General features: G+C 44.1%; 3 long non-coding RNA genes across 3 annotated transcripts; all 3 read right to left on the bottom strand.

Annotated features, from left to right (window-relative positions):
* Positions 1 to 8,391: 8,391 nt before the first annotated feature.
* On the bottom strand, positions 8,392 to 16,759 carry LOC129385339 (uncharacterized). The gene is made up of 3 exons (XR_011895838.1): positions 16,535 to 16,759; positions 12,837 to 13,016; positions 8,392 to 8,904 (listed from the first exon to the last, which is right to left on the bottom strand). It is a non-coding gene; the product is annotated as an uncharacterized lncRNA (long non-coding RNA).
* Positions 16,760 to 34,147: 17,388 nt separating this feature from the next.
* LOC140219349 (uncharacterized) lies at positions 34,148 to 35,541 on the bottom strand. The gene is made up of 2 exons (XR_011895559.1): positions 35,333 to 35,541; positions 34,148 to 34,276 (listed from the first exon to the last, which is right to left on the bottom strand). It is a non-coding gene; the product is annotated as an uncharacterized lncRNA (long non-coding RNA).
* Positions 35,542 to 36,594: 1,053 nt separating this feature from the next.
* LOC126534901 (uncharacterized) lies at positions 36,595 to 54,941 on the bottom strand. The gene is made up of 5 exons (XR_011895558.1): positions 54,222 to 54,941; positions 53,254 to 53,436; positions 45,537 to 45,716; positions 41,237 to 41,416; positions 36,595 to 37,568 (listed from the first exon to the last, which is right to left on the bottom strand). It is a non-coding gene; the product is annotated as an uncharacterized lncRNA (long non-coding RNA).
* Positions 54,942 to 67,978: the final 13,037 nt, after the last annotated feature.

Raw genomic sequence — 67,978 nt, 5'->3', positions numbered from 1 at the left:
GATAATGCCGCCACTGATTCTCCTGCAACGAACCGCCCCTATTCTCGTTCGCCTTCGCCCCAACGACGACAATCTCGCTCTCCCCAGCCCCGTCGCTCCTATTCGCCGACTCCCTTCGGACGCCGCTCCCAGCCGGAAAACTAGACGATGCAGCGCCTCGAGGTGACGCTGCATTGCTCCCTACGCCGCCAAATCCTCTACTGACTTTGCCCACTCATCTGAACCTTCTTGACGTGCAAGTCGACGGTGTTTCTGTGTCTGCTCTCATAGACACTGGGGCGCATTTGTCCGTAATGAGCGCTGACCTTCGTAACCGGCTCAAGAAAATTATCACGCCCGCCACGACGCCTGTTGTCCGTGTCGCCGATGGCGGAACAGCCCCCGTAATTGGTATGTGTACCGCCCGCGTCTCCTTCGCCGATCGCTCAACAATCGTGCTATTCACAGTCATCGCCCACTGTCCCCACGACATCATCCTCGGCTTAGACTTCCTTTCCGCACATTCTGCTCTCATCGATTGTTCCGCCAGTACTCTCCGCCTTGACCTGCCTGTTCTGGATCCTGCTGAACCACACCCCAGTCGCCTCAGTTCCGCCGACTTCGTTCGCTTGCCACCTTCGGCACTGACCTACGTTGACCTAGTGTCATCCCCACCAGTCCCCGACGGTCACTACATCGCGGCTCCTATGCAAGACGTCCTCCTTACACATGGGATCACCGTACCCCATACAGTTTTATCTATTACGGCGAATTGCGTCTGCCTGCCAGTGGTCAACTTTGGCTTGACGACACAAGTGCTGCCACGTGGGATGTCTTTGGCCCAGCTTTGTTCATTCGAGGATCACTCAGTAGCATCCATTGCAGTAGACGACACTTCATCCGATACTCCTCTACCATCGCAGTCGGCAAATTGTACCATCGCTGACTTACGGAAAATGATTGCCCCCGACTTGCCCTCCGAGCACGCTCGTGAACTCTACCGCGTTCTGTTTTCCTACCACGATATTTTTGACTTTAACGATCGTCCTTTAGCCCAAACTACAGCTGTCAAACATCGCATTAATACCGGCGATGCCCCTCCTATTCATCGCCGCCCATATCGAGTGTCACCAGCTGAGCGTCAAGTTATTCACGCAGAAGTTCGCAAAATGCTTGCCAAGAACATTATTGAACCATCATATAGTCCATGGGCGTCACCTGTAGTACTGGTCAAAAAGAAGGATGGCTCATGGCGCTTTTGCGTGGATTATCGGCACCTTAACAGGGTTACCAAAAAGGACGTGTATCCCCTACCTCGGATTGATGACGCCCTTGACTGCCTCCACGGTGCTCGCTATTTCTCTTCTATTGACCTTCGCTCTGGCTACTGGCAGATTGCCGTGGACGATCTCGACCGCGAGAAGACTGCTTTTGTCACACCCGACGGTCTTTATCAATTCAAAGTGATGCCGTTCGGTCTATGTAACGCCCCTGCCACTTTTGAACGCATGATGGACTCCCTTCTTCACGGTTTCAAATGGTCCACGTGCCTGTGCTACTTGGACGACGTTATCGTATTCTCCCCAACGTTCGCTACGCACCTCGAGCGCCTCTCAGCAGTCCTGGACGTTTTTCGGCGAGCCGGTCTGCAACTCAACGCATCGAAGTGCCAATTCGGCCGTCGCCAGATTACCGTCCTTGGCCATCTCGTTGACGCGAACGGAGTGCAACCGGACCCAGGCAAGATCTATGCTGTTACGCACTTCCCTGTTCCGAAGTGTGTCAAGGATGTGCGCAGCTTCATCGGCCTTTGTTCGTACTTCCGCCGTTTCGTGAGAAATTTCGCCGCCATAGCACGACCACTAACCGACCTTTTGAAAAAAGACGCTCCTTTCCAGTGGGGCGATAACGAGGCCTCTGCATTCTCTCATCTAATCGACATTCTCACAACGCCTCCCGTTTTGGCCCATTTCGATCCTTCTGCGCCTACCGAAGTCCGTACTGATGCCAGCGGTCACGGAATTGGAGCAGTACTGGCACAACGCCAGCGTGGCCACGACCTTGTTATCGCTTACGCCAGTAGGCTCCTCTCACCCGCGGAGCGCAACTATTCCATCACTGAGCGTGAGTGTCTGGCCCTAGTTTGGGCGGTTGCGAAATTCCGCCCATACTTATATGGCCGATCCTTTTCCGTTGTCACAGACCATCACGCGCTTTGCTGGTTATGCTCACTGAAAGATCCTACAGGAAGACTTGGTCGCTGGGCCTTACGCCTCCAAGAATATTCGTATACTGTCACCTATAAATCTGGCCGACTACACAAGGACGCTGACTGCCTGTCTCGCTACCCGGTCGACGAGCCTGACGACGCCGACAGTAGTAGCGCCAACGGCATTTTCTCTGTCTCTGCCTTCGGTAACATCGCCCATGAGCAGTACCGAGACCTATCGCTGCGAGCACTTATCGAGCGTCTGCGCTCTACACCTACCGACGCATCCGTTCGCCGATATGTCCTCCAGGGTGGCATTCTGTATCGAAGGAACTTCCTCCCTGACGGCTCTGACCTTCTTCTTGTCGTGCCAAAACAGCTACGACAGACTGTGCTCTTTGAGATGCATGACGCACCCACTTCAGGACATCTTGGGGTAACCCGCACGTACGACCGCGTCCGCCGCCGCTTCTATTGGCCTGGTCTCGCTCGCTCCGTTCGACGCTATGTTGCTGCCTGTGATCCCTGCCAGCGTCGGAAGACACCTCAGGTGCTACCTGCCGGTCATCTCCAGCCGATCACCGTCCCTGTGGAACCGTTCTTTCGTGTTGGATTAGACCTGCTCGGTCCCTTTCCCACGTCATCTTCTGGGAACAAATGGGTAGCCGTCGCGACTGATTACGCCACCCGATACGCTATCACTCGGGCTCTCCCTACCAGCTGCGCCACTGACGTCGCGGACTTTCTCTTGCGTGACATTATCTTGCTTCATGGCGCCCCGCGACAGCTGCTTACCGACCGTGGTCGAAACTTCCTCTCGAAAGTTATCGCTGACATTGTGCGTTCCTGCTCCATTCAACACAAACTGACTACTTCATACCATCCTCAAACCAATGGCCTGACAGAGCGGTTAAACCGTACTCTTACCGATATGCTGGCCAAGTACGTTTCCAAGGACCACCATGACTGGGACATTGCCCTTCCTTACGTAACATTTGCGTACAATTCTTCCCGGCACGACACCGCCGGATTTTCTCCCTTTTATCTACTGTACGGTCGCGAACCTACCTTGCCCCTAGACACGGCACTTCCTCCTGCTGCGGTCTCAACAAGCGAGTATGCGCGCGACGCCTTCGCCCTCGCTGACCATGCACGCCAGCTTGCCCGTGCTCGACTGACGGCCTCACAGACCACTCAGCAGTGTCAGTACAACGCCCGCCATCGTGACGTACAGTTTTCACCTGGTGCGCTCGTGCTCCTGTGGTCGCCCTCTCGTCACGTCGGACTTTCAGAGAAGCTCCTTTCGCGATACACAGGGCCCTACCGCGTGCTGCGCCAGGTGACGCCTGTGACTTACGAAATTGCTCCTGTGGCCTCAACCTCGTCCTCTCCTGTGGCATCTAGTGATGTCGTACACGTCAGTAGGCTCAAGGCCTACTACACTGCTTCCGAGTCCGATCTTTAGTCGCTCCGGGACGGCGCTTTTGCAGCCGGGGGTAGTGCTACGGCACAATATGCGCGATCACGAAAGGCCAGCAGTGTGAAGACGACGACGACGATTAGAAGCTAGCGCGGGCTGTTGCCTCTTGGCCAAGCGCAGCGTATTTTCCTTGTAAATATATTTGTACATAGCTTTTCGTCTGCGTCTTCCTACGTAACAATATTGCTACGAAGATGTATTTCCAGTGTTGTGGCATGCTTGGTTATTATATAACTTGTTATAATATTGAGCGTATATGGCATAATTTATTTTAACGTGTCCACCGCTGTTCCAAGGAGATCTCTGTCTGCGTGCTTCTAAACCAGGGTATTGCCGTAATTGTGACGCAAGACTGTGCTGGAGCTTTAGGAAGGAAGTCTTCATTTCGTGACAAAGACAATACAAAGTCTAAACGCTAACGCGCCTGCAACGTCGGGGTTGTACATGGTCAAGGTTCCTACAGGCTGGTTTGTGGTCAATCCTGGGATGCATTCAGACGTTGTTGCCGCGTCAGCGACAACCTTTGTCCCGAGCATTCCAAGCACTTTTATTTTATTGTGATGCAACATACGGGGTGATCACTTTTAGAACTTTTCGAATTTTCAAACATCGCACAAAATAGCATGATTGTTCTAATTGTGCTGGATAATTCAAAAAGGCCCACATTATTAGCACGAGAAATCAAAACACAACCTTACCTAACTATTGAAAATTCACTACTTCTTAATTATTTAATTTACGGCGCATATTGCAATTTACGCATTCTAGTCGGTGAGTTGTAGCCGCCATTAGCGACACCGACAACTTCAAGACTGTCATTCGCGAAGCCTTTTGCTATTATGCTTTGTTTACTTGCTATAACTGTATTTATTTTTACTGTGCAAACATCCTTCCTGTAAGGCCCTCCGGCTTCGATGTATGCTAAAAAAGTTGAATAAATGAATAAAAATGTGACAATCTGCATGTTTCCCCTGTTTAACAAGACACAAAGAGCAAAATTACAAATATATACGAAAATCTATTATTGCAACTACACAAGAACAAACTTGGCAAAAATAATATTTTGATGTTTTCAGAAATTATATTTATGTCTTTCTGTTATTCGCCACTGGGAGCACGTGATAACTTTTTCCACAACTTCGAAGCACGATACATTCCTGCTGTTCTTAATCAGTACAACGCAAAGAAGCATTGTTTTATTGAATGTCCATAATCAAGAGATCACATTCACAACATGTTCAAATTGAATAATAAGTCAAACCTGTACTTTTTTTTTATGTAACTCGGAACGTAGACAGAGTCATGCTAAGTTTGTTTTCCTCATGCTAACACTGCTAACAGAATGAAAAGAAATGACGCTGTTGTGTTGCATATGATGGAATTTATATACAACGAAGCTTTTGTACAGGCAGGTATACACATGCTACAAATGTGCTCATTTCACTCTTGCGGCATTAGCGGCGTCAAAATAAAAAAAAAACAAGAAAGACTTGTGCATCTGCAAGCGCACTCGCACTCCAGCGGCTCGCAATGTGACACATGTGATGACCATCCCATGGGGCTAGTTTGCGTTCGTACGTTAGGAATACACATGAGATTTATTTCTAATGCTTAGAGTATTGGGTTGCTGTGCTGGAAGACCGATGCTTGATTGCTCCATCGGGCCCGTGAGTCATTCTTTTTAAGGTATGAGCTATGCGGCAAAAAAAAGCAGCAACATGCAGGGCTATCCAGGAGTTATGGTCATGAAATACCTGGAGGGCTCGCAGAAGAAGCAGAAGAATACCACACAAATGGAACCGGGTGACACGGCTGACTAAGGTATGGGCCTACGCAGCCCTTTCCAGGCTTGCCAAAATGTCGCATCAAGCCACTTCTACGCTTCGCCGCTACTCCACTGTAGTGCATTATCACCTTGACGCTACTCCTGGAATTGCTTGGCCGTGGCCAGCGGAAGTCTTCAAGTGGCGCACGCAAGATTTCTTCCTTATATTGTAATCCCGTAAGTGCAACAAGGAAAATGAAAAACAAAAGCTACCAAGAATGGTTTTACTGGCCATTGTGCGTGAAACATGAAATACTTGTTACATCTGGAACTTTGTGGCTGGCGAAACAGTAAGGATTTGTGCCGCTCCCCTATGGGATCATTGTTCAGATTTGCATTTCCGTCTCGGAAATAGCTAGTCTTTTATCTCCAGTCTCTTATTCTCAAGAAATCTTGGTTTTGTTGTGTTCTTATGAATACATACCCTATTAGCAAAGTCATACTCAAGAAGAAAACACTGCAAAGCTGGGGTGTCAAGTTCTTGACTCAGTTGGACACGATAATCAGGATGGTTGCCGGCTTTCGAGATGCTCCATGCCTACGTACTTACCATATACAATTACGCACTACTAATGCTCAGTCATTAGTGACAAAATATTTCTCCTGACATGTTCACTACTAAGCGAGATTATAGCGAATGTCGTCGTGCTCGCTCTCGTTCCAGAATACCACATCCAGAAAAATGCCAAGGAATATCTCCAATTGCCACTCGATCGTGGCTCCTAGACAAGAATTAGATTTCTTTTTCGTGACAACAAAACGCCCTTGTTTTACCAGTCACAGAAACCAAGGACAAAAGCGTAAGCGTAGCCCTTTTACCTTCCGTAATAAGAGTCGCTAGCAAGTGTTTGAATCAATGACCACCGACATAATTGGCACGAAGGTCAATGCTCTTCAACGTCAGACGTCAAGGTCGTCTTTGTCCCTCAGGTGCTTAGTACCATGCTTCACACGCACTCATTTGTTTGGTGTATTCGTGCGGCGATGTCTGACTTCTTTTACTACAGTGCTGTCTCTTAGCCTCACTCGAACAACGTCTCTCGCCTGGTATCGTACTTTTGTCCCTCATGCTTCTTGTTGGTTCGCAAAATCCGCATCGATACATAATAAAACGCTGCCTTCTTGTTGAGCTCATTAGGTCATAGTGCTTATCGCCACCCTAAGTCGTGCCCCACTGCTGTAGCAAACAGCGTCGCGTGGTTGCTTGCTGGTACCAGCAGCCAACAACTTCACCGCAACCATGCAACTTTATTTTTCGTATTCGCCAAGTGATATTCTGACCGGCGCTAGTTGTTTGAAATCTCTCTCAAAACCAGTGCTAAAAAAAAATTTCAATTATGGGGTCTTACGTGTCAAAACCACTTTCTGATTAGGAGGCACGCCGTAGTGGGGTACTCCGGAAATTTCGACCACCTGGGGTTCTTTAACGTGCACCTAAATCTAAGTACACGGGTGTTTTCGCATTTCGCCCCCATCGAAATGCGGCCGCCGTGGCCGGGATTCGATCCCGCGACCTCGCGCTCAGGAGCCTAACACCATAGCCACTGAGCAACCACGGCGGGTCAAAACCAGTGCTGTCGTGTATGTGAGGCGCAATGGCCACACATGTAATCAGCGTCTTTGTTAGCATGTAGAGGCACGAATTTTAAACGCGAAAAAAATTACGACAAGGTAATTAGCCAGTTAGAAAATTGTGACACAATGTTTTCGAGTGCGAAGCGCAATTTCTTTTTTTTTTACTTGCTGCGTTTATGGAAATGTTCTCTAGGAAAATATTTTGGACAGTTGGGTAACTAATGAGAACTGAGAACTTTTCCAGTTTGTGTAACGCGACTGGCAACGAAACACCTTTTGCCCCACCTCCGTACGTCGTGGCCCACTCTCGCTACCCTCCTTTTTTTTTTTCTTTAAGTACCTTGGCCAACGTTGTCATGGGTACCAACCAAGTGTATAGTTATGCCCTATTTCTAAAGAAACGATTTGCTTAGGTTAGGACATGTGGCATTCGCTTCCCAAGTCCATGATTTAATTGCGCTATCCTTTGGAATACATTGAAGAAGAAAGGCAATTTCTTTTCCACCCTACATGTGGAAAAACTTGGAATGAATGATTGTTGTCTTCGAAATTACTAACGGACGTTCGTTTTTAAGCTCTGAGGCGGATTTCTATTTGGCATCATTCTTGATTGAAACGTGTTATCACGTAAGTATGTCTAAGTGACTATTATATATATATATATATATATATATATATATATATATATATATATATAGGCTATTGCAGAAATACATTTCTCCACCTCGAGAAGCAATACAAGTCAGACCTTGGCGGCAGATGTTCGCCGCCAAGGTCTGTGATGGTGGCGCTTGCTAACACTCCCAGGGTTCTACTAGGACACATAAATACCCAAGAAAGTGGATGGGAACACGGCGCCGCGGTAGCTCAATTGGTAGAACATCGCACGCGCAATGCGAAGGTTGTAGGTTCGGTTCACACCTGCGGCAAGTTGTTCTTTCATCCACTTTAATTTCCATTAATTTATCGTTTCTTTCTTTCATTTATTAAGCACAAGTAATTTCCCCTATGTTGTCGATGGTGTCAGTGTTTGTTGGCTTCTTATGATATAACAATGCTAAGGTGATACTATTTTGTAATACCAGAAAAACACTTCATCTTTCTTGTCACACAATTGTTTTCGGAGTTGGAAAGATGAACATTATTGGCAATACGCTCTCCTATTCGGTCAAACAACGCGTCTACCTCTACTTTTTAATTATCAATGCCCCTGCTCGCATTTCAGCTTTAGAGTCGATAGCGAGTTATCAAAAACACTAAAATGAAAACAAATTCATTTTTGCACCGATGGTTGCAATAGGCACTTTGAGCAATACCATTTATTTGAAGGCCACCAACGGTACGTTCCAAGTTTACAGAAATTGCAGTGTAATATACACCCAAACAACCTTGTCTACTTAGGTGCTTTTTGGAGCAGTGACTTGTCATGAGGTAGGAAATTGTGTGGCGGATTATGGTGGCATTGTCTATGGGCACTTGATGGTAGGGAAGTACCTGATGACTGAAAGGAAATGGGTGGTACGGGGCTTAAAGTTGGTTGGGTGGCAGTGGCTGGTTGGAATGCATTAGGTGGCATGTTAGCATTAGATGAGTGTAAGGAAGCGGATGACGTGTACGTATTGACTGGTGGAATGGAATTTGGTAGTAAATTATAGACTGGTTGAAAGCCATTGCTTCCTTGGAAGGTGTTCAAATGTTGGATGGTATTAGAAGTTTGAATGACATTGGGAGCTGGGGCGGTATTGGAGTGTTGGATGGTATTAGGTGGTTGAATATTTGGACGACTGGTGCCATTTGGTGGTATCGGCCCCTTGCAGTTCAGGCAAGATTGCTTATCTGGTGGAGAAAAAAGAAAGGACATGATAAACTTTACGGGTAGTTAAAAAACATTTCTAAATTTATAACATATGTTTTCATGTTGCCGAAAAATTCATAATCACTCTTATTTGGTACACCAATCGCAATAACTCGAGATCTTGGGGTATCTCCTATTATTCGTTTCGTGAACTGACGTTATGCTCTCTCAGTTAACTGGAAGGAAATGTGTTTTCAATAAGGTGGTGTAATGATCGAAAAGTCACGTCCATCCAGAAGGCGAATAGTAAAGAAATGGTCAAAATTATATCGATAGGTATCGAGCACAGAACAGTTCACAGGCAATCCTGCGCCTGTCTTCTAATTCGTGAGTATTTAGTGCATTTCATTTATGAAGAAAACAATTGAAGGAGTGGCATGTTGAACATCACCGGGCAAATAAATCGACCCTAACGACTGTCCCGTCTACTCACAGGAAGCTATGCCACATCAAGGTGCCACGAGATATGTTTAAGTGGTGACATTTTTCTGCCTGTTTTCCGCAGTTGTAAATTTTTGTCTTCTTTTTCTTCTTCTTCTTCATCATCATCATCATCATCATCATCATCATCATCATCATCATCATCATCATCATCATCATCATCATCATCATCACCACCCTATCTTATATCCACTGCAGGACAAAAGCCTCTCCCTGCTATCTCCAATTAACCCTGTCCTGCACCAAACGAATCCAACTAGCGCCTGCGAATCTCTTAGGTTCATCACCCTACCAAGCCTTCTGCCGTCCTCGACGGCGTTTCCGTTCTCTTGGAACCCATTGTGCAACCATAATGGTCCACCGGTTATCTAACCTACGCATCCGATGACCTGCCCCAGCTCCATTTGCATCTGTTAATGTCAAATAGAATATTGGCCTTGCCCGTTTGTTCTCGGATCCGCATCGTTCTCTGCCTCTCTCCTAACGTTAAGCCTAACATTCTGCGTTTCATCACTATTTTTGCAGTCCTTAACATGTTTTCGAGTTTCTTTGTCAGTCTCGAAGTTCCTGCTCCTATGTTAGCACCAGTAGAATTCACTGATTGTACATCATCTTCTATTGATAATTGTAGCCACTGCAATGTTTTTTTCTGCAACAATCCCTGGAAAAAGTATTTACCGAAAAATTTAATATGACGCATCCTCTGACGCTCAAGAAATATACAACATTCAATTATCGCGTCACTCGTCTCCACTCAGAGTTCTTTCGAAAAACAATTAGCAGCTCTTAAGCAGTAATCACCATGTTATTAGAATGCAACAGATCTTTCGACGAAAGAAAATTATGATCAAGGGAGCGGGTACTAAAAAGTATAAAAATGTGGCCAATGTACAGGAATTAAAAGCACCAATGTGAAAAGTACGCGGGTACTAGAACCTTTCTGACGTTGTTAGTAGGCTTTAGTGGGAGTGCCTCATAGCACATCTATATTGTGCATTGCCATGGGAGTAGAGAAATCGAAATATAATTTGAACTCATGTGACACTGCCGCAGTGTAATCAGTGCCTTAAAAGTGCAAACTGAGCAACCTAATTGTGATATGTTGGGGGGACCATACAATGATTTACTTTACAATTTTATCATCTCTTTGTGACCCTCTTAGAATAAGATTAGAAGTACTCTCATTCTGATTGCATGATATGTAGAGTAAATAAGTCAAATAAAAACTTCGTTCCGGTTTTAGATAGCTCAGGAAAGCCGTACATCATGCAAGAGCAAAATTTGAAGCTAGGGATTGCTTGGATTTGGGATTGTATTAAATTCAGCAAATATCGACACCTATTGTCACATATATGCTTCATTCCAAAATATAAGTCGGCCACTAATTTGACAGTATGTCAGCCAGGTGACCCAATTATATTCTGGGGTTTTACGGGTCAAAACCACGATATAACTATCAGGCACACGGTAGTGGGGGACTTCGGAATAACTTCGACCACCTCAGGACTTACTATCCACCAACTGAACATTACGTGGGCGTTTATAAATTTCGTCCCTATCGAAGTGCGGCCGCCGCAGCCATGTTCCGATCGTGCGCCTTTGGGCTTAGTAGCACAACGCCATATCCGCTATACCACCGCAGCGGGTGGCATCCAGATGGCTTGAGAGAATCTTGCTGTAATCAGGTTTGGCTACCTACTTCTATATATGCAACCCCTTCGAAGTATTCAATGGTCTCGATCATCTCGACTTGCGGTCAAAAGAAGGGTTTACTTTCGGATGACGAATCTGGCCACGAAAAGCACAATATACGACGAATTGTACACATGGCCTTGCCCAAGACATTTTGATGTGAGCAAACAAAAAAATTAGCAGGGATGCAGAGGCATTACTCTCTCTCGCTTTCTCCACTCAGATGAACCCGATTTACCTCTAGCACGACCGGTGTACTGGATGGCATAATCAAAGAATTCATGTGTATTTTTGTACAGCCAATTTCTAGTTTTTGAGGAAAGTGAGATGACGAATACGTGCAACAAACTCTGCAAGAATGGTGCATAAATATACTAATTATTGCATACGGCATATTGAAAGAATGCCCTGAAGGACGAGATTGTGTTAAAGTAGATTCACTATGTTATGGACCAAAAAGACTGCAAATCAGGACATCTTTCATGCTCCGGTAAGATAAAATCTTTGACCCTAATGCGTGTTCTTGTGCTCAGTGACCATCGAATGACTGTTAGAACTATATAAAAAGCACAGGGTTTGAAAATATGTGTTCATTTGCCGAACTCTCATTGAAAAATGTTTAAGTAAAAAGATTCCCTTGAAGCCGGTGCAAAAATTATCACATGGTTAGCAAAGGTTTCGGTGAAAATAATGTTTAATTCAATGGAGAATTTCCGACGGCAGCAATAAATTCTCGTGAAGCGTTGTCACCGATGGTGTAATCTGTATTAACGATTACCAAATTGTGATGACATCTTAGGGCGAGGACTGAAAGAAAATGTAATCCAAGGTAAGAAAAAGTGAGGAAGTAGGAGTCAAACAATAATATTATGATTCTCTTGTTTAATGACTGCCGTGGATTCGTGTGCAATAAAGTTGTACCTGAATTTTATTCCTGACAGGTTTTTGCGTGAAAGTACTGAAGCATACAAAAGGTTTTGAGAGCCGAATGTGACAAAAGTTGTCAAGGAACGGCGCTGGATTCTGGACTGTAATAATTTTTTTGGGCAGCCTGCGTTATTGTGCATCAGCTTTTGGCGCGAAATTTGATCACATATTTGCAACAAGCTCCCTAATCGAAGAACTTATCCCCCTGAAAACATAAAGTTGATGTTCTCTAAATGTAAAAAACTGTTCCGGGGGCAGCACGTTAGATGTGCAACGACAATTCGAAAGTACACAATACTGCTGCCATAGACCTTAAGAAAAGAGGTCTTCAAAGGTGTCCTCGAGCTATGGAAAAAGACGTGGGACCAGTGTGTTGGGTTTATAGTGGAGCAGTTTGAAGATAGTCACATTAATATATCTGAAAGGTTATGTTATTTTATGGTAAAACGCGCTGCGCGAAGTTATAGGATAGACCTCTTGTAAGAATCTGTAGTAAGAATAAAGTGATTGGGGGGGCGGGAGCTCCGACGATGTGTTTGGTTGCTTTTGCTGTGAATTTACAATATAATGCGTTTAAAAAGGCGTCGCTTAAGCCTGCAAAAAATGTGGTTAGTTCAGGTGAGCTTTTCTGTTAGGTTATTTTAAGGTCCCGAACTTTTAATGATGGTAGTTCTACATCTGTTAACCGCCTCCTTCGCGGACACCCAGTTTAAAAAAAATTCGTGGAGCATTCATGAAGACCCTGTCAAAGATGCTCAGGAGAAACAAGTACCAGCCAATCACGCCAGACTAACCTTCTTTGTAGCGGTAGAACAAACACTAATTATAGTAAAATAAACACGGGCGAACTTACAACTGCATCTCCACAGGCAAACTTCCTGAGAAATGAAGCCGTTCGCATTTTTTCCGCACCATCCAGGGTCAAATTTCAGACAGGTGTCTTGCACCTCATCGAAGTACCATTTTGTGTTGAGGTTAAAACAAAGTTTTGTATCCGGCTTCGCACTGCAGATGGGCCTTGGTTTTTTGAACACTGAAAGGAATGAGTTCATATGAATATTTTTTTTGTACAGCACCCGAATTACCAAGAGGAGGTGGTTATCTGGTTGAAAAACAAGAAACCCTTATTACTATAGGAAGCAGCACTAAGAGTATTACTACTCCTTCATTTTTAGGTTCTTGTTATCATTAACGCTTTGCCTTGGCACTCGAATTATCACTATCCAACTAGTCTAACTGTAAGTTATTTTCGTCCTTTATTACAAAATGTATACTGACGAACCTTGTTGAGCTATATAACGATTGTCATGATGTGCTGGAGAAATGAAGTACAAACTCCTCAATGACTATCAATACTGTACGAGTCGCATCATGTCCGGTATTGTATAAAAAGCTATATTACATATTTTTGAAATAAATTAAGATTTCTACGTCAACGTCCCCATATTCAACTTACAGCATGAACAAAATTAAAACAGCTTGAGAAGTTCGGTAGTACTGCAAACTAGAAAATACTTACAATCGCAAGTGCTGAGCATCCTTCACCACCCTGAGAGTGGCAAAAGAATATTTCTAATATGAACATTTCAATACTGTAAATAATGATAATATTTGTTTTGGCCTGTCTTCAACGGGGTCGTGTTAAGGCTTTTCTCTGTTATGGGTGCCAAAATGAGCGCATGATGATGACAGAAATAAGTTAGGACTAAGTTTTACAGCAAAGGGTACAACTTTGTGAAAGGTTTTATAAGGAACACGGGAGACAATTGCCGGACCAATCAGTTAAGAGGAAGCTTTAGCTCGGGTGCTCCTATCTAAATGCACGTGAAAGGAGAATTCGTTTTTCTCAGTAACCGATGCACACAATTTGATTATGTTTGTTGCATTTAAAAGACAAACTTAAAATCTAGTGATTGTTGCTTTTGAATTCTCATTTCAGGTTCTCAATATTTTATAAAAAGTTGTCAAAAATTGAAAATTTTCAGAAAACGAAATTATAAAGTTACATCTCTATAACTCAGCAACGAAAAAGGATGATACAATTCTGTGAGTTGCATCTGGTAGTACATATAAATCGGACAACATTGATGTGTTACACATGAATCTAAAAACAATGTAATATGGAAATACAGCTTTTGCAGAACCCTTCTAAACAAGGTAACAAATTCACATAAGGTATAACATGACGTATCGAATTTGTCCTATTTGAATGATGTATCGGATGCCCTTGATAGAACCACGATAACTGCTCTTGATGCAGAGCTATGAATTTGTAAACTTCGCGCTTCTATTTTTTCAAGCTTTCGAACTTTTGAAAATATTTTTAACAACATTCAAGACCTCAATCGGAAATCCCCTTCCATAAGTCGCTAGAATTTAACTTTCTCTCCAATGCTAGAAATTTCATTAAAATCGGTCCAGGGGTTATCTCAGAAAAACGTTTTTGCGTTTTACATGTATTTGAATAGGCGGCGTCGGAGTTGGGCTCGAGCTAATGTTTCCTCTTAATCACGTGGGGCACAATCTTTAACATGTGTCTGTAACACATATTTGCAGATGTTCGTTCCTCTTGTGTTGAGTTGCCAGTCCCTCGATGTCAACTAGCCATCTGTAACAATAACTGTTCACCACACAATTATTTTTGAAGAAATATTACTCTTTGAAACAAACAAATCTGCTGCAGACAGGTCGTTGTTACCAGTCGCACAAAAACGCTGAGCCTCTGGTGTCGCAATGTGCAACGCACTGCCGGTTACACGATATTGCAGACGGGACATTTACGCTTAAAAGAGTTCGCACTCTTTGGGGCTTATCTTGTCCCAAAACAGTAATCACCATTTGCTTTGTTAGAGTTTCCCTTCTTGAACAATCTGCGCTCGCTACTTTACTGTCGAGAATGCTATGTCACGCAGATAACGCGCATGCCGTTCGTGATCGTGAAGTACCTGATTCTAAGCGGTGAAGAAAGGAAACGCAAGCAAGGCTTACGACAATAATTGTTCAGGAACAAGATATGCCCGAAAGGGTGCTAACTTTTCTTAGAGTGAGACTAACAGAAGGCAGCTTGAGAGCTAATTAGCTGAGAGTTGCAGGGCTACCCCCTCGTGCAAATGGACATTTGCGAGGCTTCGTGGATTCGTTATTTATGTCCTAAAATGCTGTCGATTATCCACAAGTTTATATAACTTAAGTGAACTTAAGAAGTGATCTCAAATTACCCAGGTATCCCGGTGGGTTATTCCGATTCTTACGCCCGCAAATGTCCTAATATCTTTCCATCACGAAATCAGCTGCCATCCTCGTCAGAATATCCCTTTCCTTGTCACCATGCAATTCGTTCTATTACATTGACTGCCAGTTTTTTCCTCTGGCTTTACTTGTCATGCCCACCTCTACTTATTATCACGGGGAGTTGTATTATCTGAACGTCTTTTTCTCTCTCTATGCAGCAGCACTCAATTCGGGCATCTTCATGTTATGTGCCTAAATTTTTGTTGCGTAGCTCCTTCCTATCTGACGGCAGTATTATGCTGCAAGTGTCCCTACCCCGGATTAGCACTGATATAATGCAATAATTGCACACTGTAATTTCTTGGCAGCAAACGAATAGTAACATTTTAGTAGTCTTAACGGCAACATTATGCTGTAACCGGTGTGTTTGACGAACCCCTTTAACAAAATTATGCCGTATTAAGAGAAGCCCATTCAGTCAATGCTCGAGGAAAATTTCAGCAACTTAAGGCATCTTCTATTTTCTACTAGAACATAAACAGCCTAAATGCGTCTGATGTCTCCGCGGTTGCCCATTTACATTCAAGGAAAACAGCGCATCGCTCGCGCTTTGATCTCTGATCGCATATACATAACAAAACAGGCTACTATGCTTGCTCCATTATTCAGCACAAAGCATATCTTACAGTCTGCTCCAAACTTTAGCTGTTATCGCGCACGGAGATAGCTCAGTAGGGAAGCCTGTCTATGTGAAACTCCTTGTAAAATAAGAATGAAGTCTTCACTACATGCGTTTTATACAAATAAATATATTCCAAAAAGCTATGGTAACAGGTAGTGAGTTTTATGAAAAGCCAGTGCTTGAGGGTCGATCTTAACTTGCATGTGCTTTATTGACACGTAGCGATTGCAGAAGAAATCGTCAGTAGTGGCAGCTGAAATTGTTTTTTTAAAGGGCAGACTTCGCTTAGCAACCGGCATTTGGAGGAGATCAAAGATAGCCCGGTGAACCATGGCCATGGCGCTGTGTTTGTACTGTTCCTCAGGTGTTTAGGCCTATTGTGATGTTGCGCTTCAAGAAGGGATGTTTGCCGAGTCGCCTTCAATAATAACAGAAAATGTGTGCCGATAAGATGGCCTTTCCAGGGTATATTCATATTGATGATTTTGTGAAATAATTTGAGCATCTAAAGCACAATAGCGGTGATAAACTTTCTATTTGGGTTCCCTTCCTGAAATTAAGTTCCTATACTCACGAAAGTAAGCACAAGCTTACTTTCTTGGTGCTCGCTCACTGAGCAAAAAGGAACCAGTACTCACTTTGACACACTTCTTGGCATTTCACTTCAGTCTCGAACCTGTTGCTGTTGCTACCGCAGAGGCCACGCTCGAACATTTTACAAAACTTGAGCTTTCTGTCATAATACCAAGCTCGACGCGTTTCTCCACAGTTGCCAAGAAGGGGTTTTTGCAAGCAAACCGGTGGTTTCTTCCGACCTAGATATGAAAAATTCACACAAAGGCGTTTGCCTTCAAGGTAATGTGAAGAATAGGTTTCTCTGGGGGGGGGGGGGGGGGGGAGGTGGGCTTCAGGAAACAAAGATATTGAGTGAGAACTGGCCTTGTCACAAAATATTATCCTGGAAATGTTCGTGAAAAACGCGCTATCACTGCTAGACCTCCTCGGTGGTGGCCGTTTTCACTGCGGAAGTAATAGATACTAGCTTCTCAAACTCGTTTTCCTGAATATTGAACCAGGAAAGGAACTGATCATGCAGGCATGACTGGCTTCTTTCGCATGACGCTTGTAAAGTAAATCCTTTTTTGTTTCAAATAAGCAAAAACAACAATTTATCTCAGAGAGAGAGAGAGAGAGAAAATAATGCAGAGAAAGGCAGGGAGGTTAACCAGAGGTAGTTCCGGTTGGCTACCCTACGCAGGGGGAAGGGTTAAGGGGGATAAAAAGAGAAACAGAGCGGAAGGGGGAGATAGACAGAAGGGGAGACAAGCATGAACAAAGCGCGTACACTACAGAGCGGTAGGGGGCGGCATTCTTAAAAAATGTAATTATGGGGTTTTACGTGCCAAAACCACTTTCTGATTATGAGGCACGCCGTAGTGGAGGACTCCGGAAATTTCGATCACCTGGGGTTCTTTAACGTGCACCTAAATCTAAGTACACGGGTGTTTTCGCATTTCGCCCCCATCTAAATGCGGCCGCCGTGGTCGGGATTCGATTCCGCGACCTCATGCTCAGCAGCCCAACACCATAGCCACTGAGCAACCAAGGCGGGTTAGGCGGCATTCTTAGAGTCTGTCGTGAAGCCCCGTGGACCGCAAGAACCTTCATAGTGCGAGTAAGGCCTTCAACGCGGATGTTCTTTCGGAGCATTGGCCTAAAGCTTTTAGTTCTGAAAGTGGACGATTGTCCAACTGGTCCATTACTCTACACATCACTTGTCTCGGAGCACTATATCACGGGCAGACACAGATACTATGTGCGAGCGTCTCGTCGATGTTACATGTGTCGCACGTGGGGCTCTTGGCCATTCCAATGATGAAAGCATATGAGTTCGTAAAGGCAACGCCTAGCCACAGACGGTAGAGCATGGTCTGTTCACGTCATGGCCACCCAGGTGGGAGGTGCATCCGTATGTCCGGAGACAACGAACGCAACCGACACATGGTGAAAACATTTGAGTCCCAAAGGGGCAAAGTACGCTCACGGGACCTCAATCGCAGCTCAGCCGCAGCGTCTGTTCGCGAAACAACAGACGCCGAGGTATGTGAGGTATATGGCCCATCAATTTCTGTGGGCCATTGGCACATCTTTGCTGTGTTTCGATAAACTATGACCGAGCACAGGCAATTCGAGCGAAATTCTTTGCTGTTCGTCAATAGGAAGAACAGTAGAACACATTTTTCATAAGTGCACTTCTTAAGTGCCCATGGCTAAAGTAGTGCTACCCACTGAATTTTTAAACACTGAATGGCACTCCATTCGCATACAGTCCACATACGTAATTTTTGTACCACGCGCCTGACAACCATATTTTAATATATCTACGTCACAAAAAACAGGGCATCAGATTGAATACATTCTAACTCCATTTCCTTACGCACCTCTTACCTAAATAAAAAGTGGAGACCAGAAAAAAATACAGCCTGAATTTCAGAATGTCAGTCTGCCTGAGCGCATCGTAAACTTTATGGAAAAGGAGAATACAAATGGATAAAAATGGTTCGGAGCTCTCGTGTAGTGCTACTCTACACTGGTAAACATCTAGGGTAAAATTCAGAAAGATTGTCGTTCGTAACTGCTTCTTTCCATTCGTTAGCTGTCTTGGATAATATATATGTTCAGCATCAGGTTAGGCTGGACTCAGTTCTTGCGAACAATTTTAGTGTAAAGGCGTTTTGGGAATATGGGCAGTTATTCTTTTTTATTTTTCTGAACCACGCATTCCGATTTTCGATAACAAAGGATAACTGCCCGTAGGTTTCAGCGTGTTCAGGTAGGGTGAATTGCATGTGATTTTCGCGGTGGCCTACCACTTTCCTTAACATTTTTTTTTATTGAAACAACACTGGACATAAATTCATTGGATTTATGTCCAACTTATGACAAGAGTTGAGGGTATTAGTACTACCGGAAAGTACTGAAATTGCAAGCATAATTCACAGAAGGGGCATTAACAAGGCTTAGAATGTTTCTGTGCAGGTTGTTTACTCAAATTCTCCATGGAATCTTTTAGGTCAGAGAAAAGGAGAGCGGGGGTAAGTTGGTGGGAGGATGGTGTTGGGCAAGGTTGTTTGTGCTCATAAGAGCAACAGGGCGAACTGCGTAGTATATAAGTTCGTTCACATTGCAACGTAGTGGCCGTCCTCTCTCAGCACTACTCGAAGGAAGTGTACAAGATACAGCTAACAATATTCACGCATTCAAAAAAAAAACGTTATTTCATAAGCAAGACAGCATAGCTGTTACCTCCGTTAGTCAATACATATTGTAGTTAGAGCAGCGGATTTTGAAGTTGAACGCCAACATACCTGTGCAATCCCTGTGAGCTAATTTTAAGGTGGGTACTACACAGCTGCGAGAAATGAGTCCATATAGTTGCTTTTCAACGGAATGTAGAAATAGCCCAGTTCGCACGTGTCTGAGCTACATTGCAGCCAAGCTCACTACGCCTACATGAAAAAGAACCCATTTTAAGATTGCACAGCTACTGCAGTTATCAAAGCTAGTAAGCTCAGTTTCCGACAGTCTGAGAAGCGAATTTCTTAGAGGAAACTTTGGTACATCAGCTGTACATGCATGACAAATGGCAGAATAACGAAGCGAATAATCTTAAGCTTTTGTTAAGCTTCTTCTTCAATTTTAGTCACTTTGTAACGCGCCTCAACAACAGTTAATTATCAAAACGTATGGCCGTGGGGTCGGCGGCGTTCCTCGGATACACATGATTGAAATGCCGCTTATTTTTGTGCTATGATAAGCAACCGATCAGGCACACTGAATGAAGTTGTATGACTACCAGGAGTTTCCCACGCGGTTGCATTATGACTGCAATAAATACTCACCCATGCACTTAGCAGTGCATTTGTTTACCGTCGGGAATATGTTGCAGCCGCCGGCACAAGAGCCGATTGGGAGCATATGGCAGCTGTTAGTTCCAGAATCGTAGTACCATGACTGATTTAACGGCCTGCAGATACCTAACATTGGTGGCTTTCGGCAAAATTCTGGCTGTACTCCAGGAGCAGCTGAAAAGTTAACGAAGGGGTTAGCAGTTCAAGCAGGCCATTTTTTTAGGAGTGTACCACTAAATTGTTCGATTCTCGCCTGCTATGATGTCCAGAGGCATTGTTCCCGTGAAAAGATTGAAGGAAGATTGAAGAAGTGTACCGTATGCAGTTCAATAAATCCGTACATTTTGCTTATCCTTTCCGCATATATTTACGGCACTGATGAGGATTGCATTTTGCTTCGGTTTATTGCACGAGATAAGGTATAACACAGCCGTTTTATTTGGCAAGCGAAGCTCGTTCTTTTCTGCTAAATGCAAGATATGTCAGGTGCAGCCTTCACGTATATGTTTCCAAATTTGCTTTCAGCTAGTTTTTAATGAGTACGATTATGCACGTAGACGCTCTTCCGGTAAAGGGGCACATATTACCGGCATTCCACGTTATCTCCCAGTGATCTCTAAACCTAAAATCATGAGCACATTACGGAAAAAACGTTGGTAATAATTTCTAGCGCATCTGATTCCGAGCTAAACACGTCTAACTTTGTAGCAGTAGGAGGCTTGTTTGACAAGACGGCTTGTACACGAGAAGTAAAAACGACCTCTACCCATCGTACCACTGTGACTCTGCTCGTCTGTCGTAGATTTAGCAAAGAACTAGTGACCTTAAAAGACGAGTAGAATGTCGCTTAAGAAACCGATGCACAAACCTATAACGGCCATTTTCGGCATTGTTAAATTATGTCCTCAGCGCTGTTTCCTGCTAAATTTATCAAACAGCCCATTCGAACACATGCTATGTTGCAAAAGACATTTACTTGAAGGCGCACTTCTGCATTTTTTCGATGTCAATTCCTTGCTTCGACTCATCAATGGCACGCAACAATATGCTCGCCACCGCTCAATATAGAAGTTGTCTCTATAGGTACTCGCTCAAGGGCTATTACTTGGCATCGGTAATCTCAGTACGCTTTGGAAGAGTGTACGGTAGCCACAGCTAATGAATTTGTACTGAATTACTAAACGCGATAGTATAGTCATTGACTTCTTGCTGTTATATTAAGACAAATATCATTATCGTTTCATCCTTAAAGCAGAGTAGTTCTTATTCCAGCACGGAAAATATGTGTGCTTGCTATAGTGAGTTATAAAGAAGACATTTATTTTATTATGGACGAATTTGGTTACGATGAGCAATAAGGAGATTATGACAACGTCTTGCATTGGTTTGTTGACAAAGAAGACAGCAAAAACACACTGCTCTACAGCTGCCCAGAAGGACGTACGTTATATTTGCGGGTTTTGCGGGCTTTCATAACACAAAGCACCGGTGTTACGTGAAAAAAAAAATCGAAAACTAAAAAAAATAATCGTCAAACATTACTGCCCCATGAAACGCGGTAGTTCTAAAGCGAGTAATAGGGAAATGGTGTTTAGATATCTATTGTGCACTCACCATGTAGACAAAACTGGGCATGAATGTGCAAAGAACAAAAACATTTGTGAGCAATATTGGCTTGAATTATTTCAGTAGATGACCTAATTCCATTAGGTGAGTGGTCAGATTTACAGTGAACTCTAGAGACACTAATGAGTACTTCTTAATTTCTCTTCCGTTTGTGACCAAATATTTGCTGCATGAGAAAAACGTTGGCCTGTAGGAGCCTTACCTCGTTTGCTACAGCAGGTTTTCGAAGGCCTTTGATAACTCACTGAAGCCACGAAGCCAATGCCAAAATTTTTGTTCTGGTATTTCAGCGGGAACAAGTTTCGTTATGTTTATCAATACCACATATTGTCCAATCTATTCGTTTGACATTAGACGTGCCAAGTACTACACAAAAATTTTGACAAGGAGGACAGAGGTTTCAGAAATACGACTGATGGAGAGCAGTCTTCCCAAAATATTCAGCAACGAGGTGATGATTGTGTTGAGAGTGGGATGGATGATCACGTACCTTGAACGCGCATTACAGCGATGAGAACAAGTACACCGCATATCTGCTTCATCATTACGAATCTCAGCCACCAATGAGGCAGAAAAATGAAAGCTTGCACCCGGCGCTTTACATTTCCACTGTTTTACTTCCGTATACACTTCTTAGAGTAACGGCCTTGAAGAATTTATTTCTCCCACAAGACGCTTTCACTGGCTCACAAAACAATCCGGCTTGATGAACAATAGATGTTCCGCACAGCTTTACAAGATGACATATTTTGTATACTGGGACGTATTTGTTTTGTAAACGAAGGTCGCAGAGATTACCTTTGTCTGAATGTCGTTCGCGTCATAAAAAGAACATTTGAAGCTATTTTTAAAAAAACGTCAAAATAGCATTGAAAACCTTGAGGCACTGACGGGGATATTATAAAATATGTGACTTGATGTAACCTACGCATTTAGGTCGTCGATTATCAACAGCTTAGGTTGTTGTGAGTAGCAAGATGGTTTCACGGATACAAAGACCCTACATACTCTCGACGCTAATGAATATATGGCAGAAAAGAGAAGCAGGCATGTTTTAATGACAGTCAACATAACAGGAAGAATAACTACCAATGCAGCTGCCGCATGTTCCTTTCAGGCGATCACGTGACGCTGGACGTATAGCGTCACCGGTGCCGATCTTCCTTAACCAGTGCACTGTTTAGTGTGGCTTCAGTGGGACACTTGAACAAAGATGCGCTAGTCATTGGTAGCCAGAGCTGAGCTGGTTCATTTAGATTCGTTTGTTTTTTATGTATTTCTTGCCAGTTGTGCGCAGCTGGCAGTGTAGACACGCTTCCCGATTATCGCATTTCATAATGAGATTTTGCACTCGTTTAGGCAATTTTGTTGTCTTGCGTTGTTCCTGGGTCCCGCTCTTTTCGTCGCTGGTTTCACAATGTCTTTGGCGTATGCAGGCGTTGTCCTGGAGCGGTGAAGATTTTCAACAAAGATTCACAGTTCTTAGTAACGCCTGTCCAATCTGTCTCGTGTTGCTTTGTTCCGTCCATTGCGCTTCAACGTAGTCAGATATGCATCAGCAAGTGGCCCAAAATTCTACTCTTCTAAAGTTCGCGTAACATAATTTGAGGCTCTCCTATGGTGATTTATTCAACACACGAAAGAGACACATGCACATTCTTATTCAGTGAAGCTGATGAGTAAATGCTCATGTTTAATAAGACAATATGCTTGAGATAATTTTGTTGGCGGCACTGTGAATACTAAAGAAACTGAATTTTCAATGCAGCCATTGCATTTTTTTTTTTTGCAGAAAGGCATGAAGGTAAGTTTTCGTGTAGTTAATATTTAAACGCATGTGAGATGCAGAATGCCTAGGTTATCTGTCAGTTCTTAAAGCACGCTTGTGGCGTGCTGGGTACGCCACAACTGCGTGAACATCTCCATGTCCTGAGGATTTTCTTTCGGTTGTTTATAATGAGCAAATTGCATTGCTATTGATTTATTTCGTACCCTTTTCTACGTGATCAGGTGTCTTGGGGCGCACAACAGGTAGTCTACGAGAGAGAGCCCTGTCCAGCAATGTAAGCTTCCCTCTATAAATATTTAAGATCGTCGTGGGAATGCACTTCTACGGGCCTAATAAATGTTTGTAAGACAAAAACTTGAAGAATGAAAACGGCTACAAGCCTAAGAAAACTGCGTTGTACGTAGAGAAGTGTGCACGTGAGAAATTCGTCACCGCAATCTGTGCTCACGTTGGCGCTTTTCCTTGCATTTGCTCAGATTTGTGAAAGAGCTGCTACCACGGATGCAAAACGCCGGTATGGGCAGCAAGGTGCAGTACCTGGTTCTAATGTTAAAATACCAGGTGGTAATAACTGGCGGCTTCTTGCGATTTGCTGATGTGTCGCAGCGTGTAAATGCAAAAATATCACGGTGCGTTACATTTCATTGAACTCTAAACTGGAGCCGCTGAATATAATGCGGTATTCGATGAGAAGGTCAGTGTGCTTTAGATATACCTATCAACGGACACTGTGCTTTCTGCTTTATTTTGGAATTTCTTTAGTGTTTCGAAAACAATTGAACCTGCTCCCGCATTGTTTGCGGCCAGCATAGAAGAGTTATCAGCGCCCGTTTGCTGGTACTTCCATTCGGAGCATATGCAAGCTACATGCAAATATCTTCGGTGAGAAAATCACCAGCGACAAACACCAGGGAAGAGGCAACGAAAGTTTTGTTTTACAGTGAAATGACCACTAGCTAGAGCCTTTGACTGCCACTCTGTAAGACCGAACATGAAATCTAGGTGTGGCCGCGCACACGTTTTTCTTTACTTAATTATTTATTGCTTCAAAAAGTTCTGTCACTGCAACTGGTTTATTTATTTATTTTTATTTGCTTGACAGTACTGTAGACTCAAATTGGAGTCCAAGCAGGAGTGGGCGCAGGAACATAATCAAAACAAAAGTACAAAAGAAAGGCAAAGAACGAAAAACCATGTATTTACACTTTTCAAACAGGCAATAAAATCCACTACATCCTTAGAGTTAACAACACTCTGTGGTAGCCGATTCCAATGGGAAAGAGTATTAGGGAACAGGAATATTTAAATGAATCGGTAGAAACCCGATAGCCTTGTAAAAATTTTCTGTGGTTAAAGCGAGTGTTTGCTTGTGGCACAGGGATGAGGGAGCGAGCATTGTCAACCTGCGTCTTATTATTGCACAACAAGTATAAGAACTTAGGCCTGTGTTCTGTGCGTCTTGATCGGAGAGTCTCAAGGTCTAGCGCATTAATCATATCTGTCACGCTGTCTGTCCCTCTGTATCTGACAACAATATGTTTTCTTCTAAGTACTGAATCAATTTCCTGCAACCGCTGGGTTCCAGTAGCTCAGAACTAACTGAAGTTGAATATATCGGCCGGTAATATTGGATACCGTTGAATGATCACTTGCTCTAAAGATAGGGACAACCCGCGCATTTTTGCACTCGTGAGACAATGAAGAGCCCGACAAAGAAGCAGTAAAAATTAGATGTAGATATGATATCCACTCCGCATAGCGGCATAGGAATGCTGTAGGGATACTGTCTGGCAACTACCTTTTTCTCGTCCAGGTTTAGGAGTAAATTAAAAATGCCTTCTTTAGACGCAACTACGTTACGCGGTGTTGACTGGAACCCCTCTGGAACAGAAGCAACACTCTCATCTTTAGGTTCAAACACTGAGTGGAAGTACTTATTAAATTCATTGCCTACGTGTTTAAAATTTGTAACTTGTGCCCCATGAACACATAAAAAATTTCTTTGACCTGTTTTGATTTATAAAGCTCCAAACTTTTCTTCGTGCCTGTTAACGTTCATTTCCTGTTGCTTGCTATTATATTCCTTATTATATGCTTCCTTATTATATGCTACTGTTGCCTTGAGATGTCAATTATCATAACTATTCTTGTACAGGAGGTCCCGATACAGTCTTTGACTATTGGACCTTCTCCTGCATACTAAACACTTGTAATTTGACCCAACTTGTAACAATAAATTCTGATTCTGATTCTGAGGCCATCCTTGCCAGGAGCGGGCATCAAATGACTAATTATATAGCCCATAACGTTCAACGCTCTAAATAAATATTAGCTGCACATGGTTAGATCTAATTCCGGACGTGGCATCCTAAACATTTATCTCAAGATAGAGTTCGGCAGAACGTAATCCGATAAGGCTGTAGCTAGTTCTTCGGGCATTTTTGTCTATCCAAATTACCTGAATGACGGAAAAGATGTCGAAGGACAGTGAGAATGAAAGCGGATATGAAGGAGGACTTGCGCTGTTACTTTCGTCCTTTGTGTATATTTACGAACATAATTATTATGAACAAACGCCACGTTCAGGGCATATAAAGTTGTACAACACAGTCAAGTGGAAAGGGAACCTTCAAGACAGATGCACACTAAGTCGACATTGAAGTTAGGTGATCAAAGCTAGCAGCATTATCCGCTACACCCAGAAACTATCAGTACTGACCTGAAGCTAACACTGCAAAATGTACGTCGGCTAATGTTGATCGAATGAGAGCTCAGTGTTTAGACGTGTCCAAACTGAGCAAAATATCTGCGTGTCACAATCTACAGGGTTTGAAATTGACAAGGCGTTAGGTGTTTCCTGAAAGCGAGAGCTCTCAGATACGATGTTCAAAATACAAAGGCTACAGCTACAAAGCCTCTAAGATACAATGCAATAGCGCAGCCGCACCAATGCATAAATGATCTGAATAACTATTGTGGGAAATTATCCTACAAAACGGCCCCGTTCAGTGAAGGCACGACCGCCGTAAGTGATGATGCCTCCCGGTTAACTCTTCCTCCAAGTATTCAAACTGCTGAATTTCATGCTAATGAAGCTATTGAATTTCATGCTATTGAAACCTTTCACTTCGGGAACGCGGGTGACGCGTAAGCGTACGGGTGCTATAGCGCACACAACGCTATCGAACCCCGGTACTAATAGATGCGTACGCTGTCCGCATCGCAGATCGGTTTGCGCGATTGGTCGATCGAGGCACTTTGCGTGCATTCGCAGTCGGAAAAACACTTATGTAGCACGTACTGAGCCACAGAAACCTTTATCGGGAGCTTTTCTCATGTTGGCCTACATCTTTCCCATTACGCTTTTCAATCTAACTGTAATATATAAGATGTTCATTATTTCCAAATAATCAAATATTTTATTAGCCGGAACGCAAGAAAGGATCTGAGTAGCTCCAAGTGATGGCAAACATTACCTTGGTTCTGTTCTTCTAAGTGGTATTTGCATATTTTTGAAATCTTGGTGCGTGACAGTTGGGACAGCCTGTATAGCTGCTCCATCATTATATGTATAGGGTGCGGTATACATATAAGTGAACAACGAAGTACAAGAATGGAACCTCTGTCCCATGGGAATACATATCAATGTTGTCGCTATATTGTTTTTATAGGGACACTGCATAATGTACATTGTTAGAGAAGGCGCCATCACTGGCCAAGAAAGCAGTCCTGTTTGTTGCAGGGTCTCTATGCAGCGTTTCATAAACAATAATTTCACGAGAAATTGCAGAACAGTACGTTTCGGGTGTCACGCAATGTAGTTCGTTTGTAAACTTAGTTTCTTAATGTAGACGTCATTTTATGCTTTATAGCACAAAAGTAACTGGAACGCCAATGTATTTCCCCTCAAAGCTCAAGATACATAATCATGAAACTGGTGTCATCCTGAGAATTCGTTTCAAGTGGATCCACTTTGCAGACTCACCTTGTAGAACTTGTAAATTTCAATATGTGCAATAAGGTAATTAGTAGAAAACGAATTAGTGAATTTTTAATAATTAGTCGATTATGCATTTCAATGTTTTGTGCAAGTAGTGTCCGTCTCTTCGAGTAGACCAGCTCATGGAATAGAATTGTGCTGTGCTGTCTGCCACGGGAATTTTTTTTATAATTTTGAACCTTTAAAAAAAAACCCTATGATGACCTGAGGCTGTTATATGCAGCGGGCAAATTTAGCGCACTCGTGGACCTTGGGCTCCTTAGAACGCCGATGAACTAGCGGTAAAGCAAACATACCTTTGGCATAAAAAATCAGTTTTGCGTTTTTTGAAACAGCTGCAAGCGTTCTTTCTGCTGGCCTGCAGGCACGAGAAAGAACGTTTTTATTAGGTACATTTAAACCCAACATATTTCATAGCAGGCTACAGTAAAACAGCATGCTTCCTGTAGCCGACTTGACAAAATGCTTACGATAAGTTTGAAAACGAGCATAGCCACTAGCCATAGCCATAGCAGAGACTACAGCCAGCACATTAGAATTTTGCTGTGGAACATGGTTGAATTGATGGACAATTTGGAAAAAAATGAAATGGTATGAACACATGGACAACAGAATTGTCTGAAAATACATTCAGGAGAAGTCAAGCGGGATGGTAGCATCCAGAAATGTATATTGCTGGTATTTACAATCTCCGATTCTCATTGTTAAAAAGGCAGTGCATGATGCTGCGATTAAAATTTGCTGCAATTTTAGCAAAAGTATCACTAATAGTAAAATTGAGAACATTGCGCTCGGAATGGTATAGATGAGCCGCGGTTATGCGCCCATCAGGAGTCAAGTACACAGAAAGGTCAGGCGCCCCTTGAAAATCAATTTAGGTTAACTGCGCTCGGGATCTTTATTGCAGTGCCGAAGTTGCTATAGCGCTTGTTCCTTTGCATAAAAGCTATTCAGCCTCCCCTTATGTTGGCATCAGTGAATTAGCAGCATCGTATATAAGGATGGTCCAAATATCTGTATTACTATCAAGATCCTAACACCGATTATATGAGAATAGACATTGACTACGAAACTTCTAAATACGCATCGAGAAGCAGACGAAAGCTCCACGACGGTACTTGCTGGCGTCTCGTATTATGTTTTGGGACATCGGGTCAGAAACTGACTGCCTATAATTACAGAGCCCTTTATTACAAAACGCTCTTTTTGCCTTAAAACACAATAAAATAAACTATGCGTCAAGAAGTAACAAAAGCAGCAAAAAGCATATGCAAAAATTACGCTTTGTCGTGAACAGAGCAACAAGGTTCTTGAGAAGTCCTAAACTATGCAAGTTATTGTGCTCACGAACATCTCTTGGTGGCCTGACATTTTGTGGCTGCAAGTGATACGTCACCGCTTGTGCTGCAGACAAGGTTGGTCAACCTGAGCTATTGCAATCCAGTTTTTTGACCCCAGCGATCGTGCAAGTGTTGTTGCATTCTCTGTGTTTATGTCATTGTCATATCAGGCTGCAGGAAGCTCGTGCGGCTGCAGCAACATGCAGTAGCACTCTGGCCTTACTGGACCAACGCAAAACTCCTTGTGGACCGCGGGTAGACCACAGCGACTCTGTGCAAAGTCGGCAACAGCCGCCGGCCAAAGAACAGTGGCAGTTAGAACCCTGGATGCACGCTCTGGTTCTGTGCACTGACCCATCTTTGTTTCCGCCTTTTAACATTTGCTTTCTGTGCCTTCTTTTCCTCATCCCACTTCCTCAGGCATATTCCACCGCAAACAATCCGTTTGCGCATTTGTTCATTTCCTTGTCCAGCCACCCCTGCCATTGAGCATGTCATGAGCTTTCCTAAGGCTAAATCAAACACCACATACGTGCGTTTCACCTATTCTGGAATTCGGACAAGATCCTGCACACTCATTCCATGCAATATGCTAAAATTCGGGGTGGCGCACTGTCATGTTCACCGCAAGGCAACCGTGCTGACCGAAAAGAATTGTTTATGGTATGCTTGTCCGAACTGAAGTGAGCCCGGTTGCTTGGCCGAAGCGCTTTATTTAGAGCCACTTTATCTACAAGTACAAAGGTGTCAGGGGAGGGTGCTAGAGCAGGAGCGCGGATATATATCGCCGTGCTAGGCAGTGCTATGCAGCATCCCTCCGGACTTATTTTGTTTAGAACACTAGAATACGCAGAGCAGCGGTGAGGGGGTCTTCTTTTGCGAACTAGGTTGCGACGCTCAGACAGTTGAGACTTCTGGCTAGGCAGGAGGCCGGGAACCCTGGCATGGCGAACCGTGAGCCGGTTGACTTAGAGCTGTTGCTCACGCCCCAGGAACGGTGCTAAATGCGGCGTAGCCTCATCTTGCGGTGGTACATGCACAATGTAGTTCTTGTGACGAACCCACTGAAACAAACCTCGAGGAATAACGACACTAAGTTTGTACGAAACTGGACCCGCCTGCGTGAGCCTAGTAGCGGAGAACCAATTCTCACCCAGTCTGGTGTTCCGGGCTTTCACACAATCACCAACGCTAAAGTGCTTCTGAATTTTCCATCTCGGGCACCATCGTAGAATTTGCGTGAACTGCCTCACTACGACCTTTTCGTGAACTGAGGGCAGTGCTAGAATGAGCCATGTGCGCAAACTTCTGCGAAGCAACAGCACCGTTGAAACTTTGCCTGCAGTGGTTTGCGGAGCGTTACGATAAGCTAACAGGAAGTCCCCGAGGGCGGATGGTAGTGATGCAGAGGAATTCTTGAGTAACACTGTCTCCCCAGCCTGCACGAAGCGTTCGTTTGACCGTTACTGCTAGGATAATACGGTATGGGGCACACATGACGTGTACAATGCTCTGCATGTAGCTAGCGCAAGTATTGGACGTAAACTGAGGGCCATTACCTGGTACGATGATTGCTGGAAAACCAAAAGAGCAAAACAAACTGCAAGCAGTCGATCGTTTTCCAAGCTGAAGTGTCTTTCATCAGAAACACCTCCGGCCACTTGTAGTGCGCGTCGACAATGACAAGTAGCATGACAACCTCGAATAGACCTGCGAAGTCCGCGTGAACTCGTTCCCAAGGACGGGCCGGTGAAGCCCATGGGTGCAGCTGAGCAGGGAAATGAAAGACGTTGCAACTGACAGGACTCGCAGGTGCTTACTTGATGCTCAATGTCGCGGTTTAGGGTTGGCCACCACAGGTAACTTCTAGCCAGCTCTTTGGTCCATGTGATTCAAGGGTACCTCTGATGCAGCTCGTCTAGCATGAACGACGTGAAACGTTCAGAATCAAGACGCGAGTAATAAGCACCAGGCATCCTTGCTGCAAAGAAAGTTCGCAGCGTCTGCTGAAAAACAGCTTTAAAACATTACTTGGCGCACGATTAGTACAACCCTCAGCACGTACTGTGAGACAGCTTTCAACGACATGTCGTGGCTCGTCTCCTTAGATATTTGCCGATAATTCACAGGCAGCCTACTGAAGCATAAAACTTAAGAGTTGCATTCGCGTGCTTCACTGAAGGCCCGAAGTGGAAAGACCAGAAATGCACTTGGAATCAGCGTTTTGGGACAATGACATGAACTTCAAAGTTGTACGCAAGCAGTCGAACCACCGAACGCCGTAATCTTGCGACAGCTATGGTAGCCTTTCTTGGGTTCGAAAATTGTGTGCAGGGGCTTTTGGTCACTTACTAGCAATGTTACACCCATAAAGGTAATAACGAAAGTTCTTCAATCCAAAAATCGACGGTAGTGCTTCCTTGTCAATTTGCTTGTTCGCAATATTCTGACTTGCATAAAGTTCGCGACACGTAAGCAATTAGGTGACGCTGATCGCTTGAATTAATGCGACTGAGCACCGCACCAATTCCATACGCTGAAGCGTCGGAAGACAACTGTAGCGGCGGGCTGGGGTCGTAGTGGATCAATACAAGAGGCACAGACAGCATGCCTTTCACACGAACGAAGGTAGCTTCACACTCTTTGCTCCAGGGCCACGGCATGTCGCTATTCAAAAGCCTTTTGATGGGCGAAACAACAATGGAGAAATCTGCAACGAATTTCCTGTAGTAGTTAACTAGCCCCAGCAGCGATCTGAGTTACTGCTTGTCTTTTGGCCTCGGCGCCTTCTGAATATCTCGGACTGGCTGGACGAATGCCATCGACACTTACAATGCGACCCAAGTACTGTGGATGCTCATTAAAAAATTCGCCATTGGCCCGCTTAATCTTGACGCTTTTTTCTGATAAGGGTTTCAGCATGGCTCCGAGATGCACTCGTGTTCCTAGTGTGTCTTTTCTTACACTCACAGCGCTTTGCGAGTGTTAAACGCAAGGTAGCTTTTTGAAGTGTCGTACATCTCGACTTGCTGGTACGCTCTGTTGAGGTCCGATTTCGAGGACTTTTTCCCTCCTGCTAGGCTAGCGAAAAGCTCGTCCACTCTCGGTAGGGGGTAATATCGAATGTCCTAAATAGAGTTGAGGGTGACTTTGTAATCGCCGCACAACCCGATAGAGCCGTCGCTCTTAATCACTGGAACAACAAGCGTCGCAAATTTGCTGCTTGCCAAAGTTGAAATTATACCAAGTTTTTTTTTAGCTTCAGAACTTTTTCCTCGACAGCTAAGGCAACGCGAATGGTACAGTCCTAGCCTGAAAATTATTGGCTGTTGGTTGTCCTTGAAATAATGAGTTGCCTTCTCAGCATTGATTCAACCGAGTTCGTCGTTGAACAAGTGCCCATACTTCCGCACCAGCGACAAGAGTGCCGTCGGAGCTTCCTCTGATGCAGACAGCAGCGGCTCGACGGCATTGAATTCCCGTATTCGGGCCCGGGCAAGCTGAATCTGCTGAAGCCACCCTCATCCTAGAGCTGCTTGCGCATATTGTGGAACGACGTAGAGTGGTAGCAACTGCTTCGGAGTATTGGTCTCGGCAGTGACGTGGGCGCGCCTGTCGGCTTGGTGGCGTCACCGGTATACGTCCGCAAACGATGACTGGTAGGTTCCGGCTCCATGTCCAGAAAAAGACGGCGGAAAAGGCTCTTCGAGATGTCAAAAGTTGAAGTGCCAACAGTGACCGCACACTTATTGGGAACAAAGCCAGAACACTCACCTTGTCCTGTCTTTTTTTCTTAGTGTGCCGTCACTGTAGGCACTTCATCTTTCGAAAGCTATGCACCAACTAGCCCCACAACGTGTTTTACTGCTCTTTGAGATGACGGACACTGTGGCGCCAGTGTCCTGCTTCACCTGCAACGGTACACTGTCCACAAGAACAGCCACCATAATGGGGATTACATGGGTTTCTGACCTAATAGCATTGAACGGAAATTCCTTCCCGTGTTTCGACAGAACACACCATGAGCTTTTTTTTCGTTTCCTTGTCTCAACATTGCAAGCGCGCTGAATGTGACCTTCCTGCTGGCACTTGTGGCAGGTAGCATGTACATGCGGAGACGTCGCGACTGCGTGTTTTGGCGATACACATCGATAGCGTTCGAACGATTTGACTTTCGAATTGTGTTGCGAGCTGCGCATTTTGCGCACGTCTGCATAACTGTCGTGGCCATGTGTCCCTGCAGCATTTTTCAGCGCCGGTTCCATTGCTAAAGCTCGCTTGACAGCTTCCTAGAAAGTTGAGGCGTTATCTATCGTGAGCGTTTGTTTGTGGCATTCAGAGCGCCGATATTCAGCGTCGGTGACTATCGGCGCTCCGAATGCCACAAACAAACCGCTCACGCTAAGATTGATATATCAATACACCGAATTCGCAATGTTACAGCGGGGTGTCGTATCTCGGCCATGAACTCTTGTGTGCTCCCGGTTGCTTTCTGTCATTTAAGATGAAACTTCGCCGTTTCACCAGTAACGGACGGTTACTGGTGATACGGTCGTTGGATAAAACGGTCGTTGATACGGTCGTTGATACGGTCGTTGGATAAAAAAAATAAAAGCCAGTTCCAAGGTTTTGAAATGCGAGGAAACAGCAGAGTTGTGGCTCTCCTGTGTTTCCCTTTTGATCTTCTTTTATGTATTTGTTCTTTTCTTGTGATTATCTGTTGCTGTCTGTTCTTCGCTTGCGATTATCCATTCTGTTATTGAGTAATTATTGGTTTCGTGTGATTGTCCTCTGAATTTATTGCTAATGTTTATTACTCCGGTCTTGTCATTTGTCATCTCCATCGTTGCATTGAGTTAGGATCTGCGGTTCATGTTTCTTAAGGAAAAGCAGGAGAACCCCCAACGTTTCGACGAGCGCGCGCTGACGTTGTAGCCTTTGGGCGTCCGCTGTTTGGGCTCTGTTTCCGGAGTTCGCTGGAGTTCGCCGGCGAGCTCACTGCCACCTCCAAACCGTTCCGCGGCCATAGTGTTCATGGCGTGAAAGGTCGACCGGTTGGGCGCCCTCTCTTATATACCCCTTTCTTCTCCCACCGCCTGGCGCACGCTGATAATCTGTCGGCCAAGCGGGGAACCTTCGCCTGGCACGACAGACGCGCGCTGACAACACCGCTCAACGGACACTGCGAGCCCCTCAACAGCTCCGCTGTTAAAAGAGGCGTGGCCTGCTGCGTCAGGTGGGCTGAAATGGGAGTGAACCTGACAGCATTGAGAAAGGGATTCAACAAGACCGGACACTCCCATAGAGCCCAGCGGCTTAATTGACTGTAGCGCACCGTGCGGTTGCGATTAACACCTCCCGGTTTCGGTTTTGGGCGCGTGCGTTTTAAACGCCAGTTGGTACACGCCATGCCGGCTCCGCTGATCGGCGCGGCCTTCTTTTTGCTTTCGCTTCTACTGCTGAACCAAGCGCGGCCTTTGCGCGGAATCGTTTTATTATTTAGTAAAAAGATTGCGAACCATCTTCACAAACCTTCGCCGAATCTGTGCCATGTGCAATTTCATAAAGTAAACGCAGGACGTATACCGAAACGATGGTATGTTTATTTTGCTCTATATAAATGCTCGTTCTGGGCATTTTGTGCATTTATCCAAAGTTGTGGCACCAGGTAAGGAACTGTCTTTGCCGTGCGAAGCTCCACCAGATGCCATCAGCTAAAAAAAAGTTAATTACAAGCTTGTATCATTTTGGTATATTGACCTAACAGGCATATTGCGTGTAGAGGCGAAACGTGCGTAAGTGGTGAATGGGCGGCCTTACAGATGAATTACATTTTACATAAATTTTGTAGCAAATAGACTCCTCCCAATTAATGCCATAAAATATGAAGCAAACGTCCGATATTGAAGCATCCCTCCCTTCCCGGGCATCATTTCTAGCACTTTAGGAGCACAAATACACGAGCGATTGCGCGTTTCCAAAACTACTGGGCCTCAGTCGACGCAATGGTACGCCAAGTACACAGAGGTGGCCACAGCACAGGCTCTCCGCCAGACAATGTTACACGCTCGCAGAATGCCTTCTAGTCGCACGCAAGACAAATTCATGGGTGCAAAGCCTGCTTTCTGCCGCCCAGAAGATAGAATTGTTAAGTTCTTAGTTTTTGAGCTCCTCGGCGTTATCTTTTTCGTTTGCTGCCGGTGCCAGCAACACACCCCCGTGTTATCACTCTTGGCAATCGCTCGTTGCGTTTTCCACAAGCGTGAGTGCCGAAAGAAGGTATATGTTGTTGCAGGGCCATATAAAGCGTCACAAACGTGTCGCACTAAAATTCAGTACACGCCAAATTAACTGTCACCGCGGCCGGCTTGCTTTTCTTCAAACGGCTTCACAACCCCATGCGCGGCGAAAAATATCCATCCCAAAAGTTACGAATTTTTTTACAATAATCTTGGGGCTCAGAGAATGCGACAGAAACTTGTCCCAGTAAGAGTCAGTACACGCGAAACCGTCACCACGGTCAAGCTGCATTTCGCTAACGGCGTCACAAAGCCAGGTGCGGCAAGCATGCCCGAAAACAACCAAGTTGCATTATTGTTGGGGTCCATAGAAAGCGTCGCAAACATCTCTCAGAACAATTCATTAACTCAAACGAACTAAGCCAGGACGGCCCAGCTCGTTTTCGCTAACTGCGTCACAAGTCTCGGTTTGGTGTCGTAAGCCTAAATTTGCTTTAAATGCGTCGCGGACTGCCAAACAAAATTTCTCACCTTGCCGTAGTCTAAAAGTGCAGTGGTGCCGTGTCGAAATGCAGAAGGAACGTAAGAAAACGTCGGGAGGCCATGAAACAGGCTACATCCAAAGGAGACGGGTCGCCGAAGAGGCGAACTTCAGATGCGCAGCCGTCCTCGCTCGCTTCGGTGGCACGTCTGGCGCATGGCGCATCAAATGGCGCGTCTGGCGTGCCGCTAGCTTGTTACTAGGTCTAGCTTGTTAATAAGTCTAGGTCGCGAAGTACACGTTCATTTATACGGGAAAAGTTTTTAGATCGTGCGGGAAACAATAAAAAAAAAATTAAACGTTGTCTGTAAGTTCACTTTACATTCTCTTTTCCAGATGCTCACGTCAACTAACGGATGGGATTAACACTAGGCGTGACGTGTTTCCTGCTGCCAGTTTTCGCCGAGTGTCCCCTTTTGTTGAATTTCTTTCTCTATGGCGTGACTGATGGGTGCGCTCTCTCTTATACACCCTTGCTTCTTGCCTCCTCCTCTCCGACCGCCTGGCGCGCGCTGATAATCTTTCGGCCCAGCGGGGAGCCTTCGCCTGTCGTGACAGACGCGCGCTGACAACCACGCTCGACGAAAATTGCGAGCCCCTAAACAGCACCGCTGTTAAAAAAGGTGCGGCCTGCTGGATCGGGCGGGCTGTAACGGGAGCGAACGTGACAGCCGTAGTTACATTCTCAGCCGCTTGGCTGGGCCGAACGGCGCTAGTTGCGCGGGCTAGGACGCGTCGGGAGACGGCGTTCCAAGCACGTTCCTGTCGCACATTCTATGTCCATCCCACACAAACACTCCCGGCTGGTGGCGCCGTGGCAGAGGGCAGCGTTTTCGATGCGCGCGAGAGGCGGAACCTTTTTTCTTTATCGAGCGGTCATGCAAGTAGTTACGGAGCAGCGGAAGCAGCGTTTCGAGCGGCTTGCTTCAAGGTGTTTCGAGAGCGGTCAAGAATTTGAGAAGTGCGAAAGTCTTTGGCCCGATTATGCTGACAAACCCATACACCTTTAGTTCTTCCGCTATCTTGTTCAAAAAAAAAAATAATACAGTAGTCGTTCTTTGTATGGGAACGCCAGTCGCTTATATACTCATGACAACGTTCAACTTGCCCGAAACTGGCCATGGCTAAGGTGCTGACGATGGCGTCGGCGCGGCTCTCGAGGTGCCGAAAGTCATCAGGGGGTGTTATGCCAGGGCACGCTCGCCATTCTCGTAGAAATAATGGCGTGTTCACGGCAAGGCAACTACGCTGGCAGAATGGAATCGTTTATTTCATGATTGTGCGAACAGAAGTGCAGAAGTGAGCCCGGTGGCTTGCGCGAAATGATTCATTCAGAGTCACCGTATCTACAACGTCAAGGGTGACAGGCAAGGGTGCGAAAGCCAGAGCACGGCTATCGCCGTGCTAGGGGGTGCTCTGCAACACCCACATTTCAGGTCGTAATAGATTGATTCCTATTATAGGGAGCAGGGGAAAAGAAATCACAAGCTCACGCTCACAAGGGCTCGTACCAGATGAACTTGCAAATCGCTTCGAAACCTTCAAGCGTTTATATTTCATTAGCGGAGCCGGCCAGTCTTGCACAGAGGTGGTGCGGGGCTACAACTCTTGGGATTTCTTTAAAAATTAAATTGTGGGGTTGCATGCGCCAAAACTACGATCTGATTATGAAGCCCGCCGTAGTGATGGACTGCGGAAATTTGGACCAGCTGCAGTTCTTTAACGTGCACCTAAATCTAGCTACACAGACGTTTTCGCATTTTGCGCCCATCTAAATGTGGCCGCCGTGTCCTGGATTCGATCCCGTGACCTCGCGCTTAGTAGCCGAACACCATAGCCACTAAGCAACCACGGCGGGTCTGCCATTTCTTGTCTTGTAGATCAGTTCAGTCCAAATGAATACCTATGGGTGGGCGCAGCCAGCAGTGGATGTCGTTGAAAACGCTGGTGGTGAGGCTAATGTTATGTCTCAATAAGCCCCAACTGATAAGACTTTAACAATAAGTGATTTCCTTCACTGCTAGTATGAACGCGTTAGTAGTTGAAAACTAAAGCATTGGAGAATGATTTACTCTGACGCGTGATTCTGTGCTTGTGAGGCTTTCGAATAATGTAGCTCGACGGCGCTTCAAATTCAGGGCCTGTGCTTTCCGGTGTTTATTCCATGAGGCAACTCATTCGTGGCGAGTGGATGAAATCTTGGTGAAAATGCGTTGTTTTCATAATCTGAGGAAAGAGTAGAAAAAAAACCAAGCGTAAAAAATATATAGCAGACAATAATAGATCTCGCAAAGAAGCATTTACAGTCGGTTTGAACAATTTCCACCGCACTCCTGCGCCAATTATAGCCTTCAGGCGTCCTACAACGGCTGTTACTCTATCGTGGCCTATCCTATAAGCTCCGCCACATACAAGTAGTTCTATCTAATTGGCACCTGTTATTCTTGCGCTGGTGAGAACGGTTACTCAAAAGTGCAGATTAAGCGTATTAGTCGAGGAGTGTGATTGCACGCCTGACGAGGCTTTTGCTGCAAAGCCAAGCACTCCTTGCCTACTTCTGAATTTTGTGTGGTTCTTCGCTTCTTCGCATTTAGTAGACGAATGTCTGGGTCACGTGGTAGCCGCGAAAGTGCGGCACTTTCGCAACTACTGGTTAATTCGGTCACTTCTTCTACGCAGCGAACTATCTGAACTTGAGCTACAAGATTCGCTCTTTAAAACTTGGTTCTTGCCTTCCCCATTGCCACGCTATGTCGCATGTGATGCACAGAGTGACTTACAAGTACATAAGTCCTGAAATGATGTACCGGTCCGTAGATCAAATAACATGCAGTTACCCAGAAACTGTAGGCCATATCTCCCCAACAAGCATTCTATTGCATAATACATTCGCACTTAGTCGATGTTGTAGAATCTGACTTATTTTCAGCCGTTGTCAATGTCGATTTTGCAAGTTCTTTTTGTGTGGAACGGAGCTTTTATAATTCAGTAGCAATCGTTTTGCACAATCTGATCTGTGTAATTGTGTCGATAGTGTACATATTGCTTATTCATGCAGTCTACTCTTTAGTGTGGCACAATTTACTTTTGCTTAAGCTAAATTATCTAAAACATGTTTGCAGAAGGGCTCGACTTGATAAAACTTTTTCTTTCTACTCAAGCTCAATATATAAAAACTAGCTATGGAGATAATCGAGGCTTTCTTCATAAAAAGACCAGGAAATAAGTGCGTTAGCACGCCGTCACCAGCATTATTTGACAAAACATGACATTCATAAATGATAGCCTGTAATCGCCGCTGAGATTAGAACGTGCAGCTGCCACATTTGTTTGTATGCTCGGATAACGCATATAATGCACGCGTGCTCACATGTACCTGCCATGATAATTCGATACAGATCACTGGCCTACGACCATTGTTAATTCTTATCACCCCTGCCTATTTCTGCTGTCATTACGTTTCAGTGTGGCTTCTTGTGTAACCGTGAGTGGGTACTGGTAAATAAACAGTTAGGGAGGGGGGAGAGTTTGCGCCCGTATGTGTCGCTTGTGTCTCACTTCGTCTTCGGCTGCTTAGCACCGTAGCCGTTGTTTTTAAGCTAACAGAAATAGTTCTATAATTTCTAATGTATCAACTGGTGTTCGCAAGGCTTTCTTGGGTCGACGTCCTCTTTTATTCTACGTTACCTACCTTCCCAACTGTGATATGGTATGGTATGGTACCATATCACAGTGAATTATCTTTATGAACGCGAGCACTTGCAAAATGTGCCACAGAACTTTTAAAGCAGTCTGCGAAAACATAGGAACTACCCAGTAGTATCATCTAACCAGAAGCCCCAATGCACTTGTTGTAGAAAATATTAGATAATATCGAAATAAATGGCACCATCTTCCCCCCCCCCCCCCCCCTAAATAGCGCGTATTATTGGATCAATTGCTTATGCAGGATATAATGAAATGTCCGAGTGGGCCTGATACTAATATTTACGGGTGACATCGCGGGTAAATTTAGGCTTTTGTATATGAAGTGTGCAATTTCTAAAGCTTTCCTACTATACCAATTTCTGACGGGTATTTGAACAATAAATCCAAAACCCGTCACTGTTTTGAAGGCCGGCCATTTCATATTTATTTTTATCCTCTTTTTCTCCCACTCTCTTCTGGAATCTTTTAATCCCATTCCCCATGCCTATACAGAGTAGCATGCCAGCCGTTATATACGCACCGCAAAAATTCTGTTTTTCTAATGAAGAGCCCTCTCTCCCTCTCTCGCAGGATATTATCCTAAAGCATGTACATTCAGGTGTTTTGTTTCGAATACTTTCAATGCCCGAAGACATTTAAGAAAGCAGTCGGGGTAAAAAGTAAAAACTCAATGAAGTAAGAATATTAACGAAAGGCATTCTGTTCAGTGGTCTGGAAGTTGTGAATTAGTGAAGACTGAGTATTAGTCTTCACTAATTCTCAGTTAAGGAAGTGCGCAATGCGCGATGCTATACCGTACCATACCATGGTCTGCGTAAGTTAACTTCCTAAAGATATTCTCTTTATGCTAGTGCTACATCTATGAGAAAACTGTTAAGGTACCTGATATTTAATAACACCAGTATAATCCTTTAGTTACAAACAGCTAATTTCAACTTCCCTATAAAATAAGCATTTTTTTGCCTCCCCATATTATATTTCGTTCCCAACAGATCACAGTCAAAAATTTAGTGTGGTAATTTGGCGTACAAGCCTTTACAGTGACAGCGACGTCTTCAACCCCAGGACAAGCATGAACGAAAATCTCCTTTCGTCCATCACGATGAGCAAAACCAGAACAAGGTGAAAGTAGGATCCAACGTTTCGACAAATGACTTGTCTTCAAGGCAACATATGCTTTCCTCGCCACAGTATATATAGGTGGAGTTCTTCTAAATGGGAGAGGGCTTAAGGCGGGTGGGTGTCGCAACGAGCGAAGGTGTGTTAGCGTGTCGAATTGAGAATAAAGGAGCGCAGTGCACGAGGCAGGGACCCAGCTGTCTGTCAATCATGTGTCAACGTTCGTGTGTCAGCCGGCGTGTTATCGCGGTGTTTTCCCTGGCTTTCGTCCTCCATCAGTCACATTCATCACCTACAGGAACAACTTCAAGACCACTGAACAGAATGCCTTTCGTTAATATTCTTACTTCACTCAGTTTTCACTTTTTACCCCGACTGCTTTCTTAAATGTCTTCGGGCATTGAAAGTATTCGAAACAAAACACCTGAATGTACATGCTTTAGGATAATATCCTGAGAGAGAGAGAGAGAGAGAGAAAGAGGGGGCTCTTTATTAGAAAAACAGAGAATTTTGCCGCCGCGTATATAACCGCTGGCATGCTACTCTGTATAGGGATGGGGAATGGGATTAAAAGATTCCAGAGGAGAGTGGCAGAAAAAGAGGATAAAAATAAATATGAAATGCGCGGCCCTTCAAAACAGCGACGGGTTTTGGATTTATTGTTCAAATACCTGTCAGAAATTGGTATACTAGGAAAGCTTTAGAAATTGCACACTTCACATAGAAAAGCCTAAATTTACCCGCCATGTCACCTGTAAATATTAGTGTCAGGTCCACTCGGACATTTCATTATATCCTGCATAAGCAATTGAGCCAATAATACGCGCTATTTGGGGGGGGAGAAGATGGTGCCATTTATTTCGATATTATCTAATATTTTCTACAACTGCATTGGGGCTTCTGGTTAGATGATGATACTACTCAGTAGTTCCTATGCTTTCGCAGACTGCTTTAAAAGTTTTCTGGCACATTTTGAAACTGCGAGCGTTCTTAAAGATAGTTAGGTTAATTGTAATAAAAAACACGAATATGTGCTATATATTTACGCAGAAAAAACGTCCACTTACAACTGCATCGCCCCATGCATTCAGGATATGTCCGAAAGCTGTTATCGCCTTTTCCGCACAGATTCTTAGAAACCGAAAAGCACCTGTTTTCCTTAAACACAAAAACCCATTTCTTCAGACTTTTAGAACACTTTCCCTCTTTTATCATCTGGCTGCACACTGGTTTTGGCGCTTTATGTGCTGAAAAATAAATGAAGAGGTTACCATATAGTTAAAAAAGACATTTGAAAGAAAAAATATACTGGGTGGATGACGCTCGACGTGCCTACACATTCCAATATCAAGTTTCTTGCAATGAATATATTTTAGTTTAGTTTACTTATATTGATGGTATTTATGGGGTAAATTTTGCTTGTTTTCAATAGCATTCAAATGCGTGGATTATGCCAGCTCTGTAGGGATGACTAAGGTATAGTACTAACCTATAGGCGGGACAGACACCATCACGTCATTAAAAAAAATTCTAGCGCCTTCAGTGCCAAAAACACGATACGATTATGAGGCACGCCGTAGTGGGGGAATACGGAATAATTTAGACCACCTGGGTTTCTGTAACGTGCGACTATAACTAAGTACGCGTGTGGTCGAATCCCACGGCCGGGATTCGATCCCACACCGTCGGCCTTAAGCAGCGCAACGCCAAACCCACTACGCCAGCGCGGCCGGTAGCATCATCTAATATGAACTGTACAATAATGTGTGTGCATAATTACAAACGGACATAGCCGCAGACGTTAAAGGGTGCACAGAAAATAGCGGTGAAATTGGATGACAGGTAATAATTGTGTTGTAATGAAGCATGCGCGCATCGTACGTGTTTTGGGTAGGATCTCGAAGATGGCGACGACGACCCGTGTGGTGATAAGCAAGAGCGTTAGGGCTGTTCGCTGCTGCTAGGCTGCTTGAAGACAAATTTTCACCTCTTTCTCTATCTCATTGAAATTGGTGAACGTTGCCGGAATCCCACAAGTCACCATGTTTAATTAGACGCGATTAGAGGTTTAATTAGAGGTTTAATTAGAGTCTAGCAGCAGGCTTCCAGCAGCGCACAGCCCGAGCTCTCTGGCAGTCAAAGTACGGGTCGTCCTTGTCGTGTTCGAGCTGCTACCGAAAGCGCGATGCACGTCTGCTTCATTGCAGCGGTAATGGCGTTCAAAATTCTAACCGCCCGCACACGTCCCCTGGCGCATCAATCCCAACACGTTGACTGCCGTAAAAAAGGGGGAAAAAAGGTGAAAAAAAAGGTCTCGTTAGGGATGCCTTAAATTTATAGAAATTCGTACGAAATACGGAGCCAAGCAAGTTTCGCTATATTCTGAACGACGGCTCTCCTTCAAAGGGCTTTCCACCAGGTTTGAGCATTGCAAAGAAGGCAATGCGCCGCGTAAATTGCGCTAGTGTTAGTCCTGTCTGCAGCGTATCAAAATGTTTCCCACCGCCACAAATATTGCAGTTTAAAGAGAACCACAGAGAGCTCCTTCCTTTCGAAGAAGCCCCGCTTCAAGGTACAGAGTCAAGGCCGCGCGCACGAATACATCTGCGCAAAACGTAATGCCTTCAACGTCACTGGTTGGCCGCGTCGGATCGGTAAATGATCCAACAAGAATCCGGAGCATCCACCAGTGGAATTGGACATCGCTCCAAAAAAAGAAAGGAAAATAAAGGATGGAGGGAGGGGCCGCTTATGACATAGAAATGACGCGGTCCTCTAGTAGCAGTTTGGGTGAAGCCAGGAAAGCGATGTCGCGAGGCGGGACAAACGGGCGAGTGTCTGCACTGACAGAGACGCTCGCTTCCTGACGGTGCATCAGTGCTATATTTTTAATTTTTCCTATCTCGGCAATACGTGCCGGTTAAACAGAAATCCTTGCGGTAACACGCTTCCTTGAGTGCGCCCTGCAAATTCCATTGTATAATCAGGATCTGGAACGGAGCCTGGTCAGCGGCCGCTTAAAGGTGCCTCTGGTGTATTAAAAGTGACTGGCATACACATCCTGAAAAGCAGACATTTCTATTGGCCTGCTCCCTCGGCTATAGTAACCAGGCCTGTACTGCCCTAGAAAACATAAATGATCGCCAGAAAAAGACGTATTCACTACGAAATAAAAGTTTTAAATTCATGAATAATAGTTTTTGAAAGAATGTTCAAGATCTATATGATGCGGCCCGGCACTTAGCATCAGTAAACCAGCAAACCACACGCCTACCTTTAAATATTACTAAGAAGGTTACGAACATGATAATGGTCATATTGGATGATGTTATTTCAATCAGCTTGCAGATATCCCTCGTATGTATTTTCAGAGGTTCTAATTTGTAAATGCGGTTGCCCATTGAGTGGCCTCCTACGCAATTATTACGCCCACCGTTACGATTGACCGGCAGCGGTTCTTACACATAGATTTAGCACAGCCAGTACTTTAGGATAAGTTTCCTGACTTATTAAGATTGCGTGCGGTGAGCTACATTTGAAAATTTTTGCATCATCTCTGAACACATGTTCTTTATTTTATAAAAACCGTCATAAAAATATAACGCAGCAAACAGAAATGGTTGTACTACCTTTGCTGCGTAAGACACTCTTTTGTTTGCGTAAAGTAGAAAAAAAAAACGCTGAAAAGCGAGAAATGTGCATGCACGTAGCCGGCTACGAAATTCATTCGAATTGTGGCGTCTTCAAGTGTGTGTCCTTGCTAGACTTAGCCACGTAGTTAAGCAAAGCTGGTGCAGACACAATTATGGCACATACGTTGGGACGGAATCTGTCCTCCTCCGCGACCACGATAATTCTGGCGCAACAATTACAATGAGACAAGCTGTGCGAGAAACATTGTCATAATTATTAGGATTTAGCTGCGTCACGGATCAAGTGCAGAGATGTTTCGGAGTCCGTAGGGCTTACTTGTTCGCACTGTGGCATACAAGAGCCGTATGTCATTTGAATAGCAATATATGACGTGTAACATATACATAAATTGTAATAGATCTAATTGTAGCTTTGGCTGTAATTGATCTTTGGCTGTAATACATCTTTGTAGCTTAGCTTGGGCAGGCAGCGAAAGCTAAGGCATAGTATGGTTAGCCTTGTTTAGTCTTGATTGCAAGTCCAGGTTAATCTGGTTGTCTAGCTATGTTGCAGCGTGGCATGCCTCAGCAGGAGGGGGGGGGGGTTGCAGATTAGTTGAGACCATCAAAAGTTCTTTAATGTGCACCCAATGGACGCTACACTAGCGTTTTCCTTTTATGCGTTGCATATTGCAATCACTCAGTTCAGCCCTTGGGCGCGGCCGGGCAGCCACCATTGACCTTTAGCGCAACCACGTGACGTGACGTCACGACAGCCGGAGGAAAAGCTGGGCCCCAACTCGCGCGGTCGCGCGCGGCCGCAGCCACCACCTGACTCCCGCTCCTCCCGCTAGGGGCACTGCGCCGGCGCGTGACGTCACGGACCGCGCAATATGCAACGCGCGCAATATGCAACGCATTCTTGGCTTAACCAAGCTCAGCCGGGCCATTTTATTTCTTTTTCTTTTTTTTTCCTATTTTGCTCCCACCGGATTTCGGCTGGCACGAATGGGATCAGACCGGCGAACTAAAACTCAGAAACGCAACACCGTAACCTTTGGAATACCGCTGCGGGTCCCCCGAATCAGGTGTGGGCCCAATAAGCATGCAGAAGAAACCCGAAGCAGTTAAAAAAATGGCGCTTTGAAATGAAAGCCACCGAAAAAAAAGAGTGAGAAAGTCAGCAATGCGAACAAAATGGGACAGGCCAGGCATTGAGTCCGGACGATTAAGGTACAAATGAAGGAAGAAAAGAAAGCTAAAACATTTCTGCAACAGTGGAGAAGCCTACGCTTCTCATCGGTTCCCGCAACTGCGTGATTAAGACCAATTTAAAAAACCAAGCCAGTAAGTGTTCATTTGAGAAATCGGTTGCAACAGTCAGCAAGGTTTGGGTACGGGCTAGTTGGTTTTCAATGGTATCAAGGTATGTACAAAGGTATTACATGGTATGTAAGTGACGATTGCAACAGTCAAGATAGTCCTTACATTATAGAATATACATTTACGATGATTCACACTTAAGTGAAAGCACTTGTATTTGGTCTCGCATTCTTCAGATGGCGCTACATGCTAAAGTAGCACATACTGTGATAGGACTGCTTTCCTTTTGTAGCTACACCTCGGTGAGGGGCAGGAGAGTGTATAAAGTTCTCGGAAAGGAATAGGCGCTGCATAACCGACTTCTTGTGTGCACCTTTGTTGTGATAGTATTTTAGAGGGAATTCATACTCACGTAGGCAAGTGACTTGACAAATTGTCTCTGTCGTAAATACCGTTTTCATGCCACTACAAGCAGTGTGGTTCAATAGCTTACAATGATGGTCGTTGGTATCAAAAAACCAAGCGAGGTACTTTGTTCCACAGCGGCGCAAAAAGGAAAAACTGCACATTTTGGACTTCATTCCTTTGAGAGCTGAAAAAAGAAAGGACACGTAAGTAAGTCTCCGTGCGACTTTGATAAAACTAGGAATTGGTGACACTTAGGCGATTCAGTTTATGAGGCTGGGAGCCATTAGCTCTAATATCTGATAAATTCTCATGATGATGCAAGTAGTGAAACATTGCACCGGTGCAGACGAGCAGTAAGCTGAATCGAACGAAAGAAACAATTAGCACATTCTCCACACTGGTGACGCTTTATATACCTTCCCTCTCACCTCCCTTATCAAATAAGGCTGCCGTTCCATTCACAAAAGAGTCAAATCTCTAAATCTTTACGCATAGCCCACTAACCATCGTCTTCCCAACGACGACAACATTCACTGACGCCTACATATGATCGACCCAGACGGTAAATTCTGTTTGCGCCCGTTGGTTACGCGGAGCAAAACGTCATCGCCACACAGGATTCGACTGGGCGTGCGTTGCATTCCCCCGTCCCTACGCGCACCTCACTGGCCAATCGAACAGCCTGATTGTGAACACTGCCAAGTGGCTGAAACACTGGAACACATGCTGTGCGATTGCCCAGCATATATGCTGGCGCTAAGGACGTTATTAAAGTTTCCTAGCAGCCAGCTTTGGCAGGCAACCACTGTCGGAGAAAGCTATCCTCGGCCCGTGCCCTGACACTGCAATTTCAATGCGTGCAATTAAAGTGTTGTTAAAGTTTCTCCAGGACACCAAGCTCCACGAGCGGCTCTAGCAAGGCAACTGTCTCATATACATAAGAACTCACCCTTTCTCTTATCATCATCATCCATCCCAGTACTTTCACTCCCGTTCCCTCTTCCCCAGCACAGAGTAGCTAGCGGACTAGAGCGCACTAGCTCAGGTCGGTCTCTCTGTCTTTCCTGTCAATAAATTCGCTTGTTTAATATTGTCTTCCCAACGCCAAGGCAAAATATGTTTTTCACCTACATGCACCCTCGCGAAGTGTCGCCACTCTGTTTATGGGGTGTTTCCCTCTTGAAACACATACAACTCACATCGATGCACCCATTCACCTGATCGACGAGCTTAACCTTCATTCATTCAAAGCGTCCAGCCGCGACCTGTAAGAAGGCACTGGTTTAGAAGCATCGCTTATAAGTAGTACTTTCCCCGAAATACGCGATTGTTTTATGAAGGCAGAAGTTTCGGAAGCGGTCTTTGCTAGCACGATAACTCGCGGTTAAGGTTACCTAAAGGCAAAGTATTCGAGTGCTGCAGAAGGTCCGCGACATTGAAATACACACCCTATTTTTTAATATGCTTTTTTACCTGTGTACCACGGCTCGAAGACTAATGACTTCAAAAGACCCCCGTTCTTCAAACATTGCAGTGACTTGAGAACAAGTTTTTGACCCAGGAATAAAAAGGAAACTGGTATACTTTGTGGCGCAAAATACATTTCTTGAAAAGGGACATAAGAAAGGAAGACAGTGAAGCGCCGAACTACCAACTGTTTAATGACAGCCTGAAAAACGTATGGAAGAAAAGCCAACTTCCGCCCATGCGCAGGGAGGCAAGGTGTGACAGAACAACATGGTCATGATAACATACTTTAGATAAAGCACATTTCTGCGGAACATAATACGATAGATGTATCGCTGACAAATTCAGACCGTTTCCTTTCAATATAAAATGCTTCCAACAACTCCCTTGCAGTTTCGTCCCTACTTTTTCCAAAATCAGTACTCGCTCAAAGTGTAAAGCCTGGCGTACTACGACAGGCTTTACAGTGCGCAGGAAGATGCGCCTTGTAACACTTACCGACACTATTAGCGTGCTCCCTCAGTCTGTCATTAACAGAACATCCCGTTTGTCTGACGTATGGCTTGCCGGAATCTAGGGGTATCTCGTAGACCACCCCGTAAACACAGTCCCTCAAATGTTTGGCGTGCCGCTTCTGGCAGCCCCGCGGCCCCTCGCGTGTGATCCGAGGGGCACAATTGAGCTAACTTGTTGGGAGCCGAAACGACAACCGGAATGCCATATCTACCTTTTTGAGGTTATGGCTCACACGGTGCACATAAGGTACTACTTCTGATTTTACTTGCTCCCTTTCCTTCGAGTACGTTTTTACACTCGCAGCGGTAGTTTTAGCTTCTGCAGGAGGACCTCGACCACGTAATTAAAGACAGATTGAGGGTAGCCTACTTTTAAAAGTCTCTCAAGTTGATGGAAAAAACTCGCCTGCATCACATGCACACATGACTTGCAAAGAGCCGATTCCAGCTAAAGTAAGGCGATACCATGCTTCAGAGACTTTGAGTGCGCTGATTCATATTGTAACAGTTCTTTTTTACCTCGAGGTTGGTACGCACAGCAAACGTGATCACTCATAAGTGCTAGGTTAATGTCTAAAAACTGCACCGAACTGTCCTTCGGAAGTTCATTAGTAAGAGTAAGTCCTTTTACATTTGCTCTCAGAAATCTAAACACTGCTCAACCATTTCGTGGCATTGCAAGGGGCATCTATGTTCAACAATAACGAAATAAATCATCTACGTATCCAAAAATTTTAGGAAAATTAGGATGAGATGAAGTAAAAACGCATTGTAGCGCGTGGTCAAAGTAGGATAAAAAGATGTGACATAAAATGGGTACTACACGTGAACCAATGAAAATGCCCTCTTCTTCTGCAAAAATATGTCATGTTCAAATGTTACGAAGGTGCGGTTGAGATAAGTTTCCAAGAGGGAAACAAAATTGGAAGTCGACTTCCTCATTTTGACACAAAATTAGCTTCGCCACTTGCATCAATGCACTGTTTAATGGCTTTTAGAAGCTCAGCATGCGCAACCGAGTAGAAAGGTCATATACATCAATGGAGAACACATAGCCTATTTCTTGGCTGCCACAGAAATATTCAAAAACGTCATCCGAGTTTCCAGTCAAGAAAGGGTCATTTAGTTGAAGAAGCTGCAGGGCTTTTGCAAAAACTGCTGACTTGATATTGCCACGTGTCCCGTTCACTAATGATCGTTCGAAACGGGACATCAGCCTTATGGGTCTTGGCACTGAAGAAATCTGTAAAAGAATCTTTTTTACTCTTTCTAATCTGTTTAGCTAATCTTTCACAGCCATTTTCTTCACAGAACAAAGTCATGGTTTTCTTAATTTTAGATAAGCTAGCTTTTTCAGGCTTAAAATTCTTTTTGATTGCCTGTTGTACTTTTTCGTTAAAGGTTTGCCTAGGAAGAGCTACAAAAGCGCCTTCCTTATCAGACTGCATTAGACAGAGTTCATTGGCTTTGAAAAAAAGACACCACACGTTGCAACACTCGCGCCTGTCGACCAGTTCCGGCCTTGGGGGCAGCTCTGTGTAGGCTGTCTGCACCATCTAGCAGGCAACGCTCGTGCTGTTCCTGGGGCGCTTTTCTTGCGACTTGCGGATTCCATTCCATGCCATATGGCATCCCGGTTGTCTTTTCGGCTCCCAACAAGTTAGCTCAATTTTGCCCCCCGGATCACACGCGAGGGGCCACGGGGCTGCCAGAAGCGGCACGCCAATCATTTCAGGGACTGTGTTTACGGGGTAGTCTACGAGATACCCCTAGATTGCGGCAAGTCATACGACGGACAAACGGGACGTTGTATTAATGACAGACTGAGGGAGCACGCTAATAGCATCGGTAAGTGGGACAAGGCGCATCTTCCTGCGCACTGTAAAGCCTGTCGTTGTACGCCATCCTTTGAGCAAGTACATATCCTTGGGAATAGTAGGGACCAAACTGCACGGGAGTTGTTGGAGGCGTTTCATAATTAAAAGAAAGGGTCTGATTGTGTCAGCGATACATCTATCGTACAAAATTCCGCAGAAATGTGCTTTTTCCAAATCATGTTATCATGACCACGTTGTTTTGTCACAACTTGCCTCTCTGCGCCTGAGCGGAAGTTGTCTTTTCTTCTATACGTTTTTTCAGGGTGCAATTGAACAGTTGGTAGTTTGACGCTTCACTGTCATCCATTCTTCTGTCCCTTTTCAAGAAATAAATTTTACGCCCCAAGGTATACCTAGGAAGTCTAAGCACCAACTTGCCCAAGAACTCCTTTTAAAAAGAAAACAGCTCACTTGAGATGTTAGGCCGGCCATGTAGTTTAAATTCGTCGTGCATTTTTGAATACGGCCCATGTACTGCGTTTTAGAAAAAAAAATGAGCTTCCACATAACAACCGTGTCTACTTGTGCTCGCTGTGGAGAGAGAGCGATAATTGACGATGTCTCGAAATTCGTGTCATGAAGACGTGCCATAACTCGTCGCCAGTATTACTCATAAAATGTGTACGTTGACTTTTTTTTATGTGATAACTCTATATCCTTCCGTAAAAAAAAAACATGCCAAGAAGAAGAGTTCAAGCACCCACATTGCTGTCCATTCAGCTGACAATGTCATTATTATTTAATGGTCTAGGGATTAGGCACTACGCGAGAAAAAAAAATGGCCACATTGTATATGCAATGCTTCATGACCTCGAGCGTACCGGAATCTTGGAAGAACGCCAACATAATCATAATCCATTAGAAAGGGGACGCCAAAGCCATAAAAAATTATAGACCGATCAGCTTACTGTCCGTTGCCTACAAAGTATTTACTAAGGTAATCGCAAATGGAATCAGGAACACCTTAGACTTCACTCAACCAAATAACCAGGCAGTCCTAACCTAACGTAACCAGTCGAAACCTCATCAGTCATGCTGGCCTAACCTAACCTAACCAGTCGAAACCTCATCAATCATGCTGGCATTACGGAATCAGGGTGCAGACGACCCCGATATAAAACTACTGAAAGGTATATATAGCGGTACACAGCCACCGTGGTACTCCATAAAGAAAGCAACAAAATCCCAATGAAGAAACGCGTCATGCAGGGAGATACGATCTCTCCGATGCTATTCACAGCGTGTTTACAGGAGGTATTCAGAGACCTGGATTGGGAGGAATTGGGGATAAGAGTTAATGGAGAATACCTTAGTAACTTCCGATTCGCTAATGATATCTCCTTGCTTAATAACTCAGGGGACCAATCGCAATGCATGCTCACTGACCTGGAGAGGCAAAGCAGAAGAGTTGGCCTAAAAATTATTCTGCAGGAAACTAAAGTAATGTTTAACAGTCTCGGATGACAACAGCAGTTTACGATATGTAGCGAGGCACTGGAAGTGGTACGGGAATACAACTACTTAGGGCAGGAAGTGACCGCGGATCCGGATCATGAGACTCAAATAATCAGAAGAATAGGATAGGGCTGGGGTGCGTTTGGCAGGCATTCTCAGATCATGAACAGCATGTTGCCATTCTCCCTCAAAAGAAACGTGTATAACAGCTGTGTCTTACCAGTACTCACCTACGGGGAAGAAACCTGGAAGCTTACGAAAAGGGTTCTACTTAAATTGACGACGACGCAACCAGCTATGGAAGGAAGAATGATGGGTGTAACGTTAAGGAATAAGAAAAGAGCCTATTAGGTGAGGGAACAAACAGCAGTTAATGACATCTTAGTTGAAATGAAGAAAAAGGTATGGGCATGGGCAGGACATGTAATGGGGAGGGAAGATAACCGATGGTTTATAAGAATTACCGACTGAATTCAAAGGGAAGGGAAGCGTAGCAGGGGGCGGCAGAAAGTTAGGTGTGTGGATGAGATTAGGAAGTTTCCAGGGGCAACAAGGCCACAATTAATACATGACCGGGGTAGTTGAAGAAGTATGGGAGAGGCCTTTGCCCTGCAGTGGGCGTAGCCAGGCTGATTATAGCTATGATGATGATTGTGATTAGGCATTTATTATGCTCAAAAAGAGGATGTTTTTACTGTTTCTTTTTCCTGGCCAGGACATCCTCTGACACGAAAGTCAATGCTGAAGAGCTGGGACAATGAGCAACCAGAAATTCAACTATTTATTTCACATTACTGGAGTCCCGTGCAGTACTCTTTCAGCTTGAAAATAAAAACATGCACCACAGGCACAATATAAAACATCGGCAGTTGAAAACCTCGAAACCAGTTATAAAATATGAAACAAATTATTCTCAGGCACAATTTACACAAGCAACAGTCCCAGATATCTCTGAAATGCGGTGGTGCGCAGTGGCAAATATGTGTCGGTTAAGATTTTTCTAGTGCACGCAATTGTGATAACCAGAAAGGCTTACTGAAATTTACAAACTGCAGTTAAGTACGGCGCGAAGTATCAGCATAATTTGTACTCTGAAGTAGGTTGCCAAGGGACTGCATATGTAGACTGCGATTCAAACTGACTTTTCTGCTTACGCAATTGGTACGCACATTTGCAGTCAGAAAACAGCCGCGATGCAGCGCTGATGCATTACTTGCCCCGCCAAGCTGAGACGCCGAACAATGAAGTCATGCTTTCACGACAAGTTGTTTTTTGCCGGACAGCGCTGGTCCTCATCACCCCCTTCGCTGTCATATACAGGGTATCGTTATTGTCTACCGACAACAAGCTAGCGTTACTGTCACCTGCTTCGCCCATTTCGAGGGGTCTCTGGCTGATTTTCGCAGTCGATGCTTGTAATACTGCCACCACTGCGGATGTCGTTCAGTGGAGCAGTCGTCATTGCCAGCCTAGCAGTCAAACCGCAGCGCTCGGCTTAGGCAACAAAAGCATACGCACGAAAGTGTAAGGCACTACTACGCTCAGCGATACCACAAGCACCATCAATGACTTTTCATGGCATCGTTCTATATGCTGCCGTGCGCCCGGCTATTCGCGTAGCCAGGACCTCCATATGGGAGCTATAGGTCACAGAAACGTCGGTGTGCCGTTCCCCTGCCGTGGCGCCATCTGGTGTGGCTTTTTCTGTTCGCGATCGGCGTTAAGGGCGGAGTCTAGGCACTCAAGGTGCGCTGACGGCTCGTACATTTGTGCGTGCTGCATGTTCTCGTCGCTCAATTTGCGTTGAAGCGATAGACAGCGCGAGTGTGACTTCGCTCGCTGCTTCTGCCGCGCTTGTTCACTCCAGCGATCTAACGGCGGAGTGTCCGCGGTCACTGACTGTGATGCATTCATATTTAGCTGTACGCGCTGACGCCGTGCTTATTCCTGTAGTTATTAAGCGACTTCTTGTACGTTTTAATAGGTCCAACATAACTACTATCCTTACTTATTATGGCTGTCTACTTGTTTGCTATCGCAATCGATGCTTCGCCTTTCGGGCGAGTCTGCGACTTCTTTTTTTTCGCTATCAGTTCTTCGGTACACCAGAATGGTGAAATCGTAAGCAAATCATCACAAGTGTCTTTTCATAATCTTATGACTTGACGCGTATTCGTTTCACGGTCATTACAACGCGCGCTGTGCGGTTTAAAGAAGCTCGGTTTGTTAAATATGAAATTCATGTAATTTTTATCTTCGTTGTTCGTGGACTGCTTCTTTTAACCAGACAGAGTAAGTATGCGTGCAGCAAGTAATTGATGAAATTAATGTGGGGTTTCGGTTACTTTTTCGTGTTGCCATTACAGAACATTCAAGCAGGCATATTTCTCAGCGCACTATGACTCACGTTGGCACTTTTCTTTGCACTTCTGCAGCGTAGGGAAAAGGTTGCCTCCGTCAACGCAATAACCGTGGCGTAACAATCTGCAGCAACTTCTTGACACATCATAATACCAAGCATCCGTGTTTGACCCGCAGATTGAAGTTCTCGGCGGATGCTTGCAGACTGCTGGTATCTCGTAATTTGCCCCTGAAAAGATTGCGCGCGTAAATATTTTCTACTAAGCTCCTGAGATCTAGTGCTGCCTGACTGAAAAATATTGAACTAAGCCAATTATGTGCAAATGCTCAAACTGTTTGTCATCTTTCCTGAAGAAGCGCTATGTCGTACGAAAAATGTGCCAGTAACAGACACCTGTGAAGCCCCACGCAAAGACGCAAGAGGGTATTTCTCTTATCCTTGACGTAAGTTTCGCGCGCGTGTGAAGAAGTGGCCTCATGATATTTGCTTGGATGATTTGTTTTACTGTTCTCTTTTTATAGTATACAAGTGTACTTTTGCTCTTAAACCTTGGTTGAAAGGTCACTGCCTCAACGCCGCCTCAACATTTGGCATTATTTTTCGTTGTTGTATATGAGCAAAGCTTTTGAATGTGTGTATAAAATGATTACTTTTGCTTAGGTGTTTAATTCACCTGTGTTTTAGATATCGGTCGTCAAGGAATTTCGTCACATGGTTCGTGTACAAACAATTGTATCTATAGAGCCGTTTCTGCGTCACTTCTTAACTGGTTGATGATCTCTGTCTGCAACATTGCGTGCTTCTCATAAAATGTATGGAAAATAAATCTCTGTGCATTGCTGCATTCTTGACCGAGATTACCGCCACAAATAATTGTAGTGTAGCCCTTCCAAACAATACATATGCAGCGCCCAAAAATTTAGTATTTAAAAAGCCAAGCTAGCTGGAACCTGACCGAGGAACTGTGCACTCTGGTGACCATTACGCTTACCGTATGTAAGGTGATACCGTACCTTGAGCATGCACTACGGAGATGAGAACAAGGACACTGTAGGGCAACTTCATTAGGTATCGCCGGTGTTGCTAACCAATCAGGCTTCTACGAGGAAGAGAAATGCGTCCTTCGTCTCGCCATTACACGTATCCCGTGTTCTTTATGCTTTTGTACTAGTAAGGACATTGAAGAATTACTATTGTTTGAAAGAATCGGCCACTCGCTCACAAAACACTGTAGTACGTGGCCGGGTTCGTGCTTGTCTCGAAGCCGCCCTTTGTAAAGAATAGATATTGCAAGCAGCTTCGGTACAGCAGATGTTCGGCGCACAGGAACGTGACTGTTTCCTAATCCAGCGACCGGCACATCACTATTGTCGTTCCCAGGATTACCTGCAAAAAAAAAAAAAAAATGAAATATTAGTACCCCAGCAAGCTCCTCAAATGCATGCCAGTATATCAGTACGCGGAATGAAAAATCAATATTTCTACAGCCAGTGAATGTACAGCAAGTAATTTCAACAATAAAAAATTTAAAGAACAGCAGCAGTAGAGATATCGACGAAATCCAAGTAAAACCAGTAAAGTATGTCGCAGATGTCATTGCACCAGTTCTAACGCATATTTTTAATAAACGTTTGACGACATCGACATTTCCAGTGCAATTGCAAACCGCAAAAGTAGTAGTGCTTTTTAAAAAGGGAAGCCGAAATGAATTGGGCAATTACCGTCCGGTGTCTATCTTACCTATATTTTCTAAGCCCCTTGAAAAAATATTACACTGTAGGCTTGTAAACTTTGTTCATCACTGCGAAGTAATAACGAAACACCAGTTTGGGTTTAGGAAGAATATGTCCTCAGAATTAGCTCTGCTTCACCAAAAAGAGTATATTTTAACTCAGTTTGAACGCAAGGAAATAGTACTCAGCCTATTTGTCAATTTTTCTAAGGCATTCGACCTGGTGAATCATGATGTTCTGCTGCAGAAGCTCGACTTTTACGGTATACGAGGGTGTGGATTACAGTTATTGCAATCATATTTATCTCATCGATGTCAAGTAGTCCAAATAAACAACACGCGAACACGAGTGCTGCCACTGCCTTGTGGTGTTCCACAAGGCAGCATATTAGGCCCCTTGCTATTCAACCTGTGCATAAACGACATTGTTAACATTAATCAGAACGCCAAATTTATTATATAGGCAGATGATACCAGCATACTTTTTTCTGGTAATAACATCGATAAACTTATCACTGGTTGCAATGATACCATAGTCAAACTGCAGCAATGGTCCTTATCCAATTACATGAAGATTAACGAAAATAAAACAAAAGCAGTTGTCTTCCGGCCGAAAAATAAACCTGTTCCTCCTCATGCATTCCGATATTGTTTTAAACTCTGACCCTGTTGACATTGTTGACCAGTTTAAATGTCTAGGTGTGATATCCACTACCAATCTGTCCTGGGAACCGCATGTGAATTTTGTATTAGCCAAACTTGCTCGAATAACCGGTGTAGTCGGTCGTCTCCGGTACATGCTTTCTACTAAAACAAAAATATTGGTCTACGATTCTCTTTTCTATCCACACGTCAACTATTGCCAACTTGTCTGGGGCACAACTACTTTCTCTAACACACAAAAAATATTCAATATGCAAAGACGGTATCTACGCCACGTATACAATGCTCGTCATAATGCAACCACTGCAGAATTCTTTCACAGGGCACATGTTATTACAGCTCACAAGCTATACCGCTACCGTTTGAGTGCTCGGTTTAAATATGAATTGAAAAAAAATATTCATAACCTCGATGCCTTGGCACATTTAGAAACAAATGAGAAATATTACAATACTAGACGTGGAGAAAACTGGCAGGTTGCTGTACCACGCTTGAATTCTGGTATGGAACGTTTGTGTTTCTCTCTGCCATCTCTTTTAAACTATTATCAGTCACTGAATTTTGATTTATTTAGTTGCTCCACTGTTACACTTAGAGACCTGTTTGCTTATTGACTAACCTGATTTCAGCTATTCTGGTGTTCGTTTTTATCTAGCTCAAGACTTTTTCTTTTCTTCTGCATTTATCAAGTGCCTTGATACGCTTATTGCTTGTTCATTCTTTTGTGTGACTGTGTTTGATTGATCTGGCTCAGGACTTTTTATTTTATTTATTTGCTTTGATCAAGTGTCTCGATTTGCTTATTGCTTGTTTATGCTCTGGTGCTGTCTAGACGCTGCCTTATATATGGGTCTGCGGACTCGTCAAGCCGCCAAGCGGCAGCATTTTTTCCGTAGCCCCTCCATCTGTAGCACCTGATGGAAAATAAAGATTTGATTTGATTTGATTTGATTTATTGAGCACAGCAGGTGTCTGACTTAGTGTTGATTCAAAGCAAGCTGTTGTATGCTTACCCGGACAGACGACATTAAGGTTCTTTGGCCAATATTTCAACTTCCACTCCGTACAAACATTTCAAAATTTTCGCGACTATTTAAACCTGTTTCTTCTTCTTTCGTTGTCAATATTTGAGCAAAAATGTTGAGTAGTACGGAACTCATGAAAACTTCAATCAAACATACTTCTTACTTTACTGAAGGAACATAAAAAAGTTATCGATTCCTTCTAGAGCGATGACAGTATTCTCATGTCTTCGATACAACACGGGGTTTTTACTCAACTAAAAAAAAAGTAAATCTCATATTTGCATTCCTGAAATATTCTTGCTTCTGTTTTTAAATCTTATATTCTAACGAAGGTGTTGTCGGATGAAGAAATTTAGAACAAAAAAGAAATATTCACTGAAAAAAATGTTTCTAGTTTGTTCTCTCCAATGACCACTGTGCAATTATTGATTGAAAATTCAAAGAAAAACGCTTATTCAATGCAGAGAAAAATGTTCCTTATACAAGTCAAAACAGCTGTTTTCAGAAATTTTGTTTTAAGCTTTAACTGTTTGACCCCTCTAGCGTGCACCTGGGCCGTAGTCTACAGCATCCTCTTGATCAGATTTTTTTGCGAATTCTTTTATAGTACTTGTTACGGTTTCACTTCGTTGTTTGCATCGCTCCTGCATTACATTATTTCTAGTGACAATTGCAACGAAAACAATATTTTGGAAGCCAAGTCCACTTTCACAAGCGGGCATGCATCAGAGGCGAGGCTTTTCTAAATTGCTTGTGGTGCAACTACAATTGCCCCCGTTGCTGGTCATGTTCTCCATAAGATGAAGTAGATATTGGACCCACTTCTGAAAAATAAAGGTGTTTCGGGAAGATTTAGGGTACCATTGACCCTAAAGTAGACGAAGCAATATTTTGTTTAAATAAAGCAAAACTAATTCTTCGCTGATGAATGCCAACCTGAGCAACTAACATGTCAGACAGCGGTGCTGTAAAAGCCATTTCTATCACCTTTCGGAAGTACTATAGGGTCTTTCCCATGCAGCATGCTCTTTCACCACTGCCGCCGCTCAAATTCTTAGGACGCATAACGTAGAGCGAGTTCAAACCTTCCTGTTGGATTTGTGTAGGGCTGCTATAAGCACGAGGTTACGGGATCGAATCCCGGCCACGGCGGCCGCATTTAGATGGAGGCAAAATGCGAAAACGCCCGTGTACCTAGATATAGGTTCACGTTAAGGAACCCCAGGTGGCCTAACTATTCCGAAATTCCCCAGTACTGCGTACCTCATAATAAGATGGTTGGTCTCGCTCGTAAAACCAATATTTCTTTTGTAATATTGAATTTCTGCAATCAGCTCCCCACGAATGGTCAAAAAATTTTCGAGCCATCCCCACTTTGCCTGTCTGTCAGCACCGTTAGGAAAACTGACAAAACTCATCTGATATCACGTATACACACTATGTATAATTTACCTGAACGGAAAAAAAAATATTTCTGATCCTGCCCTTCTTTTCGCTATCAGCCCGACGCTATTGGTCAAAAGATTTTGGGCTGCGCCCACGTCGTCGGTCTGTCACGCAATGTCACCAAACCGTGAAAACTCACCACGTCAAATTGACGGGTACGTATTAAAGATTCATTCATATGCAGAATAAAATTGACTTTTTTTTTGGATTAGTCGGATGCTACCCCGCTACAATATTTGAATAGAAGGTGGTTGACCACCGATCGCTCTAGCACTGACTACCCGGAGCGGCCTTGGAGAATGACTTTTTTTTTTTTGCGTATAACAAGAATGTTTGCCTCACGGCCCTTTCTGCATTGCATTGCCAGCTCTTCTTCGCAGGGGATCGGTTTTAGCTGTATCTTTTACTATTCGGTAGAAAGCCGTCGCGATGTTCTGCCAGCCATCTAAACCCAAGGAAAGAGAAGTTGGCGATTCGCCGACGCTGGCACAACTTTCCTTATCGGATTGTCTCATTTCACTGCGCTGGCCCGACCCCACCGAAACCCCTTCCACTTCCAAGTGCTTCTCGCCTCTTGTTAGCCCGTTCGATAAGAAAAAAAAAAACGTCAAGCTAGGCAATGGTGTTCGCTTCGAAAGCAAACAAAAGTGACCTCCTTTAAACGAAGAGTCTCAGTGGCCTGTTCAAACAACGCTGCGGGACACCGCCTGATGCTTGCGTCGGTCGTTACGTAATGTTGAGGTAAAGAGATGGAATAAAAACCGATTGGAATTGCCTTAAGTTAGAGGGGCGGGTGGAGCAGGTACAACTCGATGTTAAAATAAACATTAGTTATTACTGGTAATAATACTAGCCTATGTATGTTGCAGTGTACTTGAACAAGTTACGTGCAAGCCAAATTTTATTGTTTACTCGTTAAAAACTACGTCTACGGCGAAAATTGAGGGCTCTGGTTTTTTTTGTTGATTACACATTGGATATTGGAAGCACCATGGCACGGCATCGGTGAAAAACCTCCATCGAATTCCACTCACCAGCTTCGCGGTAAAATGCAACAACGTTAGCATTACGACTATTTGTGGAATCTTTGGATACGGGGCAATAAGCTGCGACGTCTTGCATTTATCCTGTGCATAGGTCGTACAACTAAGCTGGCTAATATAACTGGTCGAAAGGTGACCGGCCAAGTGATTGGGAGAGTGCTCCTGCTTTGATAGCGTACCATAGTGATCATGTGGCGTTAGTTATTTACCACTGCAATAATCATATACAGCTCCCTAAATATTTGCTCCATTATTTATTGCTTTTTTGCAGTTTTTCTAACGGGCAACGATAAGCAACATGTCATATGTGCCGTACGAATAGAGCGGGCACAACCTTAGCAATTTCCCGTTGGAATTGGAGATATTGTCTTGTAGTGTTTTGGTTTCATCTGATAAATAGTGTCTTGATCATGCAGGAACACGTGTCATGCTATGCTGCGTATAGCACTTGCACTCGAGAAAAATATTTGAAGGATTGGACGGTGCAGGCAACCGGACAAGGAAAAAGGAACGCTTGAGGTGCATTTAAGTTGAACGTACTTCGTTGTGTACACACAGATCTGTGGTTTACGAACCAGATACTGTCAGCTGGGGCTCCCAGAGGGAGACACTAAATCGACAAGTGAAAACGAGTGCGATAGAGTGGTCCTGTACGGTACCAGCAGCTGCATCCGGGCAAGAGAGCCCCTCTCCAGGCCGGCCCGCGGGGGGGGGGGGGTCACGTGACAGATTCCAGGGGACGACAACCACGACTGTAATTGGACCCATTGTTTGAGCCCCCGCCCCGCACCCCACAGTTTATGCGCTCTGTGGTAAGTGAACGTTCTTCACTAATTCTCGAGTACGCTTTGTGGCATTAGGTAGGTATGTTCCCGAACCGGCAACAACAGGAGGCAAGGAAAGAATACCGCGAAATAAATTTGAAGGCGTTGCCAGTAAGAGCCGAGTGTGTAGGAAAGAGCGAAACAAAACGGGACAAAAGCAACTTGAGCTAGAAGTAAGAAAAAACATGTCGGCAACATAAAATTGAAGAATTCATCTACACAATAGTGTAGCGCACAATAGAAACAGCCGAGTGTGAAGAAAATATAGAATTAATTGCCACAAGTGCGTGTTTTGAGCTAGGTGCGTTGAGCTACAAAGAATTTAAGATGCAGGAAACAGAAAATTGGAGTTTTATACATAAAAGTTAACAAGTAGAAGTGAGAATATTTCAGTAGACATTAAATATTTTTTTTAATCACTAATTCTCACTTGTACGTGGAAGCCGCCCCTTTTTTCACTTTATTTGCAGCATTTAGTTTGTTGACATAAAGGGCCTGCAGGGGTTCTTCCTTTCTCTTGCAAGTTGCACTTACCAGTAACATCTATTTGACGCACATTTACAGCCAATATTCCGTGTTGAACAATGTACACAATGAAGACGTGCTTGCGCTCATCAGCTTCACAATATTTCCCCGACTAATGCTCATCGTTGCCTCATTAATTAGATAAGGAAGATTTATAATCAATGAGGGGGCCGACAGATGGAGTAGCACACTCTGGCAAAGAAGTTAGATAAATAGAGATAACATGTCCCAGAAAGCCTGACCGATATTTTGATGAGTGGACCTATCTTTGTCAAAGCATTTCAAAAAGATGCGTTCACTTACAAAAACGTTGTACAGCCTTTCTAGGGCACTTTATCCCTGTTTATCTAACTCCTACGCCACAAGAAACAAGATCTGTAATCAGCTCAAACTGTATAGCGCAGAAATTGCAGCCAGAAACTTTGGCGCGAAGCTGTTCATTTTCCCCGGGTATCTTGTGGCTGTATTATTTATATTTTCGCACTTTTCGAAACAAACTGATTGCACACAGGTTGGGGTGAAAATGCCTTTAGTTTAGAGATCAACTACTGTCTTTCGGGCCCCTATCGATGTCGCATACTGTATATTAGGGAGTCTAGCTTTTTCCAGCCGTACTTTCTGTGTCCCTGAGAGGCACGCTAGCCACCGGCATCAACGTTTCGGTGCATTTCAAATTCTGCGTCTACTGCTATATGTCAAACCGAGGCAATGTCTTTACTGTATATTACAAAATGTGTCCACCGAACATTTATCGCTCCTCGTGGAATGAAGCCAAATTATCTGCAAAGCAGCTAAGACGCTGGCGCAGGAATAAAAGCCGGTATGCTCACTGTCCACGTGGTTCATGTTTCAGTCGCTAATTTAATGAGATGAATCGCTTTCTCGTGTAAAGCAGCTACACACACTTGCAACAATTGTAAAGTACACTTTTAGATAATCCAATCCGTTATTGATTAATTTCTTACGTGCTACGTTTTCGACAATTGTCTCTTGAATACATTGCGAATTCAGTGCTGATTCTTTGTCTCTTCTAGATAACTCATCTGTGAGTTGCTTCGAGAGCTTTCATGATTGTAGGTTGTTTTTCATATCTGAGGAAGAAAGAAAAACCACATGTTAGTTTAAGGCAATACGGCAGCAGGAAATATATCACGCAAAACAGTATTTGAGATTACAATGAAATAACTTCATATTGCTTCTCACTGACACTGCCCACCGATCCACTCCCAGCCGGCAGCGTTGAAATAATGACGAAATACAAATAATGTCTCTCAACAACTATACTAGTTAACTTATTATATGTATTCCTTATTTAAGTAATCAATAGAAGTACAGACTAATAATATAATTGTTTTAGTTCACTTGATTTAATTACAGTAGTATATGTCGCGACCATTACGTGCAAGCAACGTTTTAGGAACAAATGTTGAGCCGAGGTGGCTAGCAACATTGACAAATATTACGCAATGCAGGGTCTAGTAAGTCAAAGGCGACAGTCTAGTGCAAAAATTTTGTGTGGCCGTCGGAATACACCTACATCTTTTGCATTATACAAGAATATCGCAGACATCAGCAAGAGTTTATTCCTAAGAAATTATTTTTGAAAGGCCCCTACTAGCATACAAACGGCGAATATTGTCGACCACAACTACAACACAGAATTACAAAGTAAGCAGTCATTTGAAAAGTTCTTGCAACGTCGCGTAACTCTTACAAAGCCAAGACTCTTTATGCGTGTTTTTGCAAGACAATTTCATTATTATTTTTAACCTATTTGGGAATCTGGATGATTATGAAGGAATGCATTGCTCAGTGTTTCAAGCACAATGAGAATTCCTTCGTTGATTTTCCAGAACTCCTGATAAGCCCCAGTGTAAGCGTGTTTGATTCCTCACATGAACAACATTACTGCGAGAATACTGGTTGACAGCTACACCTGACGTTTTGAACAAACAAAATCCACCATCATTTGACCGCTATATTTCCGTCACTGTAAAATTATACGATGGAGTTAGTCAGAACGCGCAGGGCTGTGAAAGACCGCTGTAAGCAAACGAAATGTGACGTTCAAGTTGAGACTGTTTCCTTCTGTAGGAACTGTGCTTGATACTTGACTCTGATCTGCGTAGAATGAAGATAACGTGTAGGTCATACCGCAAAGCTACGTTCGAATGCGTCATCAATTAGGCTAACTCAAACGGGAAACTAAGGGAACTCCTAAATTTTTCGTCTCCGTGCGTAAGAACAGATACAACACCGCGTGTATATATATATATATATATATATATATATATATATATATACATATATACCGCTACCGAAAGCGAAGCGTAGTGATTCTGTATAGCCGCATGTTTTTTTTTTTTCCTTGTTCAGCGTCTTTACAGCAATGTATGATTTCATGTAGGAAAGGACCTTAGTTCTGAGATTATTCGTGTTGCGATTTTATTTTAATTTCAAAATATTGTTATTGATAGGCTCCATTGCATAATGAGGATATAAAACGCCGGATATGCGGGGATATCTTTAGAGAAGGCACCTCGAACCTGATTACGACGCCTAACAGAATTAGGAAATATTATTGTGCGAAATACGAAGCAAGTTACTATTATACAATCCGATACGTTTCGAGCACGTACGTTAGGTATCAGGGTTAAAAGAACTTTCGTGATATTTCGAACTTCTTAACCCTGTACACTGCAGTTTAACGACCCACAGTGGTAGCTCAGTGGCTATGACGTTGCACTGCTGGTGTGCAGGGCGGAGGTACAAAATCCCGGCGACGGTTGTAGCATTTCGAAGAGGAAGGAATGCTAAAACGCTCATGTGCCGTACGTTGCCGGCACCTTAATAACACCAGGTGGTAAAAGTTATTCCAGTGTGCTCCACTACCCCGCACACCTTGAAATGGTGGTTGTTTTAGCGCGTAAAAACACAGAACTTCGCGACAACTGCAAGACACTTTTAGCAAATTGATGAGCACCGCCACTTGCTAGGTAACTTTCTGAACTAAGTAACATGCAGAAACACAAAACGTTTCGACGCTAGATGCAGCACTTGTTCGCCAAATATAGTGCGTGGTATTTTTCGGAAGTGGTACATGTCACAAGTGAAATTACTCCTCGGAATGCGTGTTGCGACAGGTGCCTAACTAAATGAAAGAGCGCGGCGCTTGGCTGCCTTGCACAAGCAGAGACGTTGGCTGACAAGCGCGATGTGTCTTCTCATGTGGTTTTATTTTTTTCGCGAAATATTATGGCACATTGCGAAAATACTCTTTGTAAATTTCTGTTCAGGGAGTACGTCAGTTTGCGAAGTCTGTAAGTGGCGGTTGCAAAGAACAGCCAACATTCTTGGCTTCTTCTCAATCGGATAATGGGAGCTTGTTGAAAATACGGAGAACACTGACATGTGCGGCGACGATGCTAGGCAAATATGTTGTCACGACTTATTGAGTACCGCTTTCATCTTACAACCCAATCTGCCACCCAACTTTCATTTGTAAAGCTGCAGAGTTGCAACAAACAAAAGTTGAAACCAATATCTTTCTACATTGTCCCGTGCGTGTACAGGTTGTATCAGGTAGCGTATTATTGAAGCAGTTATGATCTGCCTTTTTTTTTGTCAGGTACCCAGACGGCGCTTCTTATCCAGGTCTTCCTTGACACGCCAGTCATACATAGTGGGTGTGTTGGCTGCCACTTATGCTACGTTGCTCACGCATATATATATATATATATATATATATATATATATATATATATATATATATATATATATATATATATATATAGTTGTTGTTCGGAAGCAGAAAAGCTGAAGACGAAGTTCACATCATTTCTTAAGCTGCTCTGCGATCACATCCATGGTTACCACTAGGACGTTTTGGATGCGCCAACCTCTTATGAAGGTTTGATACATTCGTTGGGTGCGCCTATATATTGACTTCATTAGTACTCACAGCCCATATATAAATATTTTACTTTGACAAAGTTAACAGATACACATAACTTAGAACGTGAATGAAGAAAAAGACGCTGACTTACAACTGCATCTTCGCATGCACTTGTCGTACGATGAAAAGCTATTATCGCCTTTTCCACAAAGCTTATTGGCGAACAGGAAACAGTTGTTGTTCTTTTCCGAAAAGTACCACCTGCCTTGTTTTACGAAGCACCGTTCAGGCAATGGGACCTGGCTGCAGAACGGTTGTGGCTTTTTTGTGGCTGCGTGTAAAGTGAACATATCGGTGTGTAAATCTCAGAAACAAAAATAAAAGCAGCATCAGTAAAGGAAGTTATCATTGTGGAGTCTGCTAATTACTGCTAATATATGTCAACCTTACTGACGTTTTGCCACACGCCTAATAATCTGATTAGCTTTCCAAGATTCGTCAACTCTCTTTCCGGTGTCTATCTATTTTAGACTATAGCGTTGTCCCGCCAACCTGAGGGACTGGGTAGCCTTAGGCCCAATAAACGTAACATCAGGCTAAGGTGCCCAAGGAACCTGGTTCAAACCATCACACCATCACACCTACTGGAGTCACTTCGTATGTAACACTGGGTATGTGGAACTCATCAATGAACCTGTTTGCCGTCAACTGGGTCACTATGTATATGGCAGCCTTGAGTAATAAAAAAAACATATATGCTGGAGCCATTTTCTGCTGCTGGGCGCTATGAAAGCTGCTTTACATACATTGAGACAATCTCTCTTAATTATGCATTCACACATGCGCCACGCGCGAACATTGCGGCGACGCCACTAGAGGGCGCAGCACGTTCACTAGGAAGCGTGATAGAGGAACCAGGTTGCACTCACGCCTCGTAAATGGCGGGTTTCGACGTTTCCAACACGGTGTGTCGCTGCCTTGCTTGTTTCAATGCAAATCGAGTATTACACAGTGCTAATGCTTGATTGCGTATGTGCTGAGTGGCACGGAGCCAACGATCAATCACCGAGGCTGGCTGAAAGAGGTTCACTTAAGAGGGCGACACCTACCCACTGTTAAACCAGTGAACCAAGTTTGGTCCAACGGTAGGTTTCAGTCGCGGTTCCCACAGGTCAGCAGCCCAATTCCCTGCTGATTAGACCTCAAACTACCGAGCGACTCAAGTTGGCGTGGAAGAAGTTAGATGCGAAAAGACACTCTGTATGTGTCACAGGGTATGTGTCGTACATCAATGAACATCTGCGACGCCAACTCCGGTATGCGCCCTCTGAGTATGCGCGGACTTCACAGCACCGTCCTCAGAAGGAAGACGCAGAGTGTTCAGAGGAAAGCGTGAGCGAGGAGCCCGACTATGCTCACAGTTGCATGATCATCATAGATGAGTAAAATTTATTCTAGTAAAACACGTTGTTGGGCTAGTTGGTGCGTTGTGGCGTAGGGGAGTTCTGCCAATTTTTTTCTCGAACCTCATTGCATCAGCTCCTTCGTCATGAATGTTGCACTCTTCCCATACGTGAACAATACGAAACATTAGTAGGGTGACAATGACCAATACATGTCACAAGGCTAGTCGCCGACCTAGTGCCACGTCACGAGATATTTCCCACAGTTTGGGCACAGTGAAGCACATATCTGTGATAGCGTACTTCTACGAATATTGCTTCTTGAGAAGACAGTAACACACTACGAAACGGGTCCCCTGTACAGGGATGTATTCCGAATGCCACTCGGGCACGTGGGGAACAACGAGTCTTGTGAAACTGAAATTCCACTTTAAACGGTGTGCACGCCATAAGTGAATGCGTCAAAGGTTGATGGAGGAGTACTTGAAAGAGGTTACACAATATTTGAACAGAAGATCCGTAAGATGGAGGTCATCATTTTCAGTTAGGATAATCTTGAAACTGTACACAGTTTTTAAGCCCTAGTTAGCAAGGCCGTTCAAAACAGCTTTGCGCCTTACGTGGACAGGCTTGAATTCATGCTGTTGGCAGTCAGCATCCACAGCTGTAGATTTCATGGCCTTGTGGTTTGTGAGCTAATCAATGAAACAACTGGCTGTTATGAAATGTTCGTTGCCACGTTTTAACTAACACCGCTTTCAGGAGAACTTAAAACCTAAATTAACTTTCGTTCTTGTTACAGAATCTATAGCCGATGCCATGTCGCATTCGTGGGACCTTTGGAAACACATCCTGTGGAGTTGGTTTAAATTGAGCCTGAGAATTGTGTGGTTGCGACAAAAAAGCCGGAAGCCGACGGTAGCAGCTTCGCATATTACATGTTTCGCAACATTCTCCCTTTTCATTCCCCACATTCTAGACGAAAAATGTTATCGCAGAACGGAAATCTTAGATGCAGTGTTTCATGGCCGCCTAAAAGATTCTTAGTGAGAGGAAGCCGAGGAAGACCACGTTAAAGAAGATGACTGAATATTTGTGTTTAAGTAATGCCTTGTATATATGCTTAAACACATCTGGAGTCGCATGTGGAGTAGGAACGTCAGCTTTGTGACTGTAGACAGCGCTTTTGCCTTTAAATTTTAGGTTACTTCAAGTGGAAGGTCACGTACATAAGAAAAAAAAAATGCGCTGTACAGTGAATGGCAGCCCAATATTTTTTATATGTTCCACTGATTGTGAACCTAGAAGGCTCCTCCACTTTGCGATAGCTTTTACTTGCCAGAGCTTCCCTCGCAACTAATTTACCATATTTTGTATCACTCGGCTTCGAGTTGCCTATCGATCCGAGCTCGCTTTGCAATCTGGTGGCTTCCTCCTTAGCTCCGACCGTGGGACTACCCTGGAGAGGCGCCTGTCCGTGATTTAATCTCCAGTCTAGGAAACGTTTTCTTCATCTATGATACTTTCTGAGAACTACGTATGATGTTTCTTTCATAGCTTTGCATTAAGTGGGCTGGCTGACAATTTTTCAATACAAAATGCTGAGGATTACTGCCATATTGCAGAATGCACACTTATAAAGACGAAGGATGATTATAGTGTTGCAATCAGGTCTGGTGCCTCTCATAGTGTGCTAGAGGCTAAATTGACGCTTGCTGTGCGACAAGAACTAAGGTATGGTGTATACTGCATCGCTTTGTTGTGGAAGACATGTACATATACGTGCACCAAAGTATAGCTTTTCTAGAAGAACAGTTACTGAAGGTATCTCTAGTCCTCAAGGATTTGGTGGGAACATTTCCAAGGAAGTCATACTCACTTAGACACGTGACCTGACATATCGTTTCTGACGTAAATATATTATTCCCTGTACACCAAGCAGTGTGGTTGAACAGCTTACAATATCTTTCCATATAATCAAAAACCCACACGTTGCTGTGGCCTTTGCAGGCGCGCATGTTGGGTGGCGTCAGGCATAGAGCGGATCTCCTTCCTTTGGGTGCTGTAAAAAGCAGAAGCTCCGTAAGTTTCCATGCCAATTGACAATCTTGTGACGCTGGTATGCCACTATCACTGAAAGAAATGAGTGTCATATTGCGTTTATCCTCCCACAACAAGAGTGCACCGCGTTATATAAATACACATAAAAGGAAT

The sequence above is a fragment of the Dermacentor andersoni genome, chromosome 7 (genome assembly GCF_023375885.2).
Source record: "Dermacentor andersoni chromosome 7, qqDerAnde1_hic_scaffold, whole genome shotgun sequence".
Classification (NCBI taxonomy): domain Eukaryota; kingdom Metazoa; phylum Arthropoda; class Arachnida; order Ixodida; family Ixodidae; genus Dermacentor; species Dermacentor andersoni.
This window is presented reverse-complemented; position numbering and strand designations above follow the sequence as displayed.